Raw genomic sequence first — 72,089 nt, 5'->3', positions numbered from 1 at the left:
TGAGTTAGAGCTCCATTCTCTGAGTTATTAGGAGGCACAACGTTACAGTAAGTGCTCCCTATTTTTTTGCAGACTCCCCCCTCCATAACTGTTAGGATTTTGAGGATATATCAGTCCTGCAAGGTAATGGGCTTCAGGACCCCAAGTTCTTCTTTGATGACACTAAAAGCTGATTTAGAGGAATTTACAAACACACAGGAGTTTGTACTGGGTCACCTGGAGCCACTTTGCGTTCACAGCAGCTTGGACACCACGTGCCAGGAGGGAGGAGAAAAATACCTCCATCTGACTGAATAAACTATATCGCTCGGGAATGTCCTTCAGAGCTTTTGAAGATGTCGCTGAGATGTAGTTTGATTTCTTGGTCCATTGCAATTGTTCCACTTCTCCACTATCAGGCAAAGTCATTGGGTTGTCGATATATGATGTTAGGATGCAAGTGGCGCAGGAGACAAAGGGGTCATAGATGTGGCTTTTGAGCCTCGGGCAGGCAAGGATTAAGTGTTTCTCAGGAATAATAAGGACGGACACATGTAACATGGTGAAACTGCACACACCTCGCCTGTCTGGCAGGAATTGTCTGTAGGCATACTGCCCACAAGTCCAAAACACATCAAGAAGTGCAGCTGTACCTCTAGCCAGATCAGCGATGCAAAGCGTGAGGTTGCATTTCCCATTTGTGCCAACAGGCACCATGCCATCACCATTAAAACACAGAGATAAATGTGTAAGTGTCTGTATCTTAACAGGTTTTTCTGGTTCCTTGAGCCATGTCAGATATCTTAAATACTTTTGCCAGACATTTCCACATTTTTGGTTTGCATGTGCCACCCCTTCTTCTGAGAATGCCCTCATCCCACCAGCTTTGCAACTCTTCAAACCTTGCTGCTCCCATTGGTTGTTTATGATGATTAAAGCCTTTTGATTTCAATTGGACACTTTGCATAAAACACACATTCTTCTGCTCCTTATGATCAGTAGGTGAACATTCTTCATCAACAGGTAAAATAGATGCTGTGACTGATTGCCCTTGAAACTGCCCTCTGAACCTTTACAAAGCTAGGTTCACTAGACACAGCACCTCTGCTACCTCTATTTAATCTGGGATAGACAACTGAGGGCACCAGAAACATAGGGGAGGAGAGAGTAGATGTAGCAAAATCCTACCGGTGTCTCTCTCCCCACTATCCTCATATGGTTAAACCATAAGCTATCTCCCGCCAAACCATGTGAATCCACTATTGAATCTGAATTTACATATTTTAGTCCATAGTCAGAATACCTAATATATGATCAAATTGTACAATAATAGATAGGTTTAAACCGTTCACATCCATAGTGTTTGTCATCTTTGAACATGATAACAAGAAAAACAAAAAAGATAATCCATAATTCTAATATACATTTTAAATCCAAAGTTTCTTCCTATTCTTGAAAAATAACAATTACTGGTTTTGATTTGTCCTCCCTTTTTCTACTGGACCAAACTGTGACTCCTTAGGGCATACTTAACTTTGAGCCTGTTCCTGATCCGGTGGAGAGGCACCGGTATCCCTACCTAAATCGCTGATGTGGATGCAGCTCTTGCTGCCCTCCACCTTCACGGCAGACAGAGTTGTGAAAAGTATGCAGTATGGGGCATAAAAAACACCACTCATTCCAGGTCCCCGGGGAACTTTTTTTTTGCTGGTGCAGAACATCAGATTCTTTGCCACTTTCTTCTGTAGACTGTTGGTGCGAAGGGACAACATGTGAAGATATAAGTCTGACACATTTGTTTAAGGCCCAAAGCTACTCCTTAAAATCCTCACCAAGAATTTCTGCTGATTTATGTGCATCTGATACTGTGCATGCAGGTGAGAACTATGTGTGTAAGCTATGCCCAGTCACAATCTCATGAGGGCTAAGGTGGTGATATTTCCCTGGCTGATTTCACAAATAAAACAGAACAATTGGTAGGCAATAGTGCCAGTTTGTATGCAAATTACTACATACTTTTGACAATCTAAACCTGAGAACACCATTTAGCCTTTCCACTAATCTGTTGACCTGATGGTGACGTAATTTCTGTGAATAGGCCATTAAAGAAATGGGTTCCATTGTCAGACTTTAGAACCTTACGAATTCCCCTCTGTGGAAATACCTCCCTCACCAAAAACTTTGCTGCAGACTTAGCATCAGGTTGTATGCAGGGACCAGCCTCAAGCCAACGGGAAAGTGGGCAGACTACAACAATCAAACAAAAAAAAATTGTTCAACTTTTTGATCAAGTCCACAAAGTCAATGTAGATTTCTTGGAATGACCCTGAGGACCTGTGCAAAACTCCTTGTATCGTCCTCATGTTATTACCACGATTAAATTCTCTGCAGACTGTACAATTCCCTTTGAATCTACTTACCTGTTCTTGGAGGGTTGGTATGAATCATTCCACCTGAAGCTCTGCCGCGATTTGTTACTGAGAAGCATGCAACTGGTAATGTAGTTGCTCTAGAGCCACAGGAAACAGTTCTACAGGCATTACTACCTTCCCCGTAAACCCCTGTCTCCACAGCAAATCCATGGCTGAGAGGCCACATCCTCTCTTTGCCCAGAACTCTTGTTCCCCCTTAGATGCATTTCCCTGTATTTCTATAGTTTGAAGCAAAGGGACTGCAGTGTATGGACCTGCCAACTGTACCTGCTGAGACCTGGTTTCCATTTTCTGGGGATCTGGCAATGGCAAATATGCAACTTCTTTCTCTGCCCATCTGTGGCATAATTTACAAGTGCTATTGGATTTGTACAATTAGTATGCCCTGCGCATTTAACAATCCCTATCTATGTGGACAGTGTTAGTGCTTCAAGAGTTTGCACAAGAGTTAAAACGTGCCTTTGCGCAGACCACCAGGAGGGTGCGCACAGACAGTATGGAGTTCATCAATACCTTCGTAAATGCACTCCCTAAAAACATCATGACCCAGCTGGTGAGGGACTTTCATGAGAAGAGATCAATAGACTGGGTCATTGAACAGACAACTCGCATTTATGAAGTGCAGAAACCGGTAGAAAATAAAAGTACCAATAAAAAACCCAAACCAACGAACACCCCTGTTGCTGCTAAGGTGGTAGAGGTGAAAGTTGCCCCCATTTTAGATCTGGAGATGGGGGGGCCTAAAAATATTCCTGAGCAAAATCCTCCTAACCCAAGACCCAGAAGGCCCTCAGGCCAATCCCAAACAGGTAGTCAGGGAGGTAACCCCACAAATGGGACCCCTAACTCCCCTGACTATATCATCCCCTGTTACAAGGGTAGCAGACCCATCCTGGGCTATGTGTGGACTCCCCCAGCCCAAGGGGCGGGGATCCAACCAGGCAGTGGCCAACCCAGGAAACTTCCCTCCCAACTTCCCCCAGGAGGGCAGTAATCCCCCAAATGCTGGGTTGAGTTTCTTTCCTCGGTACCCACCAAACATCAACCCCCAAAACCACCCTTCTTTCTTTCTCCACTTTCCTGAGCCCAGACAGCCCAATCTGGGAGAGGGGAGGCCAAGGGTGGAAGGGTATCAGAACTATCCCAACCAAGGGTATTATGGGAGAAGGGACAGTTACCCTTCCCGTGATCAACCTAGGATGGACTAGAGAACCCCGTGCCAGCCAGAGTGGGTGTCTCAACTGTTGCACCAGGTTCCAAACTTGGCACAGGATCTCAGTTGCATGTTGAGGGCTCAGCAGAACCCTCAGATGAACATGGCGGCCCAGAACCCCTCAAATCAAGGGTCTGGTACTCCAGAGCAATGATGGGGAGAGAACCCTGACAACCCACTGGTTCCCAGGGAGAAGGCACAGGGGGAAGAGGGGTGTAAAGGCTTAGAGGAAGCTTCCTTCCATACTTGTGAAAACCCCCTGGAAACCCGCACCACGTCTTTTACTGGATGCAAACCTGGAGTCAGCATACTATACCTTCCTACGTGAAAGTGATCGACATGTGGAGTTGACTGAGTAGATTTCTGCCCAAGAGATTTGCCGGGGTATCTATGCAATACAACAAAGGAGCAGATCCATTTTGTATACCTACCTTAATACATAGATCTTCAGTATAAGGAACTGACAGGATAGCCCCAGAGAATCCATGTGTGTCCATTGTTTTGCCTGACAAGGGGAACTCACCTTCCTTGATGCAAGATTGTGTAGCCCCTCTATCGACCATGAATGAAAATGTTTGGTCACCTACCTGCACACCTATCCAGGGTTCCTCTTCCAGATCAACAGGAATGGGCAGCACTGGACACATCACAGATCCATGCGGGCTGTCCTAATCCAGGTACATATCAGCACTGGGGAGCAGGAAAGAATTCCTTCAAAAAAGCACTTGCTCCAGTGTAATAAGTGACCATTCCTTGAGGTAAAGGACTATTCTCCTGTCTGTACCTGTGCCTGTGCTGGCATGGTCAGTTGAATCACGTATGTCTTTGCAGCCCCATTTGCTGGGTTTTTTGTCAACCCGTGCCTGCTGCGATTGCACAGAGTCTGGGGCATATGGCATGGTCACAGATTGCATTTGCTGAGCTTGTATGTTAAAATACTATGGCCTGCTCCATCAATCTCATGCCACGTGCTCCAGCTTTCTGCACGACAAACACTGAATGCCATACAACCCTCCATAGTTATTTCCCATTGGCCTGTTAAACCGTTACATTCCTCTGAACCCACCAAATGACCCTTTTCTTCATGAAAATCCTCCACTATCCTTCGGAAACCCTCTCATTTGCCTTGGACCAGAAGCATACCCATCCATCCAACCCTGTGTCATACCCGATTCATTATATCCCTGTTATCCCAATTTTCCCTGCTGTCCCTCTGTGGAGCTGGTAATCACTGCTCCTTCCAAACACATTTTCACCAGCTTCTTCTGAACAAGCTTGGCCTCTTTTGTGCCTGCTCTATACTCTCCATTTCCATCTCCTGCCTCCTTTTGCAAAAATGAACAATATGTGCCTGAATTTCTGGCCAGCTCTTGGCCTCCACCCCTGCTACTTTGTCTAGATCGTGTGGGATTTTCTTAGGAAGGCAATTTTTTAGTATGTGGTAAACAATGGCCATGTTCTTATCCCATGCTTCTCCCATCTCTGCCCACCACATCTCTTGAATTAACTGGAGGTGTGCGGCAGGATTGTCGTCTAACTTCATTGTTTTGGCCAAAATAGAATTTATATTGGCCATCTCTGGATAACCAGGGTGGATCGGGGGCATAAAATTGCCTCAGGCCTCAATGAAAATGTGGCCCACGGTTGCAAGTAGCAATTCATTCCTTTTGTGAAAGACTGTTTGAGTAGTACCCAAGGGGAAGGTTTTTGATCGCATGTGATGAAAATTGTGCATCTTAAAGAATATTTATTCTGTAACACTGGTCAAAACTACCAGCAACATGGTGAAGAAACTAATCAAACTCGCCCACATGGCCCAAAAAAGTGGCCCATTTTAACCAAACAAACTGGCCCACAGTAGCATTTTGTATTTTTGGTTCAGGCATTGCCCTATTGCACTATAGGCCAGTCTGAGCCAGTGTATAACATGCATGGCCCCCCTTGCCTGTGTCCTATAATTATAAAAAGCTACTCCATCATGGGTGTTTGTATGCAATGCATAGTATGTCTCTTTCCTGAAGTCTTTCTGTTTTGTTAACTCTCTATCCATATATATATATATATATATATATATATATATATATATATATATATATATATATATTACATGGACGCGGTAGCGTCCATGTAGTTATGGTTAAGTTGGTGTTTCCATAGGAAGAACATTTTTTGGGTGGCTTATAACTTCACTCCCTCTGGATGAATCCTCCCCAAACTTTGCAAAAAACGTATATGGCCCACTCTGAATTGTTTTGCAAAGTTTGGAGAGGTTTGGTCCAGGGGGGGCAAAGTTATAGGGGGGTCCCAAAATGTTTGTTTTTTCCTATAGACATAATGGGAATAAAATGTGCGCACACCTATAGCCCAAACCGCTTTTTGCGGCAGGAGCGGGGGCTTGGTCCCGAAAGCGTGCTTTTGCAAATTTGGTGTAAATCCATCCAGTAGTTTTTTTTTAAATGACCAAAATGTAAGGCAAAAAAATAGTGATATCTCTGTTCGCTCCGCGGACGGACTTCCCGGTTCGCTCCACGGACAGTGCCCTGATTGGCCGAGCGGGTTGCGTGATGTCCGCGGACATGCAATGTGTTCGCTGATTGGACGGCGTGGTGCGTGAAGCACTTCAGATTTTCTGTGGCGCCCGCCATCTTGCATTCGCGGACGACCACGGACAGCGCAGTGAAACTTGGATTAAAAATTGTATTTAGTGGAGTGTGTTGGTGTGTAAGAGTGTTTGGGGAGGGTGAGGGAGTAAGAGATAGGTTCAATGTTCTGTTTTTTTTATATGCTAGACACTTTTGTTGTGTTCGATTTGTCTGCGGACAACACGGCTGTTCTGAAATGTTCTAAATAAACTAAATGGTGGGGTGTTCTGAGGACGGAGTATGTGTCAGTTTTGTTCGCAAGCAAGCTAAAATTGAGCTAAGAACACTTGCGGTGTCCTGAAATGTTCGTACATAAAGAAAATGGGGGCGTCCTGAGGACGCTGTCCGTATTGTACTCTGGCAAGTTGAATGTGTTCTAAGAACACTTGCAGTGTCCTGAAATGCTCTGATTACTTACCGGCAATCTTCATTACTCCTAGTCCTACTCTTCCTTGTCACAGTACTGATGACCCTCCTCACCCTGCGGGGAAGGTCCCATGCTCCGGCTTGGTAATATGAAACTGAGTGATGTGGATGTGGGGGAGGAGTTATAGGAATTTAAAGAAATAGAAGAAGGTCCTGTGTTGGAGGCAGGGGCCTCATGAAGTAAGTACTGGGACGAGGAAGAGTGGACTTGGAGGTAATGTTTGCAGTTAAACAAAATAGGGTGTTCTGAGAATGCTGTTCGTATTGTTCGTTGTCAGGTTGAAAATTTTCTAAGAACCCTCCTTATGTCCGTTGACATTACAATTTCCTATGGGCCTTACCCGACTTTTTGTCCACTAAACAAACGATAAATCAGGCTGCTGTGCGCCGACATTATGTGATAATCCTATCACTTGCCCCATTGACCTGGCTGATCTGCTTTTGCGACACTAAATCATATCTCCCACCCCTAAGCCTGACATTATCAAAGCATTCATATTCCCCGTCTCCCTGCGTGACGGTACAGGGCGTAGCCAAACGCGCCCAGTCGTCTCCAGTCCTACGCAACTTTACACAGAACCCGGACAACAACACAGATCATCTCACAACACAGCGCGCAACAATTCGGAATATGAAACTGTGATTTAAAAGCAAACAGCAAGATTGTACATTTCGTAAAGTACTTTTATTTGACATCAAATGTTTAGAGAATATTCAGCGATTTGCATTTGTCTTTGCTGTCGATCCGCAAAAGTTCATCTTGAGTCACGCGCTGTTCCTTTGCGGTACACAGGGTGTTGGTTTATGATAAAAGAAGCACTATGGTCGCACTGATAATCGGAAGGCTGTTCCAACAACGAGGAATTAGACCACCATAATGGTTGGTATGTTGCTTCTAGCCGCTAGTACCGCGTAAGGCCCAGTCGTCTCCAGTCCTACGAGACTTTACACAGAACCCGGAAAACAACACAGATCATCTCACAACACAGTGGGCCACAATTTGGAATATGAAACTGTGATTTAAAAGCAAACAGCAAGATTGTACATTTCGTAAAGTAATTTTATTTGACATCAAATGTTTAGAGAATATTCAGCGATTTGCATTTGTCTTTGCTGTCGATCCGCAAAAGTTCATCTTGAGTCACGCGCTGTTCCTTTGCGGTACACATGGTGTTGTTTTATGATAAAAGAAGCACTATGGTCGCACTGATAATCGGAAGGCTGTTCGAACAATGAGGCATTAGACCACCATAATGGTTGGTATGTTGCTTCTAGCCGCTAGTGTCGTGTAAGGGCATATTGGTCCTTGGCGATTGTCCCATAAAATGGTGAGGGTCATGAAGTTGTTTAGAAGTAGCTGCACCTGGCAGTTAAAAAATCCATCGGCCGGGGTCTGAAAATCGTGGCATTGACAGTACGGAATGACGTACCTGTTTTAAAAAACATAAATTAGTCTCACCAGCCGATCTTCATTAAAAATATTCATTTTATTTATTAGGGCGTGAAACTATTTGCTAGCGAGGATAGTGCAACGGAGTATGTTAACTTATTCCCATTAACCCACCCTCTGTCCTCTGCCGTTTTCAGAGCCCTCTAAGCGACATGGGACCAATTCGGTAGTGATAGTGCGCGGTAGAAAACACTATGCCACATTGAACGAACCAGGACAACTTAACCGGGCTTTAAGCCACGCTATTGTTATTATATTCCGTATAAAATAATCTAAAGGGTTACTTACATTATATTGGCATTTTCCATTGTCTAAGCGTAGTGCAGTCCCAAAATATGACTCCGTCTGTGCCAACGATGTTTCTCATAGTGATATAATATATAAAAGTGGTTTCGTTTCAGAAATTTCACCTTATTGTGTCTTACGTTTTTGCAACACTCCTTCAAAAGAAGTCTTTTAGCACGATCCCTGTCTGTCAAGGTAAAAAAACAATAGAACCTTATAGTGCGAGTCGTGGGCCTCTCCGGCATGTGAGCAAAAAATTGAAGCAGCTGACCTTCACTGTAAACGACCATAAATTCTTAGTTTGCAACATTCTTTGTACAGCCATCTCTGAGAAATTGCTTTTTACACTCCATCTTTGTATATTGTTTGCGTGCTAATAAAAAAACTTAAAGGGACGTTATGGTTCCAAGTAAAACTGAAAAACCCCTGAAATTTGCCAGTTATGGTAAGCTAAGCAACCATAACTCGCGCCACCACCGTGCACTGCGAAGACTAACACCCATGACATCAAAGATGACATCACACATGTCATTGATGACATCACTGATGACATCACATGTGTATGTACTTTTCATGAAATATGTTTACAAGGGATTCTTATTATAATGTTGCGAAACAAGTGTCAAGGATCATTGCAATAAATATCATACCCTAATTAGTGCTTTGAACGATGCATTGATATAAATAGCATTCTATTATGGGGTTCTATCTAGTATACTAAGCTACTAATGCAGAAACGTAGCATTGTGTGCAGCGTACAAGATGAAGGTATAATATTCGTAATGTTAATATGTTGAATAATTAAATGATAATTGTTTTCTTAATAGATTTTTATGTACTGTGAAATATGTAATAAGTAACGAATAAAACCCATGTATTACATAATTGCATTACTATAGAGAAAACACAAAGAGACAAGAACACATACCAATATACATATACATAGGGTAAATAGCAGCTTTGAAACAGAGAAATCATCATTTATTTGCTTGAAAATAATGCTGTCTTTAATGCTTGTGTCTTCCCCTATGTATATGTTTCATATGATGTGACTGGACTCTAAGGGAATTACTATAAGAACCTACTTGTAGGATACGTCTGTAAATAAAATACAATTTTTAGTTTCTGACTGTTACTGAAGAAAACCATGTGGCCTAGATATGTCAGCAAAAGAAAAAAGAGTGAGCCAGAAGAACACTCGCGGTGTCCTGAAATGTTCATACATAAAGAAAGTGGGGGTGTTCTGAGGACGTTGTCTGTATTGTTCGCTGGCAAGTTGCATGTGTTATAAGAACACTTGCGGTGTCCTGAAATGTTCGAAAATAAACAAAATGGGGGTGTTGTGAGGACGTTCTCCATATTGTGTGATTGCTTAGCTGTATGCAATGAGGGAATGGCACAGAGAGTGAAGTGGAAATGGTAGAAGGGCTGTCCAAGAGTTACACGGTCCGCGGACACCACGGCTGTCCGTGGACAGGGCATGCTACATCCGGGGTTTTCCAGCAAATTCAGCATGGAAAGTAGACTGTAGGGATCAGCCAATCAGATGTTGAGGTTGTGGATTTGTGTTGAAAGAGACTGTGTGTAGTGAAGATGGCAGAAGTGGAGAAAGTCAGGTTGTTGGTGCTCGGAGATATGTTTGTGCATGGTTTACAACAGTATGCTCAATGCAGGCATGTTGCAAAGAATTTTGATATTAAAGGAGTGGAGGTCGTGTGGAGCACTGTGCCTGATTGCAATGTACAGGGAATTGTACAAGTTTGTGAAGATATGGGCAGTATCAACAGTCCCCATGGGGTAGTTTTGCACTATGGTGCTTTCCGTTTGGGCTATGTCAGTGCCCCTACTTTGTTGGCAGATTTGGAACACTTGGTTCAAGAAGTAATGAACATCCTTCCAAATGCCAAAGTAATTTTTTCTGGATTACTACCTAGGGCAATATGGGGCAATAGTTCAGTTTTTTGTCCTCAGCAAAACAATGCTAGGTGTGTAATCAACCGAGGCATGTGTGCCTTCATGCTTAGAGCTGGTATGTTCTTCTGTAATAATGAGAAGATTGATTCCAGTAATGCTGTTTATTTTAAAGAAGATGGCATTTCCTTATCTTTTATGGGAAATGCCATGCTGTTTTGGAATGTAAGGGTTGCTTTGGAGAAGGTTATGTGCAGATTTTAGGAGTAAAGTAAGAAAAAAAGAGAAAAAAAATACAAAATAACAGGTTTCTGTCAAGCATCTGCAAAAAAAACAAAACAAAAAAAACGGCTCTTTTCAGAGCCAACCTCAAAGGGGAAATGGGGCACACTATTTAAATTTACATTCACCATGCTCAGATTTTCGATATGTCCGTGGACATGGCGGTAGTCCGCGGACATCGAAATCACTAGCTAGGGGTTCAGTATGTTCTATGTTACATGTATTTAAAGTCAGGGATATTATGGTTAAGTTGTGCTACTATAAACCTATCAAATTCAGTAAAAAAACTTTGTTAAAGGGACGTTATGGTTAAGTTTCTTTACTAAATACCTATGAAATACAGTAAAAAAACTTTGTTAAAGGGACATTATGGTTAAGTTGCGCTACTAAAAACCTATCAAATTCAGTGAAACAACTTTGTGAAAGGGATGTTATGGTTCAAAGTAAAACCGAAAAACCCCTGAAATTCGGCAGTTATGGTAAGATAAGCAACCGTAACTCGCGCCACCGTGCACTGCTAACACTAACACCCAGAACATCAAAGATGACATCACAAATGTCATTGATGACATCACTGATGACATTACATGTGCATTCATTTTTCATGAAAACTCTGTACAAGGGATTCTTATAATGCTGACCAAAAACTGTTAAGGATCATTGGGATAAATATCATGAGCTAATTAGTGCATTAAGCAATGCATTGATATAAATAGCATTCTATTATGAAGTTCTATCCAACTCATGCAGAAACATAGGCAGTGTGTGCAGCATACATGATGAAGGTGCCATATTCATAATCTTTCCATGTTGAATAGTGAAATGATAACTGCTTTCTTATTAGAGTTTTGTGTACTGTGAAACATGTAATAAGTAGATAATAAAACCCACTTAATACATAATTATTACAGACAAAACACAAAGAGACAACAACACATAAACATATGAGTATATGCAGGGACAGTGAAGTAAACAAAAAAGCAGAAGTAGTAGCAGAAAGAGTTCATAACCTAACTGATTGTCTTTATGCAGACAAACTATTGCTCTGTTTCAAAGCTGCTACTCACCATATGTATGTGTATCACATGATGTGACTGCATCCAAAGGAAAGGAGAGTGAGTATAATGTATACAAATATGAACATATATAGGGAAGGTAGAGTAATACAAATAAAATTATGAGAAAGTGCTGATAACCCTAATGATTATCTTCATGCACAGAAAGGATTGCTCTCTTTCAAGCCTGTGTCTTCTGCTATGTATATGTTTCATATGATGTGACTTGACCCTAAGTCTACAAATATAGTACCTTTTCAATTTTTACTTCCTGCCTGTTACTGAAGAAAACTATGTGGCCTAGATATGTCAGTAAAGGGAAAAAAGGGAGAGCCAGACATGTGATGTCATCAGTGATGTCATCAATGACATTTGTGATGTCATCTTTGATGTCCTGGGTGTTAGTGTTAGCAGTGCACGGTGGCGCGAGTTATGGTTGCTTATCTTATCATAACTGCCGAATTTCAGGGGTTTTTCGGTTTTACTTTGAAGCATAACGTCCCTTTAACAAAGTTTTTTCACTGAATTTGATAGGTTTTTAGTAGCGCAACTTAACCATAACGTCCCTTTAACAAAGTTTTTTTTACTGATATATATATATATATATATATATATATATATATATATATATATATATATATATATATATAAATATTATAGGGCCTGCGGTAGCGTCCCTGTAGTTATGGTTAAGTTGCTCAACACATAGGAAGAGCACTTTTTGGGTGGCTTATAACTTTGCCCCCCCTTGGATGAATCTGCACGAAACCTTGCAAAACAAGTATATGGTCCTGTTAAATTTGGTGAGGTTTCGTCCACGAGTGCAAAGTTATAGGGGATCCCAAAATGTGTTGTTTTTCCAATAGATGCAATGTAAAAAAATGTTGATCACGTCTTCAGGTGAAACTGCTGGACGGGCTTCTCCCAAATGTGCGGCAAGTGCAGCGGCTTGGTCCCAAAAGCAGTCGTTTTTTTTTTTAATCGACCAAAAAGTATGCAAAAATAAATTTGTGATATCTGAGTTAGCCCGCAAACTGACTTCCTGTGTTGGTCTGCGGATGGGCCTCCGATTGCTCCAGGGTCTGATGTGAGGTTCGCAGACATTGGACGCGGCCGCTGAATGAAATAATATCTGGGGAGTTGAGGGGTGATGGGATGGGATGGGATATGGCCCTACAAAAGTCCAAAATGGATGTGTTTTTTTTCTCTGATGTCCGCGAACATGTCGTGGATATCATTTGGATTGCAGCGGGATGGGGCGAGTTTCATTAGTTCACTGTGTGTGACAGGTACTTGGTATGCAGTTAATTGTGTTGTGGTCATTGGCTAGATTCTGGGGGCATGGCCACCCCCTAGAATGTGTGCACTGGGCACAATGACTACAGTAGCAGTAGGTGTATTGTAATTATAGGTTAATGTAGTAGGAGTAAGTCGAGAATGATCATAGTAGCAATATCTGAGCAAATTAATTGTTCGTAATCCAGCGGGAGTATAAAGTGTTTGTGATGTGAGGTATTATGAAATTGAGTCATTGGGAAAAATAAATTGTACTGGATAAAAAATAAAATACATAAATACAAATATACAACTACAAATATTACAAATAGTTGCAGGTAAACAGCTGTTAGAGTTTTGTAAGTGCACTACACGTTCAAACATATACGCGTATTGTTACACAGTGGAGTGCAATAACACATGCATTAGTGTATGGCAGTCACGTTACCCTTACATACCCCTCGTCTAGTATAGATGACAGTTGGCAGCTGTGATGGTGTGCTGGAAAAGGAGCAGGATGGATGGAGACTTTAGAGGTGTTGTACAACATGTCCATCAGAAAGGTATTTTATGCACTGTCACTATTGTGAAAATGGACACTGCAGTGCTAGTGTGTGCAGACTCACTTTTGAAGACCTTCTTTCTGCAATGAACATATTTATGAGTCCATTGACTGTTGTCCCAGTCCTATTGCGTTTACCCTATAAGTTGAGGAGCAGCGATGGACCCCTGGGCCTTTTGTGTTATTGCCCCCTACTCCCAAGATTTATGGGTTGTTTGTCCAATGACTACTGAAACATTGTAGGTAGTGTTGGCAATAAAAGGCCATGGATTGCACTACACAATTACATATGTGATAATAAGATGTAATTGATAACATTTTGCATTAAAAACATTAAAGTCCTTTTGAGCACTAGGGCAGTGGGTGTAACCCTTGGCCCGGGCCGCTTTGTTTTCACAGGACTGTGTGACAACGTGTGTTGCATTGCTTTTTGTTTCCGTGTTTGTTTTTTCTTCTGTATTTTCTAGCTACATATGGTGGCCTTATTTCGTGGTGCTGATCCTTGTTATAGTTCCCCTCTAATTTTTCTCTAGAAGCTGAACGTGTGCAGAGCATGGCACTCTGGAGGTGGCCTTGGTGGTTGAGCTAAGTACATGAAGGGTGGCATTGTTATGCGATCTTTAAAACAGTGCCCTAAGTATTTGTGGGACTAAATGTGTCGACAGTCTGCAAAGAAATTTAAAGATTCGCTATATTAAAAGTAAAGTTTGTATTTTAGAAAACTGTGTTGTGAAGCGGTTTGTCGTGTACAAGATTGGAAAAATGGATTTGCAAAATGCAATGTAAGCTACATTTTACATGAAAGCTATTGAAGTGTGGAAAGTAACAGTCGTCCATACGATGAACGCTGTGATGCATGAATTTTGAATTTGCTGCAAAGAGTAGACGTAGTACATGTTACAAAAAACTTTAAATTATAGCCAAAATATGAAAGTACTTGTATATTTAATTGTTAAGTCTACTGAAATATAGTTTTTGTCCTCCATTTCACATAGTTATATACTTCCACTGTGTGCGTGTCATGGGTTTAGTCTACCGGTCGCCGTTTTTTTCAACAGTGTTTGGACAATAATTATCAACAATGGATGTGTCGCCAACATTGTGTGACATGATCACCAGACAACAATTTGTCCTTTTGCCATTGCAGTCACAAGAAGCAGCATGGTCACATATAGGTTGTAGAAAAGTGTGGATGTGAAAGTATTGCATTTATGTCAATTGGAAAGCAGTACTTTGTCCTGCATAAAGGAGCGCCATGTGCACAGATGATTAATCTCTTATGGAAAACGCAAAGATTTGCGTTTATGGATCAATGATTGGATTTGGCAGTAGAAGATTACTGTTCTGAGTTTGAGTGAAAATGTCAAATGCTGCAACATTTGGTAACTATGAACTGGGTCAGAAAAACGTAACAAACCTTTTGTGGATTTAAGTGAATGTTTTCATTGCTGTGTCAAAATGAAAAGTAACTTTTACGGTCCCCACTACTGCTGTTTTATTCAAAATAAAATGTTTTGATCATTTCAGTAAAAAAAGACCAAGATTTTGCATTTGTTGTGGATGTTTGTGTTTAACTTCCTTGCTGTGCATAACATAAGTTTATGACGTTGGTGATGACTTTGTATGTTTGGCTACGGTGCCCACTAATGTCAATCAAGTAGGTGGAGCTAATTTTGAGCATATAGTGATGTTTGCGTTAGGGGCGGGCAAATGTAATCAGTGACGCTCTGCTCTATGAAGTTCGGCAGATAGAATCTTATTGAGTTTGTATACTTTATTCAACATGCAAAGTAGATGAATTCTATAAGATAGCTTTGTTCGTTTTATTTTTTAACTGTGAGAGGTGTTTTTTTTCTTTCGTTTTTTTCCCCTGAAAGGTGGCAATGTAGGATGGGGCAGGAAAAGACAGAATAGGCACCAACCACTAATATGGAGGGGCAGGTGGACAGGGGAAGATGTAGCACACGTGTTACATGTAAGGTAGGGGCCAGTGGTTTTCATGCTCTTTGATTACAGCTTGAAAAGCACTTTGAAATTGCTCCTACCTGCAGAGAGTTGTGTTGCAGTATATACAGTGTAATGCTGTGTTCAAAAGATATGGATCAACAGCCTCTTTAATTGCTTTCAAGGTAGCTGGTGGAATGTTGTGTCTCACAGAACTAGGCTTTGTGGTTATACTACTGGTTGACCAAGATGAGGTGGAAGAAGACAGGCTATTACTTGTTAAGAAAGGAGGAGCCTTTCTGAGAGTATTGTGGTGGTTGGATTGGGTATGGCAGCGCATGGATGTGGTCCCGTACGAGTACTGTCCAGGTAGACCGCGACTAAGAACAATGTTGCACTCAGTGCAATTCATTTTGGTAGCTTTAGCCTTTGGTACATTCCCAACAGTGGTTAATAACTGCTACACTAACACCCAGGATATCAAAGATGACATCACAAATGCCATTGATGACATCACTGATGATATCAAATATCTGGCCCAAGTTGTTTTTTTTCACTGACATATCTAGGCCAGGTGGGTCAAATTACGTGTTGGCTGAGTTCTAACAATAAATATAGCATCAAGAATGGTTTTGAAGACTGTTTCATTACGATAACAGTTACTTATTGAATAACCCAGTGCAGAGGTGTACAGGGCTTACTCTCCAATTCGAACCCTAATAATTGAAGAAGGAAGGGCACCTTCACAAAAGAACTCCATCACCAACAGCAGGGTAATCTTTTTAAAGTACTAGCTGAAGCAAAGTGATCTACTCATTCTACCGTCATGCAATTACTTCATAATCGTGTACTCTAATTTGATTATTCAGGCATGCAGCATGGCCAAATGCTAGGTTTGAATGGGAAGAAATATTTTGCTTGCGGCTACAGCCTGAAGTGCTGTACTGAATGACAACAAACCTGTGCGAGGAGCATGAGCAAGAACCTGAAAGCATGGTTTTGCCAATCTGTTTTGTGTTTTATTTTTTCAAAGTGTCCAAATGTAAGGACAAAAAACTAGTATATAAGTTTGGTGCATGAACAATGGCCTTGGCCCCTGGCAAGGACGTATGTGATGCTCTAAGTTGAAAGTGGGACAAAATTCTGCTTGCGGCTGCAGTCTGGAGTGCTGGACGGGATTGCAGCAAACTTGCATGAGGAGCATCTGCAAGGACCTGAAAGGATGCTTTTGCAAATCTGTCCTATGTTTTATTTTGTGGCAAGTGTGGAAACGCAAGTACAAAAAATTGTGATATAACTTTTCTGCCGTGGGCAGAAGGCCTGGCCTTCGGCAAGGACAAAAGTCTACTCCGATTTGCCTATTGGGGTATGCACTGCTGATAACGACTGACATAAGTATGTGTTGCAAAAAATATGTTTGTTAAAGGAGGTTTATAGTTGTTTCATATATTTTAAAAGAGAAATTATTAATAACTTATATACAGTGATGTAACACTATGGAACATTTTCCCTTGTGACAAACGTATTCAATTGACAGAAAAATCTTTGCTAAAGGGATGTTACGGTTAAGATGTACCCCACCCTTGGGACTCCTCTGCCCCAGCAGTTAGATAGTGGCCGCCCACCTTGCAATCCCTTGGCACTTCCCTCTTGTGCTCCCATGAGCACTTGTCTATCCATACTGCCCCTTTTATTTATGCACTTGTGTCACTACACAGTGCATATGTGAATTTATAGGAGCACAATGTACAATATTTTGGCATAAGTATGGGAAATGTAGAAGCAAATGATTTGTAGTACATTGTTAAATTGCAGTTGGTGGGTGGAATTTTAATATCTTGATAGGCTATATGTAGAGTTTTTTTTAAGTGATTGGTGGATACATGTGTGAATGGTTTAAAGCAGGCAATGAGGAAGTGTTACAAACATAACAGTAAAAAGAGTAGAAGGGCTGTTTTGTGTGATGGTGTACATGTGCAATCTGGGATTTCTTATTAGGCATGGGTTAGACAGGGCAATTCAGAGACTCTGGAAAGTTATAAACAGCAATGGATTATGGTGTTTATTGTATACTGGAGAAAAGAACTACAGACAGAAATGTGTTTCTGTGTTTTTTTTTCTCTAGTATACAATTGCCATTATTTCCTTTAGCATAGTAGAAAATAGTAATGGGAATGTTGGAGAAGCTTATTGAAACTAACAACTTTACTGAAAAATGGAAAGTAGATGGAATCTGTAAGCTTATTTTTTTGTTCTATTTTTTAACTGTGAAAGGAGAGAACAGAGAGAAATATGGGGAGGGAAATGAGGGAAGGGGCACCAACCACACAAATGGGGGGGCCGGTAGACAGGGGAAGATATTGCAAGTGTGTTAAATCTAAGGTAGAGGGCAGCGTGTTTCATGCTCTTTTATTACAGCTTCAAAATCACTTCGAAATTGCTCCCCCCTGCAGAGTGGTGTGTTGCTGCACATAGAGACTACTGTTGCTTTTGAAATGGATCAACAGCCTCTTTAATTGCTTGCAAGGTAGCTGGTGGAAGTAGGCTGTGTGGGTACAGCATTGGATGAAGAAGATGAGGTAGAGGAAAACAGCCTACTACTTCCTAAGAAAGGAACAGCTTTCTGAGAGCATTGCTTTGGTTGGATTTGGTGTGGCAGTGCATGGAGGTTGTCCACGACTGAGTACAATGTTGCAATCAGTGCATTTCACTTTGGTAGCTTTAGCCTTTGGTACATTTCCAACAGTGGTAAAGAACTGCCACACCCATGACTCTCTCGGGGTGCTAGAGGTGGAACTTCTTCTATCTCATCTTTCTCGTCTTCTTGATTGTCTTTTGAAGTATTGCGCTTCTTTCGTTGTGTAGGTCCTCCAGCTGGTGGTGGCTCTTGGGGAGGAGGGGTGGCAAGCGCTGATGCCATTTGTAAGATAAATACAGTTTTCCTAATATTCTTCCAATTATGTGCTGTGTGCTAGTTTGTTGGTCTAGGAGCAGTGCACAGGTTAAATTTGAGTTTCAAAGTTCCTAGGTGAGGTGAAAAATGCTTCCAAACTGTTCGAGAAGTACGGGCTCATTCAGAAGGGCAGAGGCATTCGCGAACACGCCCATGCCACGCGCAAGTACATGGTCACATTACACTCACTGCAAAGTTCACGATGACGTCAAATGTTTGCGAAATGTCGACGAACACAAAGACAGTGGAAAAGTTGCAAAAATTGTATAAACGTGTTTAAAATGATGGTAGAAGGTGCAGAATGGCATTGATTTAAGGTGAAACTTTCTAAATTGGAGAAAAATGTTGGTATATTGGGGAAAGTATGATATTAGTAAGTTGTAACAAATTACGGTGCACTGGTAAAAACCCATGAAGTTCACTGAAAAAACTTTGGTAAATGGACGTTATGGTTACAAGCAAAACCGAAAAACACCAGAAAAACACCACTTATTGTAAACTAAGTAACCATAATTCATGCCACCACCATGCACTGCTAAAACAAGCACCCAGTACATGAAAGATGACATCACAGATGACAGGGAAATTAATGCAGAAGCAGTTTATAGGTTTTAACATGGTCATTATAGCATCTGAAAGTGCACATTATGCAGTGCTGGGTTAGAGGTGTCAAAGGTTTCTGTGGAAACTCACTGGGGGAAACTACCAAGGGAATGTATGGAGGAAAATAAGGGCCAGGGGCCCAAACTCTTTTTTGGCTAATTGTTTAAGCATTGACAGTGGAAAGGGCTGCAGGCCATGGCTGGTGAGGTTTGTTTAGTTCTTAGACAGGCCGAAATGGGCCACAGCAATCGGGCCATTGTCTTTTTGCCTTATTTTTGCAACTTGGCCAGTGGACACTGAGAAAGATTGTGGCCAGCGGGATCTGGTAAGTTACTTGGCAGGGGCATGTGGGCCATGGATGTAGTCTGAGGTGACTGGTCGTGGTCAAAGGCAAATGAGGTTTGTTCTTTTTAAATACTTGATGAAACATGGATGGTGGCCATGGATGTACGCCAGGGCTAGACAGCCGTGGAGAAGATAACCCATAAATAAAACTTGAAAATCAGAGAAAAATATAATCTTTGGTTAGGACAGAGTTACATTAATGCAATTCTTCACAACAAAACCCAGGAAATTTGGCAGGTGTGGCAAATGACATAATGAAGGACATCTGTTGCGTGTTAAGATGAGCATCACTTCGAACAACCTCTGAAAACACAAACACACACACACACACACAAAGTTGGTTATCAGAATAGAGATCACCTACTACTTTTAAAGCAGTGTGAAATAGTTCAGACATGAAATAGTAGACTGTAGGCAGAAAACTGAATGAAACAATTCAAAAAGCAGGTACACATCAATGGAAAAGCAAAAGAAACAGAAAAGGCCCCTAACATTTAAGAAGTCCTATCCGGCTGTTATATGTAGGGCGGTTGCCACAAAGATTCACTAGCCCCAGGTATGTACCTCTTACAAAGAGGACAAAATCTGTAGAGCTGAAGGACAATTGCTGGCAAAGCCAACAAGTAGGTAAATGTTCCAGTGAAGAGGAAAATGAAGGTAAGTTCTTCTCCCAATCTCATCACTCTAGGGGAGGTCCAGGGGAGATCCTTAGCAAAATCTCCACCGATCACGACCAAGCAAGGGAGAGTTAGGATGAGGACTTTGTTCCTGTACAATGCTATGGAGGGACAATGGTGGAAACAGGTTTGCAACCCCCCCTTACTGTGTTTTACCTAGAAAACAAACACCCAATAGGGTTCCTAGATGTGCTGGTCCCACTTACTTCAGCATAAGGTCTCGTTGCATGGAGTTTAGGGGCTTTGGGCGAAGTAGTGGTTTTCATGTTTGGTTGTGGATCAGGCTAGGAGGTGGTTCCATGTGCTGATGAGATGGTTTCAGATACCTTGAAGCTGGATGTCCCAGGCACCTCAGGAACATGACCACCACATGTCTCACCATGACAGCAGACCCTCCCAGGATCTGACTCAGATGGGCAGCAGTGAAGATCAGCCTGAAAAAGACACTGCTGCAGGGACGTATAATAGCATTTTCGATGCCCTTTACCTGACCTTCCCAATACATAGGGCCTTCCCTCCTGTTTACTTGTTCACGATACGGTTTCCACTGTTGTAGGGTATGTGTTGTCTTTTATAGAATTATCTATTTGTCATTCATGTGACCTAGGATTGATCTCTATACAACTCCCACCAGTTGATCCTCCAAGCTACCAGGAGGACCTTACCTTTGGCACTGGTTTGGAATCACGAACACCTTGGTCCCTGAACCATAGGACTTGACACCTGGTTCACTAGCCGTGGCCACAAATACACCAGACTCTGGTGGGGGACGCATTTGGTTGCTTTTCCCTACCACATACAATCAGGACGTGTTGGGGTTTTGTTTTTCTTTTTTCTTCCTTTGTGTCATTTTTTATTGGATAGACTGTTTATTCAGCTATATATTTTGTGGATGGTTTTTCTTTGAAAATGTTCATTCCTTGCCAACACTTCAGTGTATGTCTTACAATATCTGATGTAATTTATTATGCACACTAATGGTCACTGATTCTTTTGAAAGTGTAATTTCTGTAAATACTCCTTTTTGAAGATCATGTTTACTTGTTAGACAATAACTGCAAAATTAATAAATAGCCACTAAGCTATTACAGCAGTTTTCTTTATGTATTGTTTTTTGCTCCAAGGCAGTAACACTGATGCTTCGGGGTAGCCTGAGATATCAAACTAATCAGATATCCAGAGTATTTGGGTTCTACATTCATTGTTATACAGGCGAATTAGCCTTAAGCCTTCTGTTTGTAAAGAACCACACGGGAAGTAATAGTGTGCGTAAAAATATTTTTGTCGGGATGAGGTCAGTTCCTTGTTCGTATAATAGTATGTTATTGTTTAACAACATCTAGTACAGCGTCTCAAACATCCTCATGCATTGCGAACGGGCTTTGAGTTTCATAGAATACATTCATTTTCTTTCAGGTTATCTGCATTCTCTTACACATGGTTTTGCGGGATGGTCAGCAGACATCTTGTACTGGTTAATGAGTGTAATGCATGTTTTGACAATATAAACCAGCCCTGTTGCCTTTATATACAGCTCAGATACCCCATAACTCTCCTGCATACCACAAGAGATTCCCTATCTCAGGACGCTGAATGGTTACAAGACATTCCAGACCCATGCCATTCTTCATGGCAGCTGTTCAGACAGTTAGGAACATGTCTGTCAGTGCGGCAGCTGTTTGGGCCATTAGAAATTAATGTTTAAAATGAATTAATTTGTTAAAAAAAAACTTAAAAAAAAGGGGCAGGGCATGATGATTTAGAACCACCCCCTGGTGAGCACTTTTCACTTAGACGAAAATTATCCCTATACACTACTCTTGGCCCACTGGCCAAGGCTCGATGGGCACAGACCCCTTGGGTGTGGGTAGCTTAGAAACATACTGATAACATTGAATATGACATCTCTGACAATATGAAAAGCTTTAGGACTACATTTGTTATGTTATATTATGTTGAATCATACCATGCACGGTTTACCATTTTCATGGTCTCCAGGAACTCATGTGGCTCTGTAAGAAAGAGGGCAGGTGGGTTAGTTGGGGAAGAGGGATCGGATAGAGGCTAGTCTCTTCTGTTGATGCTTGCAGAACCATGAGAAACTGATGTCTGTGTGTGTCAGCTTTCTAAGTCTGCTTTGATTGTTTGCACTGGCTTGTTTTGTCTGGAGGGGTAAGGCCAATTGTCTGGGATTGTTTGTTGTTTGCGGAATGTTTGTTGTGGTGGATGTATGGTTTGTATGTTTTGTGTGTAGTGTGGCTGGCCCTTTAGAGCATGTGTGGTGCTTGGGAGTTTTGCTGGAGAGGAGCAGGAGCAGGAGTGCTTAGTACAGTGGCAAGCTTCAGAGTGTAGTACACTTTCAACAGAGAGTCAGGATTCAGAGGGGAGCAGTAGCCTATTCAATATAGTGTCTACACTTCGAAATTCAACTAAGTGCAATACATTGGCTAACCGCTCTCTGAAGGTATTATCCAAACAGGTGCACACATGCTCTTCTAGAACCTTTAAGGACAACATTTCCTCTCTCATCCCGGCGTTTGCCGATTTCTGTTACCACTCATTCGCCACCGACATTTTTCTGCTTTTCCTCAATCATTACCTTGTGCACGCTTTCCTAAAAAAAAGCTGTCTGCTAACCCCTTATGCGCGACTTACTATCGCCCTATCTCCATCATCCCCTTCCTGGGTAAACTCTCAGAGAAGTTGGTACTCCCCCAAATGATCCTTCATACCTAACTTGCTGGTTGCCTCCATGACCATCAATCTGGATTCAGGGCATCCAGAACCATGGAAACTGCTCTCGTGAACACCCATGAAGAAATGCTCCCAAATCTTGACTCTAGCACTCCTGCTGTTCTCATTCTCCTTGATCTCTCCTCTACCTTTGACACGGTAAAACATTCTATGCTTGTAAAATGGCTCTGTGATACCCCTTTCTCCTCTACCACCAAACTCACTACCTGCGGTGTCCCACAGGGCTCTGTCCTATCACGGTGGCTCTTCAATATCCATCTCACTCCTCTTGCTCACCTGATCTCCTCCTTCTCTCCTCATTTCAATTGTTATGCTGGTGACACACAGCTTTCCTTCAAACTTCCCTTTACTACCTCCTCTTCCTCCTCTCGCATCCCTGGTTGTCGGTCTGCTATCCAGGCATGGTGTGCAGCCAATGATCTCTATCTTAATGCCATTAATACTGAGATCCTTATTGGGAGACCAGCACCCTGTTTCTCTCCTACCCTGTGAGGCCAAAAACCTTGATGTCATCCTCGACTCCTCTCTACCCTTCACCCCACAATCTTGGACCTTGCCAATAAGGCCCACAGCCAGCTTCACCTCCTTAGAGGCATTCTTCTCCCTTTCCTCACCTTTCCCCAGAAGCTCAATGTCTCCAGAGCTCTGGTCCTCTCTAGGCTGGGCTACTGCACAAGCACCTTCCTCAATCTCCCCCTCTGCTCTTTACAGCTACAGCTAATCCAGAATAGGGCTTCAAGACTTATCCTTGGCCTCACGCCCAGGGACTGTATTGCTCCAGCCCCAGAAATCTCTCCACTGGCTCCTGGTGACCACAAGGATCAAATTAAACAACCTCTGCATCATCCACAAGGCTTCCTGGGGCCTGGGACCACGCTATATCCAACTCTCTCTCCCTAAATACTTCCCTGCTAGAGCCCTCTGCTTCTCTAACTCCAACTCTCTGCTTGTCAAATACTTCTCCAAGCAGAGATTGAGGGGGCAGGTCGCTCTCCTCGGCTGGTGCCTCTCTTTCGAACAGCCTCCCTTCCCCTCTCAGACTTGAGCCGGACCTCCTTAAGTTCTGAAAACTTCTAAAAACTCAGATTTTCTTTCCCTTTTTCCCTCTTTCCCTTCTCTGCTAATCATCCCACTACCAGTGAAACTGGTAACTTGGTCCTTTATGAATCTCACAAGTTACCAGGCCCTCTGCCCAGTCGACACCAGCACCCCACCCCTCAGCACTACCCTTGTGGGCCCCGTGCCTGGAGGCTGTGCATCCCAACCTTGGGGTTCCTCCTCCCTAGCACTTAGACAGTGGTTTTCTCCCCTATCACCACTAGGCACTTCCCTCCTGGGCCCTCACCAGCACTTTCCCATACCTCCATCCCTATCTCCTGCACTTCTCTTCAGTGCACTTGCAAGTCCGAATGTCACAAGGCCAATTAGGACCATGATTGCATATTTACAGTTTTTCGCCATTGTTATGTACTCCCCTGTTCCCTCCCCACTTGTCTTGTGGTGCCTGGAAACACCATTGTGTTGTATAGGTGCCTAACAAATGCTCAATAAATAACTAAATAAATATAAATAACTAAATAAATAAACCTCAACATTCATCGAATTGCAATACATTGGCAAGTGCAATGCATTCGATACCCTAAGAAGTCACCTGAGTGCAATACATTGACTACATTCGATATTCATAAGTGCTATACATTGGCTACCACCACAATTCTTCTAAGATTGGTGTGAGATACACCATAACAAAACCATTAAAACTCTGTTAAAAAACTTTAGTTAAGAGAAAGTTAAGTTAAAATTGTTCAATACAAAAAATACTTGAAATTTAGCAATGTATTGAAAGCTATGCCAACCTAACTCTGAGCCCCTGTTGCACAGCCCATGAGCTCACTACTAGCATCACTGATAACATCACTGAAGACAACACAATGCTATCCCTTATGACATCACTAACTACATTACTGATGACAGGACTGGAAACTAAAGCACACTGACAACATCACACACAATATTGTGAATAATATCTCTGAGAGACAAAACAGTCTCTTGGTTTATTTCAATATATTTGATACATATATAGAAGCATGTGCAGTGCATGGTAAAAGAAATGTAATATAGCCGTGCACCCGTTATGGTGGTAAACTGGCCATTTTGGCTGGCCTGACAGCAGGTTCTGCGGCATATTCTTAGTTCATGGCCCGGCAGTGTGGCTATTGGCCATCGCCAGTGGCCCATGAAACCTTTTCATAGATGTTGAAGTATTTATAATGCGTAGGAATCTTGCCAACAAAGGTCCATCATCGCACTGAATATTTCATAAAACACCTAATGGAAACCTAGCAAGTTCATTGGATCAATAAGACATTACCTAGGGAAGAGGAAAGTTTAAAGATTTGTCCTAAATGCTTTATGTCTTCAAGGAGGTGTAACGCTAATGGTAGGCTTTTCCCATGTGTTGTTGCGTGGACCGAGAAGATACGCCCACCCCATTTTTGGTACTTATGTGCAGGGACTGTCAATAGACAGAGGACCATCTCAACTTTGTGTCTGGCATGCAGCGTGTCAAGCGACTCCTGGTGTATTAAGGCCCTTCATGATAGAAAGCTTTATGCATCAAACTGAGGTCTTTGAATTCCACTCTTCTTACAAATGGAATCCAATGAAGATCATGGAGGGCTGAGGAGATATGATCATGGCACCTCAGGTGGACTATCAACCTAGCTGCAGCAGTCTGAATATATACATGGGGATAAAGAGGTCACTCAGCCTGGCTGCTGGACAGAACCAATGGCTACTTTGGGTGGCTGGTCAGGGCCTAGGCCATGGCCCAGGGAAGATGGCAACCGGCCATGGCTGTGATCAGTGTACTCCACTCACAGGGATATCATGCAGAGAGGTCATATGTGATGTAATCTATTAAGCCATCCATGTGTCCATGAGCTGCACAGTGGGAGGCTCAAAGTTAAGGTGGATTAGCTTTCAAAACTTACACATTTGAAAGTTTTTATTGCTTGAAATGTTGACCTTAATGTCACTGAATGTCAACGGATTTGTTGCAATGAAATGCGTCAATGTTTCTATTAAATTTTCTCTTAACTAACGTTTTTTCATCCCTCTGAGCACTGAATTGAATGTTACGTTATAGCAATAATAACCCAGTTCTGGGGCTGTACTGGGCGCCCGAGTTAACAAGGGTCCCTGGGACGTTACCCCTATGTCAGCCTGTGGTCCCGGCTATTATTGCTCTTAGCACCTTGCGTTTACATCCTGTAATGCCAGTTGAAAGGTATTTAGTTGAATCAACGGGTCGCTGCGAACCGTTGATTCAAGCAAATACTCACCCAAGATGGAAACAGAAGGTGGAGCTCCATGCATAGCCCCTCTTCCATTTCCTCGGTGGCCCTCGGTCCAGGAGAGGTGTGGCAGCAGCACCACCGAAAAGAAAAAGAACAGGTGAATGGGAGTGGAGGCGGTTGGAAGTTGGAGGTGCTGAGCAGAAGTAAGGAGAGGTGGGGGGAAATGTCAGGTCAGGTGTGAGCAGTGCATAGTTTGCTTCGAATCCGGGTTTGCTTTGTGTGATTCAAACCGGGTTCGAAGAAACCCCATGTGCTGATTTAGTCTAGTATTGAACACATGCACATTGAAATATACATAAAACCCTGTCTGTCAACATACATCATACTGCAAAAACGTACCCCTACATTTATTTCATGAAATTTCATTATGAATTACAACATTCGAAGACCCAGATTTATGTTTCGGTGTTCATTAACTACAGAAGTGTCTGCAAAATCATGAGTGTTTCAGAATTGTTTGCGGACATGTGCAAATGCGCGCACCGCCATGACACACTTTTAATTCGTTTGAGAGCAGATGTGCTACGCTGAGGTCAGATTGACACATTGCTGATGGTGCCATCATTGCCGCGTGATTGGGATTGCAGGATCACAATGCGGATAATTTCATAATGGCCACAGTGATGTCTCTGGACATAATCCTGGATGGACTGGACACAGATGTAATATTGCATACCATTGTATTGTATTGTATTGTATTGTTTATTTGATAATGCGCACAAAACCCAGGGGTAGCCGGGCGCAGCAGGTACAAGGTTACTTAAGCTTGGGTTACATACAGAGTATAGGCGAGAAACAACATAATAGTGCAGTAAGAACATATCAATACACGCCGTGTGGAAGAAAAAAAAAAAAAGAAAAAAAAATAGCATATTATGGTTTTGAGGGAGTGTACAGGTATAGGTAAGAGAACATAATCATTTTAGACAACGGTATCGTGGTCATTGGGTGCCACGAGAGTTAGTTGTCGTTTGTCCAGAGCCAGTTTTTTACCTTACATCTAAAATTGGAGTAGGGTAAGTTGGCTCTCAGTGCAATGGGCAGTGCGTTCCAGGCCTGGGCAGCTTTGACAGGGAAGCTTGCTCCGCCCGCTTTGGAGCGTATGAATCTGGGGGTTTCGAGCAGGTAGTGGTTAGTAGCCCTAGTATGGTGCCTGGATGATTTTCTAGTCAGTCTGGCTGAGATGTAGGAGGGAGCAGTGTTGTTGAGCCCTTTATGGGTAAGCGATAATGTCTTGAACAGGACTCTGTCGCTAATTTTGAGCCAGTGGTGGTCTTTCCTAACGGTTGAGATATGTGCTTTGCTGGGTATGTCAAGGGCTGCTCTAAGAGCGTTGTTTTGAAGGATTTGCATTTTATTTATGATGGATTTGTTGGCACCTGCATAGAGGGCATTGCAATAGTCCAGTTTGGACATGACTAATGCATTGGCAAGCATGATGCAGTTGGTTTTAGAGAGGTAAGGTCTACAGGTCCTGATTAATTTGCAGGTGTACGCTGTAGAGGATGCCAGGGTGTTAACTTGTTTTTTGAGGGATAGAGTGGAATCGAGGTAAAAGCCCAGGGTTTTTACCTCGGTGGCCACCTTGATTGTGTTGCCATCTATGTTGAAATTACGATAGTTGGGGCTCATTTTTTTTAGGTTGGAGTCGGAACCCAGTATTAATATCTCAGTTTTGTTGTCATTTAGGCAGAGGCCGTGGGAGGCCATCCATGCCTGAATGAGGAGGTAGATTTTGTTTACTAGAGCTGTATCTTCGACAAAGTTGCCTGATAGAGGTATGAGAATCTGCGTATCGTCCGCATAATTCGTGTAGGTTACCCCTAATTTGTCAAGTTTGTCGAAGAGAGGCTTAGTAAAGATATTATACATAGTCGGGGAGACACATGAGCCTTGTGGGACACCACAAGTGATCTGGATTGGGTCCGCTGCTGCTACAGGGGAGAACACTCTCATCGAACGGTTGGCTAGGAAGGATTGTACCCATGCTATAGCTTCAGTTGAGAAGTGAGCGGCAGACGCTAGATGGTTGCATAATACTGCGTGATCCACGAGGTCAAAGGCCGCTGACAGGTCAAGGAGGAGGAGCATAGCTGTATTACCTTTATCCTTCAGCTCGTCGATTTGTGTTTTGAGGTCAATGAAGGCTGTTTCGGTACCGTGCAGTGGTCTGAAGCCAGATTGCCGTGTACCTAACAGTTGGTGCGTCCCCAAATGGTTTTGGATTTGGAGGTAGGCTACTCTGTCAATGATTTTAAGGAGAAATGGGACTGTAGTAATAGGCCTGTAGTTAGTGGGGATAGCTGGGTCAAGTGTCTGTTTTTTGAGGAGGGGGAGAACCCAGGATCCTTTAAGGTTGGTAGGTACAGTGCTCGTGTTCAAGGAGGCATTGATAAGTTTCGAGATGAAGGGTCCTAGATCTCTAGCTGCATCCTTAATGATTTGCGCAGGGCAACTGTCGCCTTGGCAATTTGACGGTTTAAGGGACAGAATGACCTTTTCAGTTTCCAATATAGAGATATTGGTAAACCTGAAGGGTTTACCGTTGTTTTGGGAGGGTGTGCTGGGTAACTCCTTCAAAGGGGTGGTGTGAGTACCGTGAGAGCTCAAGGAGGCTTTTTTCTCAGCAATTTTAGATTGAAGGGTTATGATTTTATTTGCTAGAGCATTTTGGATGCTAGTGCACCAGGATTTGTCCTTGGGGACATTGTCTGTGGGGGCAATAGGGTTTTCCAATTCACGAAGAATAGTGAAGAGTTCTTTGGAGTTAGAATTGGCTTTACTGATTCTATGATTGAATGAGTCTTTTTTCGTTTGAATAATTTCCTTTTTGTATTTATTGGCAAAGTTAGCAAGTGCGGTTTTATTGTCGGCAGAGGGAGTATGCCTCCAAATAGCTTGGAGTTTGCGTTTTTGGATACGCATTTGTTTGAGATGGGGGGTGAACCAAGAGTTAAGGTGAGTTTCACGTTTACTTTTATGAAGTTTGGTAGGGGCAATCAAGTCTAGAGCTTTGGTCATGGCGTTGTTAAATGATTCAACTAACTCACTAGGGTTGGAATCATTAGGACTAGCTATGAGAGTTGGTAGGAGAAGTGGAAGTAGTTTTTCAACTTTTTTACTTCTTGTTGGCATGGGGGGTGCTATTTTATTCTTATTGGGTTTGGGAGGTTCGATGTTGGCTGTGAAGCATATAAGATGATGGTCGGTCCATATTTGAGGTTGGATAGTGGAGATGGTGATGTTGCAGTTGTGGTTGGCTATCCAGTCTAGCGTGCGGCCTTTTGTATGTGTAGGAGCTAGGACATTTTGGGTAATGTCGTGATTGGCTAGAATAGATTGGATTGCTTGTGCTTGTTTGTCTTCAGCGTCATTAAAGCCTAGGTTAAAGTCGCCTAGTAGAAGGAGCTGAGTGGAGTCTTTAATGCTGTCAGTGAGGAGGCTAGATAGGTCTTCCTCAAAGTTGCCTAGTGGGCCTGGTGGTCTGTACACAAGAAGTATTGTTAGTGTGCTGTTGTTTGAGATAGGTATTTTAGCTGATAGAAGTTCGCACGATGTGAAAGCTGGGTGTGGGGTGAGTCTATCAGCTAGATGTGTTTTGGTTATGATGGCCAGGCCACCTCCTCTAGTGTTGGGTCGGTCGACTCTTAGGATATTGAAGTTATCTGGTATGGCAGTCGAGAGGGCAGGGCCAGCTGCATCATGGAGCCAGGTTTCAGTGACAGCAAGGATATCTAAATTGTCCGAAGACAGTATATCTGCTATTTCGGTATTGTGTGCTATAAGGGACCTAGCATTAATAAGGGCTCCTGATAGTGTTGGAATTATCGTGTTATCTTTGGCAGTTCTGGGATTGGGGTGGTTGGGTCTCCTCTGTTTGTAGTATGGGTAATCAAGTGGTTGAGGACGATTTGTCGTCGCAAGGTCTAGGAGGTTAGGATTAATGGTAGTGGAGGTGCGCGTGGGTACTGGTGGGTTGGTTCTCTTACTTTTGATGTCATAAAGTCGTGGGAGCCTAGCTCTGAGTCGCAGGTTTCTCTCTTGCAAGTTGCAGGGTGTAGAGTTGGTGAGGGCCATTATTGTGGTGATGGTTAGGAGAGTCCAGGCTATGGTCCCACTTGAGTGTGAGAAGCAGGTCGTAGTGTACATATTGTGGGAGCGGCAAGATAATGCTTGTATTTGGTGAGTCTGGTGGGAATTGGGGTGCAAATGTACTATCAGTCTAGGTTGGAAGATCCTGTTAGTATCTGAAAGGCGGATATGCTACAGCAAGGGTTCAGACTTGGGAAGTCCTAATCATGGCTAGTAATGCCAATATAGTGGGGCATGGCACTTAGAAATTGACAAAGGCATAAGGCACAGCACAATTTAAAGTGGGCTGAAAGCGACTATAGGGCACAGCACTATTTAAAAGTGGTGTGAAAGTGACCATGGGACACAACACAATTTAAGAGTGGTCTGAAAGCGACCATAAGGCACAACACAGTATAAAGTGGTCTGAAGGCGACCATAGGCAGAACACAATTTAAGAGTGGTCTGAGAGCGATCATAAGGCACAACACAATTTAAGAGTGGTCTGAAAGCGACCATAGGCACAACACAATTTAAGAGTGGTCTGAAAGCGACCATAAGGCACAACACAATTTAAGAGTGGTCTGAAAGCGACCATAAGGCACAACACAATTTAAGAGTGGTCTGAAAGTGACCATAAGGCACAACACAATTTAAGAGTGGTCTGAAAGCGACCATAAGGCACAACACAATTTAAGAGTGGTCTGAAAGCGACCATAAGGCACAACACAATTTAAGAGTGGTCTGAAAGCGACCATAAGGCACAACACAATTTAAGAGTGGTCTGAAAGCGACCATAAGGCACAACACAATTTAAGAGTGGTCTGAGAGCGACCATAAGGCACAACACAATTTAATAGTGGCGAGTATACTCAGGCCACACAGCCATACACTAACAGTGCAACACGGTAGCAATAACGGATGGGGTTTTATGCTGGTAGTGAGCTTCTTACCCTGAATAGGTGCCAGCGTAAACAGGATGTTGTAGGTGGGTTCCAGTAGGAGCATGAGACCTGGCACTTGGCACTTTATGAGACCTGGACCGAAGGTACTTTTTATGGAGAAGGGTGGCAACAGTGCAGCAGGTGGATGTCTATGATGGAAGCAAGTTCCAGTAGCAGGGTTCGATAGGGGCGAGCGCCTCGCGCCTGCCAGCGGCCAACAGGGGCAAACAGGGCAGCTTGGCCTTATAGTGGCCTTGGGGTGGCCGCCGGCTATTCCGCCTGCCGGCGGAAGTTCCTGGTAATGTGGAGCAGGGACGCGTTGCCTAGCAACGAAGTCGAGGCCGAGCCTCGCTTTCATCCGCATCGCGCCCGACATTTTGTTTTTGGTAATGTCGGCGCGTGCGGATTTTGTTTTTGGTAATGTCGGCGCGTGCGGGTTGTGGGACAAAAAGGGTGGTAGGCCTGCAAGTGAGGCCCTGCAGTGGTGGCAGGAAGGGCCAGGAGGGGTATGGTCTCCTACCCGCTCCGAAGGAGTAGAGGTGGGGGCTCCTGCCCGCTCCGAGGGAGTAGAGGTGTGGGCTCCTGCCCGCTCCGAAGGAGTAGAGGTGGGGGCTCCTGCCCGCTCCGAGGGAGTAGAGGTGTGGGCTCCTGCCCGCTCCGAAGGAGTAGAGGTGGGGGCTCCTGCCCGCTCCGAAGGAGTAGAGGTGGGGGCTCCTGCCCGCTCGCCGGAAGGTTTCTGAAGTGGGCAAACAGGGCAGCTTGGGCTTATAGTGGCCTTGGGGTTGCCGCCGGCTATTCCGCCTGCCGGCGGAAGTTCCTGGTAATGTGGAGCAGGGATGCGTTGCCTAGCAACGAAGTCGAGGCCGAGCCTCGCTTTCATCCCGCATCGCGCCCGACATTTTGTTTTTTGTAATGTCGGCGCGTGCGGGTTGTGGGACAAAAAGGGTGGTAGGCCTGCAAGTGAGGCCCTGCGCTGGTGGCAGGAAGGGCCCAGGAGGGGTATGGTCTCCTACCCGCTCCGAAGGAGTAGAGGTGGGGGCTCCTGCCCGCTCCGAGGGAGTAGAGGTGTGGGCTCCTGCATGAGCACGCTGTCCACAATTGCTGCACTGAGTCGGTGGACAAATGCAAAGTGACTTGCTAACAACTTTCACGTAGAATCCCATCCCTCGATAAACGCCAAAAAAAATTTCCCTTAACTTTTCTCGATTGTTCCTGTCTTTTTTAGCCTCCAACATCTGGAGTCAGGTAATTGACCATATGGACAATACACTTCCTGCGTACCCAAACATTGCTTCTATTCATTTCCCCTGAGCTTCAGTACCTTTAACTCTCTTTTTCTTTTTTTTAATTTATTTTTGTTTATTGTGCATTAGCCAAAACAAATGTAACATTTTACACAGTTCAACATAAAAACAAACATCACAAACTTTGTTTAAAAATATCAATTTCTTAATCCATACAAAAAGATAAAATAACGTACACGTGACTAAGGTAAAGAAGGAAAAGGCAAATCATAGGCCAATGAGTCATTTGCCCTTCATCTGGTAATGGTCTAACATGCTTAACTCCCTTATTAGCAGTCATCTTAAATGCTTTTAAGAGCGCTTCCACTTCCAGAGTAAGAAAAACTTCAGTACCCGAAATCAACCTGTCCTAGAACATTTCTTAGGCCAGTGAATAAGGATCATGGACACATCTTTGACATTTTAATAATCTGAGCGGCCAGGTTCCTGCACGGTCCACCAAAAGATGACAAATAGTTTGCGTTACGTTAGCCTCACATTTATCACAAACATTTGTCGGATTCATTTCACCATACCGAACATGCTGAATTTCCTTGGTTGGTAATAGGGCCTCATTACGACCCTGGCGGAAAGTTACCGCCAGGGCCGTGACTTTACCGCCATGGTGCTAACTACGTTAACGCCATGGCGGTAAGGGGATTTACCGCCCCATTCCGACCTTGGCGGGGCGGTAAATCCCCAATCCCCATTTACCCTTCCCCATTCCCATTTTTGCCCCATAGGGCATAATGGGAGTGGGGAAGGCGTTAATTACGCCACCGTAAATTACGGTGGCGTAATTAACACCAAGTTCCCTTACCGCCATGGTTTTTTACACCCGCTAAAAGCAGGTGTAAAAACCGCCATGGCGGAAAGGGAACTCGTGATTGGCGGTAAGGGGTCGGCGCAGCTAACGATGGCGCTAACCCCTTACCGCCAGGGTCGTAATGATTGAGTCTTAATCTCAAGAAATCCATCTGGACAGATGAGTCGGGGAATTTCATTAAATATTTAGGTACACATGATCTCGGTTTGTCAATTACCATAGGTGATAATGAGAATTTACACAGTCTCATTTTGTCTATAGTCCTGATCCATTCCATATGTTGGAGTGCTTCCTTTGCTTTCAATGGATTTGAGATTAGCATGTGATGTTAGTATCCACAGCAACCAGCGTCTTATTGCATCTAAGTCTTAATTTATTCAAGAATGCATGAGCGGAATTATGCAAAGCTAAAACCACTTCATCATATAAAGAACATTTTGGAGGGACCAGAATAAGCCTATAGGTTGACACTCTCTTCCACTACTTCAAGAGAGATAAGCCCCAGCTCAAACCTTAAACAGGAAATAGGGACACAATTTGGTAATGTAAGCACTTTTTTCCAAATTTTACTTTCTACATTGCCCCAATCAATGTCAAAGGCCAAAAGATTGCATTTCATGCCAAATATAATAATCGGGACCACCTTAGCAATGTAAAATTTAATAAGAGGCAAGAGAGAGAATTTACAAAACTGGAAGCAGATTTTCTTCATTTGAGCTTAAGAACTTAAGAACTTTAAAATCTATGGTCTCCAGAAGGTCGGTTTTAGTGGGAAAGGCTGTTAATTTCGAACCTAAATAGATCAGTTCTTTGGAGACCGGAATGGAGGAGTTGTCCAATTGCCAAAAAAAGGTTTCAGCTTTTTTAATGGATGTTTAAAAACCATGATTTTCGATTTGTTTGGATTTTTTTTAGCTCATTTTCCTTGGCATACTGAGAGAGTGTTGATAGTAAGCATTGAAGTCCGACTTGTGTGTGGTCTAAGACCACAATATCGTTAGCATACGCCAACCAGTTGACTTTGCTACTGCCAAATTTGGGACCCACCAGACTGCCCTTCTTCAGCCATTACATAAGATCCGACATGTATAAAATAAAGAGAAAGGGTGCAATTAGGCAGCCATGACGTACCCCTCTCTCTATTTTAACAGATTGAGAGAGGGCCCCTTATTTAGATAGGCAAACCTTTAATGACGATCTCCCATGTAACTATCAAAATAGATAGCAGACTATCTGGGAGCCCCCATGATTTTAATTTCATCCAGAGTCCATTTCTGTTGATAGTAATGAAAGCCTGGGTGAGATCCACCCAGGCTCCGAATAAGGGGGTCGCTCCTTTTGCACAGGACTCCGTGCTAAGGCAGCTTAGAATCAGAGTACTCAGAGTAGTGGAAAGTCTTCTCCTAAAACCTGTTTGTTGTTTCGGGATAATCCCAGAAGTCTCAGCCCATTTTTCTATTCCGCCCTGAATAAGGCCGGAAAAGATCTTCCCATTCACGTCAAGGAGAGATATAGGACGATAATTCATCGGGGATTGATGCTCACCTTTTTGAATTCCTCCATGACTCAGGGATGGTTTTACTGAGAATTATATTATCAAATAAGATCTTTAGCACTCTTGACCACACTTCTGGATTTAGTTTTATGACTGCATTACTCAGCCCATTAGGGCCAGAGGCCCTAGAGCCTAGCGATTTCTTTAACAACCTCTTAATGTCTTCACAGGTGTAATTCAATGACCACTTCGATATTATTTCAGGTTTAGTTTCTCGAGAATCAAGGGAGCAATATATCGACGAGAAGTGGTCAATTCAGGTACATTCCTGAATTACAGTGTCCTGAGATGGTCCACTTAACACTTTTGTCGAACTCACAATAGACAAAAAATGTTGAGAATTTCTCGCACATACAGCTCTCAACATTTCTTCCCCCTCCTTTTGTCTCCTCAGATATCTATAAGATCTCAGCCAATTTCTATAGCTATTATTTAGAGATCTTATTTCCACTTCTAAGGTTATGGGGTCTCATATAGTTTTTTTTAATAGTACCCTTTGGCACGCTTCAATTTTTCTCTTTCGTAAACTATAGAGTCAAAGTGATATTCTTTCTGCCTCCCAGTGGGCCTGGAGCCTGAAAACGGGGGATTTAAGTCCCATAGAAGATCACTGAAATGGGAAGGGTCACAATATTTCCCCATTTACTGCTCTGTGGAGCCGTTAATAAGTATTTCTAAATTGTTAGTAAGAATACGACATCCTCTCTCAAACCTCCTCAGACGATTACCCGCTGAGTTTAGAATCAACTCCTCAGCATATTGAGGAGGTTGTTTATTCTGCCCAAATGAAAACGTAGCCTCCAACATATGGTGATCTCTATATTTCATTCTGTTATTTTCAATTCCTTACAATTATCAAACATTTGAGTGGAAGTGAAAGCATAATCGATCGTCGATATAGCATAATCTTTCTGCCAGGTGTGACTGCTGGGAATGTCACCCTGGATGTTACCATTGAGCATCGTCAAGTCCCGGTCTGATAAAAAGCTATGCCAAGCATGACCACTATCATTTATCTCTTTTTCTATGGCATCATTCCTTAATGTCTTTAGACATTGGGAGTTGAGGTCGCCCATTATAATTAATTCATCTTTTGGGAATCGAGAAGATAGATCCACAAGGAGATCAGATAAACAGCCAAGAAACTCAATCAGAGGGGCAAGAGCAGGATTCCAATATAGATTGATTACAATTCAACTGGACCCCGGATTGGTCCCTCTTCTGATAACCCTGATCGCCAGAATACCTTTAACATCATTTGATAACAAGATAGAAATACCACAAATCTAATTACTACACAAAATAAGCAGCCCACCACTAGGAGGTCCTTTTAGTCCTCTTGAGGCAATCTTCTGAAAAGTGGAAAAACCATCTATACACAAAGCATCCAAGGCCAGCGTTTCTTGGAATAGAACCATATGAACATTTTGTAGCATACAAGATTTTCTAGCATAACCAGCAGAATAATTGAATTCCATGACAGACACCTTGCATCATCCATGACTAGAGCTTCTGCTCCCATATTCCCAATTTAAGGAAGACTTGAGATATGATTTCGGGAACACATTCCCACAGAGCTGGGAGTGATATAGACGGTTTAGTACAAATTGATTGCAGTCCAGATGTTATTTCCTTGGTTATTTTCGAGGCCTCCTGTTTTTCTACCTCTGTGAACATAGTTGATATCTGGAAGCCTCTTGTTGCCCAATCTTCTTTTGCTCCTAGAATAGTGTCAAAACCCAATTTTGAGTTCATATGGAGTTCTGCCATATTTGTATCCAGCTGGAGAGGGAAGCTCAGTTGTTTAATGTCAGTGGTAGATAGGAATTTTAAGGCAGGGATGGTAGTCATTTCCCTTAAAACCCTTGAACGATTCAAGTGGACACTCTTTGCAGAACCTTTAGATTCAGTAAGACGAAAAACTTTCAAACCTGCCTGCGGATCTTGGTGAGACTCATTGCCTCTCAGCGTGTTCTGGGCTGTCATCCTTGCTGATGTTAGTTCGAACAAGTCATTTTCATTTCGCTGTACCACCATTTTCTCTTGGTTATTATTATTCTAAATTAACCCCTCCTTTGCAACAGAACCTGATTGAAGCTGATTATCTGGCAGCTCAGTAGGAGGGTTAGCCAATTTCCTGAGTTGTGAGCAGGGATCTGCGGAGGCTTTCCCGGTTCGAATGACTTCAAGAAGATAGGGGCAATTTTCTTCTTTGGCACCAAACTCTTCAGTTGATTTTTTGTTTTCAAGAAGATCAGGGCAATCTTCTTTGGGGGAATAACTGGTTCTGTTTGGCTACCGACTGTAGCCTTAGGAGCTTGTGGGCTCCTACCTTCATCTTCTGAATTACATGTCTTTTTCTCCACCAGGATTTTAGTTTTTTTCCCCCCTTTGGACCCAATTCTTTCATGCTTTCTTTCTTTGGAGCCTCTATATTGGCTCCTTTCTGACTTGTTGGGCCATAATTCCTGGGGATTTTCTTTTAATTTACATGCTTCATTTGGTTCTGTGCCTTCCTCTTTGACGAGCCTTTAATGTCATTGGATTGTTTCTTCCTCCGTTTCCTTGTCTTCCCGTCTGGTTTCTTACCCCTCTTGAACTCCTCATAGTTCACATCCCAGATTTCTTCGATGATAACTTCTTCTTCTACACTAGATGATCTCACCTCCCCCTCCGCTAGTTGAGCTAGCTGAATAAATTCATCCATTACTGATAAAGATAGAGGAGTATCATTCGCTTCATCATCTGGAATAACTGACAGAATAGAGTGCCTACACTTTATACAGCTATTCTGCACCCCCTCCTTTGAATATTCGTTCATTTTCATATTCAGTTTGGTTATCTCCTCTTTTAAAGCCACATATTGAATGGCTAATAAGTCCATTTTCCCTGCATTTGACTCTGTTATTGCAGTCACTACACTAACCGTTTCCCCCTCATAATCGTTGATAGCCGTTTTTATAGCCAGAATTGAAGTATCAGTCAGTTCATGTTCTTTTGTAACTTCCAGCAGAACCCAGTGTGTTATTGAACTTCCATTTTAAGATGTTCAAAAACCTATCAAAAGAGCTCAACACAAAATTAAGGGCCACTATTGATGTAGATCCAAGTCCCTGATCTTTTTCTACAGCTGGGAGATTCTGCTTATCTGGTGTGTCATTGTGATTCGAGGAAGCCAGGGGGATTGAAACTCTGGCTCCCTCAGCTTCTTCCCAAATAGCTGATATGCCGTTTAGTTCATAGGAAGAGTCAGTAGTCATTAATGGGTCCCCCGCTCCCACCACCTCCCTTTCTGGATGGTGATTTTCCACAATCCGACTCCCCATCTGAATAGGTAGGTGAGTAGAACTCACTTCCTCATCTTCAGGATGTAGGGGGTGAGTCAAATAGAGTGTTTTTTAGGGTAGGTGGAAAAAAATTCCCAATTGTGACCTTCATTGTCGTGGCCGTTAAAGTATAATTAAGTTTTGCTGAAAGAACATTTTTCACCATGGGATTTATCGGTGTAGAGGCGCTAGCTGATATTCATTCCCCAAGTTTGGTATAGTACCTGAGGTTGTAGGTTCTTGCAGGTCATTTGCAAAGAAGCTTGGTGGGGGAAAAAACACCACCGCTGTTTTTATACGGCCTAAATGAAGACCCTTCCCCCTTCATGTGAGGCTACAGGTCTAGCAGACATATTGAACTGGTGCTCTTTCACACTTGAGGCTTCTATCAACCCCGCACTTTGAAGCTTATAAGGCTTCGACATGGTTTTTTATGTCAAAAGGGAGATGAAAAGATCTGAAAAACTATTTTTCTCTGCAGCTGTTAAAGACCCAGAGTGTAGTTCACAACTGCTTCAATCCAAATGGAGAGCGCATACTCCAAGGAGTTCGCCGGCTCGATTAGCGTGTCGGGTGAAACAACAGCACCAGCCTGAAATCTTCATCCCCGCAATCATGCTCCAGCGCTTTACCCCACACATTTCTCTGCCCCAATGACAATTCTGATATAGCTAAACCCGGTGGGTACCCTTCCTAATTTAAATATTCAAGACATGACTAGTCAGGGCTATTATTACAGCTATTATTACAGCACAGTCAAGTCTAAATGACTTGCAGTGGAATCAAAGGGGGGAAAAAAAACAACAGTATCCCACTTGTCTGCTTTTGATCACTTTATTATTTTTAGTAACTTTGAAAGTTTAAATTACTTTAGTGGCTCACTTACAGTTGGCACTACCACCACTTACCGCTCTCGGACTTCCAAACCAATCCGAAGCTTCCTTATTCAAAGCTTTCTTTTCCTGCGAGCGGCCAAGTGGGCAGGTAGGCCAGCTCCCTTTCAGCGTGGGTCAGCCTCGCCTCGTCTTGCCCGCTAACCCTGGTCAAAACCTGTGACTTCCTTGTGGTATCTTTATTCCGCCGGCGCCCTATGGGTCAGCACTTCAATTCAACCTGAGCTGCTGTGGTTGTACGGCATCTAGGCTCCTCTCACATTTCTTCCACGTGGCTTCCCCACCATACACCAACACCCACCACACTACGATTCAAATCAGATTTGAGGAAAGGACCTTTCACGCACACCGTTAATCCGCACTGAGACTCACTGAGTCTCATAACAAGGCAGAAAGAATCAGCCACTTCCAACAGCACTATCTACTCTTTTCTCTCTGGGACTACAAAATACATGATGGCAGCTGTGATGGCAGCTGCACCGCTCCAGGGAACACATAGCTACCACCACCACTCCTACCTGGAAGACGCAAAGGAGGGGTTGAAAGGGGCACCAAGTCAGAAAAGCAGCAGGTGGAAAAAGACAAAGAGGTTCAATGTCAAAATCCTACCCAATGAAGGCTGCTTTTCTAAAAGGCCAGCCTTTCTTGACTGTCCCTGAGTGGTCTCCAAATGGTGGGCTTTAATCCCATAGGGGGTGTTTCACCCTAAGCACGGCCGGTGCAAGAAATGTTGCCACCCTGGGCAAAGTGTCAGATTGGCACCCCCCACTCCACGTCCTAACCCTTCCCGAGGAACCATCCCCATTTTGTAACCGATTCTTGCAACCCACTACCACCATCTAACACATTGCTCATGTCTTCTGCCGTGGATGGTTACCATTGCACTTTCCTTTCCTCACGTCCACTCACAGTGTGAGGTTTCAGAAGTCAAATTAAAGCCTCTGATTTCAAATAAGTACACTGGCAAAGTATAAAAGGTGCCTATTTTATCATCCCAACAACCTATAGTGAAATATTCCAGAGAAAACAAAATTTCAATATAAGACATGTGTGTTGATGACACTTTTATTTGGTTTTGTGGGTAAGTGTCTGCACCTGGAACATGACAACCTGGATGAAATCCTTGTAGCCAAACACTTGAGCAAGTTTGCCAGCCTCAGAATCATCCGAGCTGGGGAGCAGCCACACTCTGAAAAAAGTCTGCCAACCCATGTGTATCGTCTGATTGTGCACTGAAAAGCAACACATGGCCACAGTGAGGGAAAACAACGTCTGCAGGATTACAACCTCTTACCACATCCTGGGCATATATAAATGACTTGCTTGCCCTCTCATCCTTTCTCCTCACCACATGTTTGACTTTGAACAGTACTCGGTTTTATAAAGATGACTTAAAAAGTACATAAACCATAGTAAGGTATTCACACAAATATATAAATCCTTATAGAAACATGATAGGCAAAAAGTGTACAATTGTGGCATTATTCTCCCTCTTTTTGAATGGGAGAATACAAATACCAGAATCTAATTCTGCAGAAGGCAAAATTGCCTTTGAGTTTTGAAAATATACTTTAAAGGCTTAGACTCATAACAAAAGGTAATGTGTGAAAAGGTTACTTGTTTGTGTTTTAAGGTTTGACAAACACAGGCTTTATATATGGTGTGATTCAAATATTAAATTCTACCAAAAATAAATGCTTTTGGTGTGTTAAATATGAACATCTCAAAATAATGTAGTTAGTTTAAACTGCTTTGTATGCTATATTTTAAGTTGCCTGCAGGAGGCTTTAGGCAGGAAACTGGTGGTTTGTGTGTGCTTTTAGAATAAAAATAACCCTTTGTATTTCTTGTGTCTTGTCCAAAACAATGATATGTTAAATGGGCCATCACTTTACTTATAAATCGCTCACACTTTAAAATCTCTGCTAGATGAAAGAAAAGAAAGAAGCCATTATCATGGGTCCTGCAACTTTTGATGGACTGCTGGGAAGGGGGGTATATTTGTCTTAAGAGCATCACCGGGGCATCAATTGTGACACCATGACACCATAACCTCACTCGGACAAACAGAAAAGCGAGAATCATCCAAGGAAGCAGCACTATCCCACTTGAAATAATGTTGTGACTTGTTATAGTAGGGGAAGGAACTGGTGTGTGCACCCCCCACCCCCTTGCAACCGCACAGACTGCCCATGCTCAGGAGTCAGGCGGCTCTGTGTAGGTCCATGTGAGGCTGTCTTGACTTCAAGTCAGGGTTAAATAAACACAATATGCTTGAAGAGCTCCGACCAACTGTTTACTCAGGAAGTTGGTAAGTGAGTGCGATCCCTTCAAAAAGCCTCCCCACCCCGAGACCTATTGCAGTCCCTTTCAATCCCCCCATCATCAAAGAATATACAGAGGAGTGCATGACACGCATTTTCTAGCTCTGCTGGGACACACACCCTCTGAACAGCACAAACATTGACGTCCATATTGCCTATCGCAGTTTATCAAGACTTGACTCCTCATTTGACTTGCGGCCATGGGTGCAGTACCAAGAAGCCACTTGCCAGGGGAAGGTGGCGCTTTACAAACCTGCATAATAAACCTTCCATAACTGAATTGTCATATACTTAGTACTGCAGTGCCATGCTGATTGAGGACTTTGTATTTGCTGATTATTAGTGGAAATACCGCTTAGGGCTGTGATTTTGTACCTACCTATATAATCCTCTTCATGCTACCGAAACCCACATGCAATCTTCCCTGGGCATCGTAGACAACCCATGATATCGAATACCCGCAAGCCATCCCATTGTCTGGAAATCTCAGAACATTCACAATCCCAGCACTGTGACCTTTTCCATTCTTGAAGGCATTCAGCTGTTTTCTGAACAGTATATATTTCAATTGGAATTTCCTAATGTTCAGAGTATCACATACCCTCAAATCCTCTTGTCGTGATACACAAGGCTCCAGCAAGTGTGTAGGAGAGCGGCCCATCACAGACTTTCCAGTCACTAGAAGACTGTCAACTTGTCCAGAAGTCGGAGACGAAAGAACATTCACATGAGCGAGCTATAGTCACGAGGGCAGTGGCCATGTACGGTGCTAATGCGCACGTGCCGCCTGAGGCTCTGTACACAGCACAGTGTGCCACACCCACAACTACGCCAGAGTCTCGAGGCCAACCTGAACCTTACGATACCTGCTTAGCAGACCCTGCTCTTCTGCCTGCTGCTGCAGAGTGGCTCCCGTCCCATGAGAGAGAGAGAATATATTATAATAAATATTATACAAAAAATCATGCATTTGCCACTTTAACATTTTTCAAATTATAGGCAAGTGTCTAACCTTGCCTAGTGGTAGCACCGGCCCTGCCCCTAGGCCTCCTTTTGTGTTGCTCCCCCCATCATGGCAACACTCCCTACCTACCCTACCCGAAGCAAACAAGGCCCTCTTTATCCACACACTTACCTGCTCCCCAGTTTGCAGGATTTTCATTGCATTGGTTGGTTTCACCTCCCGCTCCCACCTTTTGCTGCTCCTCCACCATCTATTTTCCCCTTCACTGACTCTAGCTGAATATCACAACCCCACTCCCCACCCCATCCAAAACAAACTTGGCCCCAGCTTCCCTCTGCACACCTACCTGCTCTCCTACGCGTACCCAATGCTTCTCCCCTCTGTGCCGCTGTTGCCCTGGGCTGTTCTGCCTGTTTTAGTGCGGTCATTTAGGTTGCATTTCCTGGGTGGTCTCTTTATGAGGCAGCTCAGGAAATGTGATGTTAAGACTCTATACTAGAAAAAGTTTCAGAGATATCCAGTGGCCACAAGCAGTCATGGGTGTGGTGGTTCCTCACTATTGTGAGTGATGCACCAAAAGCTCAAGCTGCCAGTGTGTACTGCACTGGGGTGTGGGCTCACATCCATTCATGGCATACAAGGCCAATAATCATCTGGAAGGAGCTCCATGTTCTGCCACACCTACACCTTTAATGTGGCTGCCTTAAGAATGGTAATTCCTTACACTGGCTTCTTAGGACTCCTTCCACCACCTGCATTTCCTCCATGGGGCAGTTGACCCGTTCCTTGTGTGGTCAACTGTCCTCTATGGCATTTGTGATGCACTCATCTGCAAGGGAAACAGTTACACAGTGCCTGAGAGGTGGCAACCAAGTTACATGAAAAGAACTGGACCCATATTTGTTTCCCCCCACCCCCAATATGATCACCCATTTTCCTTTGTGATGGTGGAAAGAAACCAAGAACAGTTAAATGGGAGGTCTCTTCTGACCTGCATTTGTTGGTGCCAAAACAGAGCAATATAATCTCCCTTTTGCACCACCTCACGATACTAAAGTCTTTTTGCTCTTTTATATCTCCCATAGATGTCCACGGACAGACAGAGATGTCCATAGTCTTGATGATCAACCAATAGAATTCAGAATTTTAAATACTTTTAGGGAGTCAGACTGCCAACCCTTGAAGAATTTAGGAAATGATTTTGCATTCATTTAATATATTGCTGAATTTATTAAAATATTGTGGAGAATTGCTTCATATGTGTATGTGGCTTTCAGGTATGAGGTCCCTCATCTACATTTGTGAATATTGAACTAACATTATTGTATTTAAAATAGTTACTTATTGAACAGTACAGTAGTATTACCATAACATAATTAGGGTATGAGATATACGTGAGACAGGGACGTCATTTAGGGTTCACCAGGAGTCGCAGCTGCCTGAGGCTCTTTTCTTCTGGAGTGGCTGGCTGTTTTTTTTTTTGTTCAAGCTTCTTAAAAAAAAATAGAATAAAAGAACAGGGGTTCCACAAGTCTAACACTTTCAGCAGTGACCCTAAATAAGAAAGAATAGGAATACCAAATCATTTATCTTTCTGGAATTCTATACAATAATTGCTAGACTCATTAAAGGTTTATTTCGGGCACACTTGAGGGGGTGAGTCACTGAGTTTGTCTGTTCTTAAACACTTCAACTCAGCCTTTCATCCTTTTGAGGTTGGTAAATGAGTACCAACACAGGTTGGATGATATTGTATGTATATTTGTTCTATATAAAGTGCTTAAGCGTAAGTGCTCTATGATAGCACATCATTCTCATTTGGCCATGGACGTCTGCTTGCATTCACAGTAATTTGGTAATATGGGCCTATACACACTGATCTTAACAATACATATGGCGATCCGTTCTTGTATGAAATGTACATCACATTATAGTGATATCATAACGATATTTTTCATAGTGTACTTTGGACCAAATATAAGGTCAGACTTTAACCGGGCATAGGAGACCTATCTTCACTGTCTCCTCTTCTTGCACTCTCACAGTGTGTTCTTCACATCCACTGACATGGGACACTTTATTTACGAGCTGTTGGTCACATGTATAAATGATTGATCCATATCCCATGCCATTTGCAATTTTGCCATAGTGAATTTTCAACTATGTGTTTGTTTTCATCAATGGATATCATGTATTGTTATGCAAAGAAATAACTTAAATATGCTGCACAAAGAAAAAAGCATTAGCGCACTAATAATAAAAAGCTAAATTAAAACATTATTTTTATATAATTTTGAGTCATGTGTTCGGCATCAGCAAGCCTGTTGCTTTCTATAATGGTTGCCCATAATGTATGTGCTCCCATTAGGGTCTAAAAATCAGTGTACACAGAATTCCCCTCGTACACCTCTTAGATTCATAGAGGGTAGGACAACCCCCTTGTTATAACACTGGGCCTATACACTCTGATCTTAACAATACATATGGCGATCCGTTCTTGTATGAAATGTACATCACATTATAGTGATATCATAACGATATTTAGGAACAATGTTACGTGATGCCACTTCCTGTTTTGTCAAAGGTTGAAAGGTCATTTTCCATCGCGTCCTGAGAGATCACTTTGAGGTGGGTCAAATGACACCACTCCCTGTGATGTCATCAGAGTTCAAGTGTTATGTGATGTCACTTCCGCTACCCCTGGCATTTTGGTGAAATGACATCCCTGACCTGTGATCTTCATAAGTAATAGAATTCACATTTATTCAAAATAATTACTGCAAGCCAAACTGTTTACCCCCGAGGAACAGTTCCAGGTGGTAACAAAATATGTTACAACTCCTTATACCATGTGAGGTTTATTTTTATTTATTTATTTATTTGGATTTGTAGAGTGCGCTAGCAGCCCAAAGGCACCGAGGCGCTGTAAGATGGCTAAAGGAGGCTTACTTGAGGGTTACAATGAAGCCGCCCATGAAATAACTTGTTAATTTTAAGAGTCACAAGTTTTTAGAATATAGTATGTTACTTAACAGAGTACATAAGAACATAGTATGTTGCTTAAACAGAGTACATCAGACAAAGAGGTTCATTTTGTTTGCTTTGCGAAATGCTGAGTGAGAGTCAACGAGTCTGAGGTGTGGAGGGAGGGCATTCCACAAGGTGGGTGCGACTGAAGGGAAACTAGAGCCGCCTGCATGTGCTTTGCGTGTTCTAGGGATAGATAGCAGGTTAGAGTACTGAGATCTGGATGGTTTGTAGGTAGAGGGTTTGGTGATTCCTTGTGCAAAATAAGGAGGAGCAAGGTCATGGAGACACTTGTGAGTCAGAGCTAGGGCTTTGAAAGTGATCCTTTGCTTAACTGGGAGCCAATGGACCTGTCTCCTGAGTTCTGAAATGTGTTCTTTCCGCGAGAGACCCGTGGCGGCTCTGAGCGCGTTGTTTTGAACAACTTTTGGTTTAGCAACAGTCTTGGCAGAGGTGCCTATGAATAGGGCATTACAGTAGTCGATCCTTGATCCAATGATTGCCCTGGCGATGGTTATGCAGTTTTGTTGGGAAAGGAAAGGTCAGACTGCGTTGATGAGTTTTGAGTGTTGGGCTGACGTGGAGGCTATGGTATTGACCTGCCTGTTCATGGTCATGTCAGGTTCTAAGAAGACCCCTAGAGTTTTGATGGAAGGTGAGATGGAGATGGGAATGTTGTCAATGGTGAATGAGGAGTATTCAGTGCCCAGTTTACTCAGGGTGGAGGGCGAACCCACCAGCAGAAGCTCGGTCTTCTCACTGTTAAGGCATAGCCAGTTTTCTGCGATACAGGATTGGATTGTTGAGTAGACAGAGTTCAGGGTATTCTGGTCAGACAGGTAATCTCCCGAGAGGGGGATCAGTACCTGGGTGTCATCTGCATAGTTTGTGTATGAGATGCCCAGGGAGTCCAAGATTTGAAACAAGGGCCTCGTGAAGAGGTTGTAGAGGATAGGGCCGTGCAGGACCCTTGTGGAATCCCGCATATGATAGTACTCAGGTCGGTGCAGGTGGAGTCAGAAAAGACTTTCATAGCTCTGTCTTTTAGAAAAGAGTCTATCCATTTGCAAGCCTTGTCAGAGAAGTTAGCAACAGAGGATAAGTGTTGGCATAGGGTTTTGTGATTGACCAAGTCAAAAGCAGCTGACAGGTCGAGGAGCAGGTGGAGCGCGGGTTTGCCGGCGTCTCTGAGGTCATCGATTTGGTTTTTGAGGTCAAGGAGAGCCGTTTCGGTCCCATGACGAGGCCTGAACCCTGACTGTTTGAGTCCAAGGATGTGGTTTTCCTCTAGGAATTTCTGAATTTGCAGGTAGGCTGCTTTATCCAGTATTTTCAGTAGAAATGGTACAGTGGTAATGGGCCTATAATTGCCTGGGCAAGTGGGGTCAAGGGAAGGCTTCTTGTGGAGCGGACAAACCCACGCTTCCTTTAGTCCCAATGGGACGGAGCTGGTACGAAAAGAGGCATTAATGAATGCCGTGATGATGGGGGCTAGGGATGGGGCACAGTCCTTGATGACTTGTGCTGGGCAGACATCACCTTTACAGTTTGAAGGTTTGATGGTTTGGAGGAGTGAGATGACCTCTGATTCACACATATCTTTGAAGTTGAATGAAGGGGATGAGTTGGCATGGATTTTTTAGAACTGGTGATCAGTTTGGTGATCTCCTTTTGGTGGGCAAGAATTTTGGGCTGTAGGGTCTCATGTTTTTTTTAGCATGGCAGATTGAATGGAGTTGCACCAAGATTTGTCCTTCACAATTGGTGAGGGTGGGGCAGAAGGGGTCTCTATTTCTCTGAAAATGGAAAAAAATTGCGACTACCAGATTTAGCATTGGTAATCCTGGTATTGTAAGATGTGGCTTTGGTGTTGGAGATGGCCGTTTTGTAGAGCTTAGAGATTGTTTTAAAGGCAGTTCTGGTAACTACTGTCGGGTTATTGACCCAGGTAGTGAGGGCAGTTCTTTTTGTCCACGCATCTGTAAGAGGTCTTGAGTGAACCAGGTGTTACAGTGCTTGTTTTTTTTGCTTTTTTGAAGGAGAGAGGTGCTACCAGGTCAACAGCCTGGGATATAGTCCTTTTGAAGTTTTTGGCGAGAAATTCAGGGTTGTTAGAGAAGGAAGGTAGCAAGGCGGGTACCTTGAGATAAGGAGCTAGGTTGACGTGGGTGAAGAGTTAAAATATAGAGTGACAAAAAAGAGTTGCCATATAGAATGTATGCAAGATGTAAGTAAACTCGTTGACTACCTTGGGTTTTGAATTGTTTACATTAGTGCTTTTATTGGTTGGAATATTATTTTGTTGTCATTGTATGTATCACGTTGTGTCAATGTATGACTATTTGAGCAAGCATTATTAATTAACTATATAATTGACTGACACATATTATCATAGCAAGGTACAATGGTAAATAACTGTGAATTTGTCCTTAAACATTTTTAAGATGTTTTTGAAAATATTTGAATTCCTCATTTTTGTATTTTGAGAAAATACACAAATTTCTAAGAACAATTTCGATGTAGACGTTTTCAATGCAAAGTTTGCAGAATACTTCCTTTAGCTTTACTGGGGCAGGTAGCATTTTAAGTTATGACAACTTTCTAACTGTGTGGTCTTTATCAAAGCACCAGTACTCATCTTTGAATTAATAATATTTATTTGAAATGTATTTAAACTTACTTTGCGACCAGAAAGCTATTAAAGAATGTAAACGGATAATTGATTTGCAGATGTAATACTTTGGTTCTGTAGTAGAGGGAGAAAACAGTACCAAGCCACAAACTACACAAACGAGTTTATAAACATTCAGTTACCTTCCCTTACATATCAAAAATAAATAGTACCGTTTTGAAGCACCACCACTAACATTCCAGACAAAGCATGTGTTTGCTATCATCGAGCGTTTCACAAAAAAGTACACAAACAGTAGACATAGGTCAGAAAACAAAGGACCATGAGCAATGGTTTAAATTGGCCTCTAATCTCAGAGCAGAAGATAAATCTGATCTAACTGATCCATTATTATGTTGCACATGTTGCCATAATAGTGGATGATAACCAGATGCACAATGACAGCTGAGGGGTATTTAAACATCCAGAGCTCTTCTACAACTGTACTTATATTCGAATTATAATTCTAATAGTAAACCCTTTCCAGGCTATAATACAACTACAACCCAAACCGTCCAAATGCCCCCCCCCCCCTCAGAACTACTTGCAGTCATTCATGGCAAGGTTGTATGGTTATCATGAGGCTGTTTTATGAGTGTATAGGAACACTGTTTAGAACCGCACTGTTTTCCACTACTTTTCCTCAAAGGAAGAGGAGGAAGACATATAAGCCGGTGCAAATAAATTCTATCAGACCCTGAATCATCCAGTTTCCACTGCATTTGGGTGATTCGTATTCGAGCAGACTTTCAATAAGTTTGAGTGACCAATGCAGCTTAAGCTCATGATAATTCATGCTGACGAAATGTTGATGGCTTGAGGAGATCAGGCTTTTTCCTGCTTTCATTTGTTCAAAGCAAGCAAAGTGTAAAGTTAATGGACCAGGTCAGCAATTCTTCCCAAGGATGTTCAGAGAAAGCGCACACGGTCTAAATACTAAATCCATAAACCTGGGTGGTTCTTTGATGTAGAAACCAAAACTAACTGTTTGTAGCTGACTAAATTGTAATCTTACAGTAAACACTTAATGCCACATTTACAATGAGTAATGCAGATAGGAAATATGCAAATCATGCATATTTATTTGCATTCCTTTGATAAATATGCAGGTCCACGTCACCTTATCACAAAATGTGGTTCTGCATTTCCAAGGGGATGTGATGCAGCACAAATCATACACTGGCCAGGCCCCTTGTATAAGGAGCATGTATGGCATTCCCTGCACCCACTTGTATGGTGGACGTGCATTTCATCATGATGGCCCCTTAAGAGGCATTTGTTAAATGTATACAAAAAGAAAAAAATATTTCAATCCCTGTTTAAGGGATAGTAATATAAGTGGGAAAGCACAGGTTAATGCTGCTCTTGTTCCATAAAAAAGAATTATGAAATGGCAGGAAATTCCCCTGCACCTGTTCCATAGAGGCAACGGGATATGTGTATGTCTTTCCATTTCCTTTCAAATTCCATTTCTGAATTCATAATGCACCCCTTATTTGTGCAAATGTGCCAAAGTGATGAAAAATGAAATTTAAATGTGCACATCTAAGATGCACCCATTCAAAGGAACTTTGTCAACAGATACATTTATTTGGTCGGAAGTAGAAAGAAGCACAAGGATATCTCATCACTTATGTCAACAAAATATTTTAGAATAGGGTTCTAACTGTAGATGTATGTTATGTTTTTTTCCCCCTTAGATACAGAGCTCATAACATTGCAATCCGACCTGACTAAATGGCCTTTCTTAAGGAACGTTAGAGTCTACATCATGAATGCTTGACAAGTGACTGACTATGACTCAGTCCTATTGTAATTGTTTATTTGTATAGCGCATATACACAAGTGAAGTGCTTCAAAGCGCTTCAAGGTAGGAAGGCAACAATGGAATACAGTTGTCATTCTTAGGCCTTGAATATTCCGAATGATCTAACAACAATAGCTGGTATACTATGCTGGAGGCATATCTGCTAGTGAAGTGTGTGATAGAAGGGTGAGGGGAGAAGGCGGAGGGGGAAGGAACATAGAGATCAATAAACTACAATACTGGACTGGCGACATTAAAAATTGCTAGGTGGTTGGTCAACACAATGCGCCTATGCATGAATATTTCAAGCACAACCAAGCAAGGCAGGGGAGACAGAGGGAGGACCGGACAGACAGATTTGCTAGGCCTCATACATACAGGTCGGGCAAGTGCACAGAACAGGAAGTGCGGGCAAGACTTTGGAGGACAAGAGCGCCCAGTCCAGCAGGGGCCTGGGTTAAGTGCAGAGTGGTTGCCCCTCTCAATGAGCATATTGCAGTAGTGCTAAGAAGAGTGCAGAGGCCTGTAGGAAAGTGCAGGACTGGCGGGGGAGCATGGGACCTGTGAGGCTTTGGTGGTGCACCGGGTGACCAGTCAGCTAACTGAGCAGGTTGAGGAAGAGGAAGGAGGGAAAGAGGCGCAGAAAAAAGAGGTTAGCAGGGCAGCGGGAGAGAGAAGGAGGAAGAGAAGAGGGAGGTCTTGAGGAGATTCTAGAACTTAAGGAGGTCTGGCTCAGGAAGGAGAGAAGAAGGTAGGCTGTTCCAGAGGGAAGCACCCGCAGAGGATAAGGATCTACCACCAAATCTCTGTTTGGAAAAACAGCTTATCCGCAGAGAGTTGGACTAGGCTGAGTGGAGGGCTTTAGAAGGAGAGTATTTAGGAAGAGAGCATTGTAGATAGCATGGGCCCCAGCCCTAGACAGCCTTGTGGACTATGCAGAGGATCTTTAACTTGAACCTTGCAGCCACGGAGAGCCAGTGGAGTGATTTCAGTGCCGGAGAGATGTGGTCCCTGGGCTTGAGGCCAATGATAAGTCTTGCAGTTCTGTTCTGGATAGGTTCAAGAGGTCGGAGAGTAGAAGTAGGACGATTGAGAAAGAGACTGTTACAGTAGTTCAGTCTAGAGAGAACCAGGGCTCTGAAAACAGTGAGCCTCTGGGGAAGGAGAGAAAAGGTAGAATACCTCTGAGGAGGTGCAGCTGGTAGTGAGACTTTTTGGACATGTCAGCGATGTGCGAAGAGAAGGAGAGGGTGGATTCGAAGATGACCCCCAGATGTTTTGCCACACTGGTGGGTGGGGGTGCCAGACTAACAGAGGCCAGCCAGAGTGAGAGTGGAAAAGTGGGAGCAGGGGTCCCAATGAGGATGATCTCTGTCTTGCTGGCATTAAGGCAGGCATCATTAGCAGCACACCAGGAATTAATTGTGGACAGACAGTCAGGAAAGAACGAGGAGAAGAAAGAGGCTGAGGGTTAGCTGTGTGTCATCCGCACAACACTGAAAGTTGACGGTAAAGGCAGAGATATTGTGGGTCAAAGGATCCATGTAGACATTGAAAAATCAGGGGATAGATTCAATCCATGGAGACATCACAAAAAGAGAGAGTGAAAGCAGAGAGAACGGACCCAAGTTGTACCTGGGAAGGACAGTCAGAGAGAAAGGGCACTACCCACAACAGGGACCGATCTGTGATGTTGTGGTTTACTGTATCAAATCCAGAAGAGAGGTCAAGGAGAATGAGGACATTATGATGTCATTCATCTGAAGCCATGCTTTCTCTTTTATTACATAAATATCCTAAGTAATCCTCATGGAATAAAATTCAGCAGGATAACATTTCATGCACACCTAATGCATGACTGATTCTTCCCCAGCTCTTTAGTCCTTTCAAGAGCCCATGTAATGTATACATTTCCCATAGTGTGACATTATACATCTCAATAATACTCAATGTGTTGCGCTCTGAATACTATAAAGGAGACCCAGGTATACCTGAGCCTAATCTGACAATTGCATGATGGCAGGCCTCTGCAAATCAGTGCATGCAAGGATTGATCACTCAGAATGTGAGCTTAAGCTCCAAGATCCCATCAAAATATTGAGTTCATTTTTCATGTTTTGTGTCAAAGTGAACCTGCATCCATCTGCTGTGGTATTGCTCATAAATTAAACACTGGCCCCAATTCACCAAAATGTCAGCAAGTAAAATACTCCAAAATATAAAAGACAAGGATGAACTGTTGAAATCACATTTGACAAATATAATGGCAAATATATGTGGCAAAAAAGAATACTGGTTAGATATTATGCTGACATTTGTTGTATGCTAAGGAACCTAGGTCCTCACTCCTATTTCTTTACATTTATTTGTGCAGAATATGAATGGGGTGATTTGCAGACTTCTCATGCACAGCAAATCAAACTAACAAACAAATAGTTTTACAAAGTAGAGGATAACTCTGTTCACTAAAACCAGTGAATGTTTCATGTTACATTCACCAATATTTGATTGCCATGTTACATTTCATCTGCAACAAAGTTTGCCCTCCAGTGAGAGCGGTAGCATATTACGTTTGGAGAAAACAATATCAGTCAAGAGAAGCATCACACATTCTCATGCTTTGCTGGATCAATGGCACTTCTGAATTTGGCCATGACCCTGAAAAGACTATTTTGGAATTTATTGACAAAAACTTTAAGGGGTCGATTCATGGAGCAAACGTGTGCCGAAAATCCCAGCGCAAGCAGGCGCAAGGTGGCGCAAGCGTGAGAAACCCAGCGCACGCGCACGCGTGCGATTCAAGGAAGACGCTGCGCGTGTTTCAGGCTGTCCGTTCGCCAAATCCTGCCATGGCGCACGCGGGCACACACGGCGTGCGCTACGCGCACAGCAAAAGCGCACATAGCGCGGCGCACACAACCAAAGTGGGCGGAACAGTGGGCGTAACTCACGGAATGGGGAATAACGCGTGAAAAAGAAGGTGTAACTGGGGAAGTACTGCAGGGAACTACACGGAACGCCCACACGCACACGAACAACCCGTATTCATGGATTCGAATATGGGAAACCCACGCACGGCAAAATACGCACACAGGCGTCAACGCGTCCGCCACAGGAAGGCAGGCGGAAGCGTCCCCGCGCACAGTATAAAAGTGCGCGCAAACAACAAACACGTATATACAGCTACGATGAATGCCCCATTTGTCACAGCACTGATCGTGGGACACCGCAGGAGGAGGAGAATAGCCAGGGCACGCATTTTCGCACCACGGACAAGCCTTTTTGGGATGCGTGACGACCAGGTCTACGGCAGGTATAGGTTTCCACCCCATATCATCCTAGACCTGGTCAGGGAGTGGGAAGATGACCTTACATCCCCCACCCTTTGCTCCCAAGCATTGAGCCCCTTGGAGAAGGTGCTCAATGTCCTGCATTTCTTGGCCACTGGGTCATTTCAGCGGACTACTGCCATAGTGTGGGGGGGTCTCACAGGCCACGCAGTCACGCTGCCTACACCAGGTACTGGCAATAATGACAGCGCGCCCCTCAGTCCGCAGGCACATATACATGCCCAGAACCCCCGCAGAAAGGCAGGCCGTTGTCCTGGATTTTTACAGGGTGGCACACTTCCCCAAAGTGCTTGGTGCCATAGATTGCACCCATGTGGCCCTACGTCCACCTAGGGCCACTGAGCACATCTACCAAAACCGCAAGCACTGGCATTCCATCAATGTACAGGTGGTATGCGATGCAAAGGGAATCATCACCTCTGTCTATGCAAATTACCCTGGCTCCACCCATGACAGTTTCATATACAGAATGTCCGCCCTGAGCCCGGCCCTGGAAGCTGGGCAGCATGGCGACACATGGCTCCTAGGTGAGTACAAATGCCCTTGCACATGCATGCATGTCACACACAAATACACAAACCCCAATAATCACAACCATTTACACCTCTCCAGGGGACAGTGCCTACCCTCTGAGCAACCACATGATGACGCCAATCCGGAACCCCACTACACCACCCCAGGTAAGATACAACGCCGCCCATATTGCAAGCAGGGCCATAGTGGAGCGCACATTCGGAGTGCTCAAGTCACGTTTCCGCTCCCTTGACCGCTCAGGCGGGCAGCTACTCTATGCACCCCCAGTAGTGTGCAGTATCATTGTGGCAGCATGTATCCTGCACAATGTTGCAACACGGCAGGGCGTACCGGTGGACATGGTGGTGCCCCCACATCCCCAACCACAGGCACAGGCACTGCCCATGGGAGGGGACAGGGCACGTGGCGAGGAAGCCCGGACCCAGCTTGTGGCCACATTTTTCACCTAAACTCCCACCCCTGCGGAGTGCGCACAGGCCTGGCACATACCAGGTGACAATCGATGATGACAAAGAGACAGTCAACTGTCACACCCTTACCACCCTGAGATTGTTGGCATGGAAGTGCCACATTGTCTGCACCCCTAGCTACTTAAACACAAGCTATCCTGTGTGACCAAAAGGCACACATATGACATATGACATGGACATGATATGGCATTTGTAACGTGCCTATACACACGTGTTTCAAGGTGCAATGAGGCAGGGAGGGGGGAACAAGGGAAGACAGACAACGATACTACTAGGCCAGGTGTCATTTAGATTGCACAAGTGCAGGGGTAGGGGGAAGGGAAAAGTGCAAGGGGAAGGGGAGGGGGGAGTGCAGTACAGGGTAAGTAGAATAAAAAACAAATAAATTGGCCAGCTGGTGGCAACTGCAAAGGTAAGTGCAGACAAGTGCTGGAAGGGGGGGGCTGTAGGGATAGAGAGATAGTCCCGCAGTGCAGGGGTTGCCAGTGCAAGTGGAGAGTGGCTGGGCCAGGGACCAAGGTCGGTGAGAGTGGCCCAGTTGCAGATCCAGTGCAGTTTCAGTGAAGAATTTAGCAAGGGAGAGGGAGAGAGAAACCAGAAGCAAAGAGGAAGGTTTTGAGGTGCTTCCGGAACCGGAGATGGTTCTCCTCAAGTTCCAGGGAGGCAGGAAGGCTGTTCCAGAGGGAGGCACCTGCCGCGGAGAGGGATCAACCCCCAGCTCGTTGCTTCGAGAAGCGGCTGACCCTGACATGCAAGGTGTGAATCACACAACCTGCAAAACAGGCCATGACCATCACTGTTATGTCACTCAAACCCTCCCAAACCACAACATGACATGGCAAGCAATAGCCATACACCAACACAGTACCAATAAGGTACACATTGCCATGTCAAAAATGTACATTGGCATCAGACAATGATGCCTGACATGGAATCAGATGAAATGACTGACCAACAACCTCCCACCCAAAATAAGTCATTCCCAAATACATTACAAAAGTTGTAGACGTAACATAACAATGAATGCCTGTCTACATGCACATTGTGCATTGCAAAATCAACATTGCAGCTTCTGTGTGCTGTGTCCAACTCCTGCAACACACTGCTCAGCGCACAGCACAGTGAATAGCTATTGTGTGTGATGCACACCCTGAGCATCACATCTAAGCGACAAACCACATCAAAAAGCAAATTAGGCATGTACAGGATCCATAATTGGTCACAGAAAATGTGCTGCAGGGACACAGTGGGCACCAGAAGGCAAACAGAGTGTACACGTGGATATCCAAGGGTGGTTGTACATGTAGTGCATCATAGTGCGAGTGTGTGGGTCAGTAAGGACATGCACTCAAAATATGCATGTGCAATCAAGTGACCATCAGTGTCCTCTACACATCACATGTGAACATTCAGCATGTGTACACCCCAGCATGTCAAACCACAACTATCCCCTCACACCTGAAAGGTAAACACAACACATGAACAGGCATTGATCAGCAGGACACAACATGTACATGGGATACCACAATTACAATGTCAGGGTTCCCATCACACTGCAGGGCAAGGCAACTATCAACAACAAAACACCCCCTCTCCCTCACAAATGACCATGACCCACTGAACAACTGCACCTGGGTCATGGAGCCTTCAACCCTCAATTTCACCTGGCCACAGGATCACCCTTCCCCTTCGTCACCATCTCCCACCTTGTGTGTAAAAAGGTGCCTGCACCCTCAGAGTCCACCTTAATTTGCAAAATCACAAAATCCAAGGCAGAAAAACGAACCAGAACAGCCTCCAGTAGATGACTTGAAGTAGCAGTACCTCACAAAGGCCAAGTACTACCACAATGATGTAACAACACACTATCTACGGCATGAATTGCAACAAGCACGTGTACAGTAAAGATAAGAAACATACTACACAATGCATAGCAATGAATGTACACATTAATCAAGAAACACCCCATCTAGCAAAAGCTGAACAGTGGTCAATAACACCGCAATCATCCCCACTAGGGGTGTTAACACAAGTCACACATCACCAGAGATGCCACAGATATGACAGTCCAACGCCCTTGTGTAATAGGCTGTCACACCGAACCATCCTTGCAAGCCCATGGATAAGGGAGGCAGGAGTGGCATATGTGAGTCAAGGACACCAAGCAGCAAACACATACACAAGACAAGCCTGAAGGGCCCAGCTGGAACAGACAGTGGATGCTTTCGAAAGCCACAAAGCACTGCACCGTCACATGAAAGCACAATAGACAAGCAATTTTAAACTATATTAACTAATTACACTAACTATGAAAAACCTACATTACCTAATTAAACTAACTATCAAACAGAAACTTAACTAACTAAACTAAAAGAAAAATCAAAAATGGCCACATATGACCCGGGGGGAGGGGAGGCACCCAGGAGGGGGGAGGTACAGGGTGATGCTCAACACCCACATGCGATGATGCTGAGCCAAAAAAAAAACCTCCATGGGCTCAACGCCTGCACAGCCCGACCTATGTGGGAGATAGATGGTCGTCCGAGTCTGGCTCATCCTGGAAAGGAGGACGTGGCACAGTAGCCTGGCCACGCCTACCTGCATCTTGCCCCTCGTCGGTAGCAAGTCTGCCGGACGGGTGAGCCTGGTTCTGTGTGATGATGTGACGTAGGTCTGCCTGCAGAGCCTCACGTGATACACGTGCTTCCTCTTGCAAGGTAGCACGTGTAACACGGAGTTCCTCCTGCAAGGCCTGGCTGGACAACCGCTGCACCTCCCGGCAAGCCTGTAGCTCAGCCGAGATGGTACGCTCAAGCTGTGCAAACCTCTCCTCTGCCCGCTGCCTCTGGGACATCATAAGGACACCCAGAGTGGATTTGAGGGAAGCATACTCCTCCCTCAGGGCATCCATGTGCGCCTCTGCGTGAGCAGCAATTGCTATACGCAGAGACAACATTTCAGCCTGGCATGCCCTGTCTGAGGCCACCATGCGCAGCCTGAGCGAGCGGGCCGTGGACCGTGCCGCCTGCTGCTGGAGAAGCACCTGCCTAGCAGGGGGAGCACAGATCGGGCCACACGCTCCATGCTCTCAGCGATGTTCTCCATTGCTGCCCCCTGCCGTTCTGAATTGGCAGTCATGTCATGCTCCCACTCAGTATACTGCGGTTGCGCGTGGCGACCGCATTGCTGGGCTTGACCCCTCCTGCGGGACCCAAGGAACGGGTGTCCTCGCTGTGTTGGCACCGCCCGCGGCTGCACGACTACATGCCCCCGTCGACGTGATGTCCCAGGCACATCAGTGACTGGTGTGGAGGGTGACCCTGCGTCCCGATCCACCACGGGCTGAGGAACCAACACTGTCTGATCCCTCAGTGCAGGTGTCGCGGACAGAGGAGTGTCCACATCAGAATCACTCACCCCTGACACATGGACTTGATGCTCATCCAACTTGACATGGACGTCAGAGTCGTCATCAAGGCTGGACTCATAGGCAGCCAGAGACAAGATGGCCTACCACCCCACGACCCCCACTTGTGCCCGGATGATGTAGTGGTAACAACCCTGTGTCTGGCATGGCAACACCATCCTCCGCCTCCATTGCGTCATCACCTAAAAAATATAGAGAAAAAAGGTCATTACACATGTCAGAAGCACACAACACACACACACACCGACAACAAACACCTCAGGCAGACATGTGACACACAACATAGAACCTGGCATGCATGCTGGGTCAACTTTGAATTGCTTCTGTGATCAGACCTGTTGAAAGGTGGCAGTTTGCATGGAAGTGGGTCTATGCAGTGCAGAAAATGTGTATGTCACTCACTACCTACATGTACAAGGACTCCATGGTGTGTGTCAGGAAATGTGAAGGCAGTTCAAGGTCAAATTCAGGCATCACGTGCACTGTGCATTCAATGGGTAGCATATCTACAAGCCAAGCACCCCTTCACCCAAGTACAAAAGCAGGGATGCCTAGCATGGTATCAAAAGGCTGATCATACACCTGTGTATTGACAGGCAGTGTTGACTGGCATCAACAGCTTAATGTGATTCAAGTGACAACACTGCAAATGATGATGGGACAGTAAGCAGGACACATGATGAAAACTCTGGAGGCCGCCCACGTGTGAAGAAGACACTACAACAGTCGGACAGAGTCATTGGCCATTAAACAGGCTGAGGCCTGTGAGCCACACAGATTGTCAGACCCTAAACATGTGTGCAACGCAGTACTGAGCCACAGTTGACATGGGAAGGCTGATGAGATGCCATGCAATGTATGTCACCCAGGACTTGTATTACAGTGATCATCCAGTCAAGGACACATAGGGGCATGCGTGCAATGCACATGGAGCATGAATGGGCACTCATGTCCCTGCGGGACATCTCACCTATGCACAGTACAAGTGAGATACCCTGCATCAAGTACTAAGGCTGTACCACACGGCATATGTCTGGCAGATTGTACGCTGGAAGTTTGCACAGGATGCATGAACAGGAAAGTACACATTGGCAAGATTGAAGCAGACCAGTGCAAAGGTGGAACTGGGGTGCAGAGTGGCGGAGGAGGGGCAAGGGAGCATGCCTACATGGAGTACCCGCATGCAGGCAGAGGACACATGCACGTCAGTCATGCAATGACATTGTGCCTGGGCTGAGAGGAAGGTCACCCCACGCCACATGCAGAAGGGCCAGTGAGCTGGAACATGGACCGGAGGGGCATACTTCTAACCAGCATGTGAGTAGGGTGCAATAGTGGTGATGCGGACAGTCCCCGTCTGCTCCACATGTCCAGCATCCAGCAGAGCAGACATGCATCACGGAAGCATTGCATTACTTACACATCAGAACCATGTACACGTCACATGTAGTGGCAATCATGCACAACACATCCCACAAGTGAAACACACACGTCCTCAACAAACACGCATCAACACTCACTGGACTGGGCATGAAAGTCCAGCATCTCTCCCACTCCTTCGACCAATTCAGGTGGTAGGAACTTCGCAACGAGTGCCTCATGCGGAGTGAGCTCTTCCTCCTCTGGTGCAGGACCACTGCCAGTCACCAGAGTCAAGTTGTAATTTGAGGCACAATTAACCTTAGTGCTGCGTTTGAGGTCATTGCAACGCTTTTTGCACTCTTGCGCCATGCGCACCTCATGGCCGAATGAACTGACATGTTCCGCAACATGCTTCCTGTGGGTGTCACGGTGGGCAGCCGTAGTCTGACTATTGGCACCCACTACCATGTCACGGCTGTGGCCCCGCACGTAGTCCACGAGGAAGTCCAGTTCCTGCTTGCAGAAAGGCTTCTTCCTCGACGTGCAGGAGGTCGTGGCTGTGTGTGGGGTCCCAGCCTGTGCTGCAGGTGCAACCTTCATCCTCTTGGACTGTGGCGCAGACCCTGGCTGGCTAATGCCGCCCTGACCAGTATGACCAGTGGGTTCGGTGGATTGAGCCAAGGGAGTGGCAGGTGGAGGGACGACCAAAGGCCTGACTTGTGTCAGTGGCATCTGGGTGCCCTCTAATGGACCCTGCGCAGCAACATCCGCTGTGGCAGGGTCATTGACCGCAACGGTCCTGGTTGGCAGACTCACAACCGGGGTGTTGTTCGGTGCATCTGCCCCTGCACTTGACAACACCCGGCTGTTCGGGGCAGCAGATGACATGACTGCCCCAGGGACACGTGTCTTGGTCAGAGCAGCCATGCGTGCCCCTATGGTTTCCCTGCTGGCATGTTGGAAATCTACCAAGGGCTCCTCAAGTGCCAACGCAACCTGCGCTGGCAGACCCTGAGCCTGGGTGGCGGTGTCCACAGCTGCACCTGCAGCTACCACTACCCTTGGGCCCGTGGCAGTCGATGGAACAGACTGCCGGGTCACACGGGCACCAGTGCCAGATGCAGAAGCTGCATCCCCCGGAACCACAGGGGGTGGTGGCATGACTGCACCAACACATGGCACAACATTGTGCTCAAGTGGTGCACCCCTGACTCTTCCCCCTCTGTGGCCGCCCTGGACACCCTGGAGTCCCCCTACTCCCTGGTCACCACGGCCACGTCCCCGACCACGCCCGCCACGAGGAGTACGCCCAGGTGAGGCGCCCCTCACCTTTGGTGTCCTCCCAACCATGGCACAGATGTAGTAGTGCCGGCACAGATGGAGTAGTGCCAATGGGAGGTGTACACCACAATTGACCTGGGCAATTGGGGTGAAGTGGGTGGGAAGCAAGATCTTAACAGCCCCCCTGCACCTGCAAGGCTGTATGTGACCCCGGTGATGTAGTGACCGGTCACGCAACGCTCAGGCACCCCAAAACTGCAGTAAAACCGTGCACGCAACCCTGCAGCCTACGTGCGTGGAATCAACCTCCCGCAGTACGCGGTGGCACCCAGTAACACGAATAACGCGTACGCGTGGGACACGCAGGCTACTATGACCTCGAAAATGGGTGCGATACACAGGGGCACCCGCAGTGGGAAAAATAGCGTGTGCGACTCACCGTCTGACTAGCGCGATGCAGAAAAACACACGTAGCCAATACCCCCGCCAAAAGAAGAGATACGTCCTTGATAGCTGTGAAGTTGTGATGGTGCGCGAAACAACAGGAAGCAGCAACACATGTCGGTCTCCACGAAAGGCACGTACAGCGAACTGCTGCCCCGCTCACCATTAACCCGTGCTGAGGGAAAGGCCCGCGTGCGTCACGTCACTTACGCGCATGGGCCCTTTCCTCGGATTACACGCATTCCCACACGGACGTGCAGTTTTTCACGCGCGCTGAAATGCCTGTGCACGCCCGTGCGCGTCACGTCACAGAGGCGCTTACGCTTGAAGGGCCTTCGGTCCAATGAAATCGCGTATGCGTGCAGACGCGCTTACGCGCTAAGGGCCTTTCCTCGAATTACACGCTGACGTGCAGAATTTTCACGTGCCAAATCACTCCGTATCAAGCTGGCCACGCGTAAGCACACGGAAGACCATGCTCCTGCCCAAAAGGCCAAATTACTGCCCCCCAGAGCCCGAGCAGCCTCCCACGAGCCATCTGCTGCTGCCTGCCTGCCTGCTGCCACCGTGCCCTGCCATTTGGTGCCTGCACATCAGCCATCTGCAGGGGTCCAGTTGCGGTGCCCACCCCTGCTGGAACAGAAGACTCCCGACTGGGATACCATCGCTCCACAGCCCAGCCACAGGACCCAGTTGCCCACCCACGCCTGCCTCGTGGGTCGCCATGTCGGGGCAAACACCATCTGAGACCACTGGCGACCCCTAGCCAGAGGGGCAGAGGGCCACCAGCTTCAGTCAGAAGGAAGTTGGTGTCCTGGTGGAGCTTGTCCTGGGGCATTATGATGCCCTCTTCGGATCATCACGCGCCGACAAGGAAGGACGGGACAGGATCTGGGACGACTTTGTGGTTGCCATCAACGCAGAGGGGGTGGCAACCCGCAACATCAAGCAAGTCAAGAAGCGCTGGGAGGACTTGAGGTCCAGGACCCTCATAAAGGCCCGGCGCCTCATGGAGGGGGGCTGGGGCAGCATGAGTACCATCCAGCTGAGGGTCCTGGAACGCGTACGCCCAGCGCTCCATGACCAGATCCTTGAGAGGCAGACCCGTCTGGAGTCGAGCGGTAAGTGGCCAATCATTGCTGTGTGAGACAGGGCATGTTGCAGTGTGCTGGTTGTCTGATACTTGCCTGTATGTGTGACATAGGCATGTACGCGTGTGTGTGTGCAGGGACATCATGGTCATGCATGTGAGACCAGTAATGTGTGAAGCACACGGTTGGTGTATGTGTTTGAATGCTACATGGGGAGCCCTATGCGGAATGGACACATGAGAGCATGCCAGTCTCTGTTCCTGGACATGGGTGGGGGTGAGGGATGGGTGATGATGCCATGTACATGTATGGTGTCCATGTCTGTGTGTCTGACCTGCGTGTCTGTGACTTGTGAATGCCATGGATGCATGACACATGTCTGTGACAATGTTCAGATTCACTGATGCAGCCTAGTTATCCTTGCATCCACTGTGACTGGGGTGTACGAGTCCAGATGGATGAAAGTATGGTGAAGTGTGTGCATGTGATAGGCATGACCCATGATGCATGTGAGTTCAAAAACAACATTGTATGTTTCAAGAGTCCCTTGGACATGTTTGCTAATGTCCATAGCATGCGCCATGCCTGTTACTGCATGTGTTTAGCCTGCGCTGACCCATGTGTTGTGGAGGGACATGATGGAAGTGATCTTTAACAGTGCCACTCATCTGCTATTGCTTCCTGTCTAGGGGACCATTGTACAGTACCCTGATGCTTGTGTTCTATGTCTCCCTCTACACAGCGCAAAGTGAAGAAGAGGGCTGAGACGGCGCTGTGGAGCAAAGCGGCGGGGATGCCCCCATGGCTGCAGCGGAAGGGGTGGGTGAGCCCTCACAGGGGCTTGCAACGGCGGAAGACGGGGTGGAGCCATCCAGGTTGGTGGTTTCCACAGAGGAGGAGGAGGCCGCTACTGAGCCGCACATGGGGCCTGGTGGGGGCATCCCTGCTGGTGCAAGTGGTGCAGTACAGGGGCAGGGGCAGGAGGCAGCACAGGTCGCTGTGGAGGTGCCTGTGCATGTCACTGTCCCTGACACTGTGACTGGACCACCATGCACCAGCAGGGATGCCCCATCCCAGGCCCGTCCGCAGGAAGGGGGGATGTCCATGTCATCTGACTCCCCTCCACCTGCGGACGAGGGGACCCCTGTCGTATGGAGAAGGTCCTGATTGGTGTCGCATTGCGCACGGGTGTCATTCGTGGTGGGGTGCGTGCTTCCCGGGGGGAGCACGCACGTCATCACGGAGAGCACCGTGCCAACGTGGCCCAGTTGGGAGCGGCCGTGGTCGGGGGTTTCGTATATGTGTCGGGCACTCTGGCGACCCTCTCCTCCTCTGTGGAGGCTATGCGCCAGTCGTTCTCCATGCCGTCTTCCGGCCCAGATGCCACAAGGGCCCCCTGTGGACCTGCCCCGACCAACGCAGCCAACTCGGTGGGGATCCCATCCCTGCCACAGTCGGGAGTCGGAGGTCCAGCAGGGGTGGACACACCAGCAACTGGACCCCAGCTGATGGAGAATGTGACGGTATCATCGGGCAGGGCACGTGCACGACGGCGTCGGTGGATTCCATCAGCCTGGATGCCGTCGTGCTGGCACAGGCAGTTGCGTCGGAGGCAGCGGCAGGCTCAACGTGGGAGGCATCATGGCTCGGGGCCATCAACATCAGGGGGGCAGGCATCGGCCAGAGGGCAGGAGAACCCGGGAATGTGAGTGTCTTCCATGCGGAGGGCGCTGAGGCGGGCTGAGTGCCTCGAGGGTATTCGCAGGGAGTTGGAGCTGGACACTGCATTATCCCTGCGAGACCTCGGGGCCAGGGAACATGCCCGCCTCCAAGCCATTGAACAGGAGTTCGATGATGCCCTGGCCCATGACAACAGCCAGTGAGCCGTTGGACTAGCCCGCTGCCCTTGTAAATAGTTATGTAGTTAGTGTTAGGTTTCCTTTGCTTTTTTATTGATTTTGGACCTTTTGGACAATGGACCACATTTTTGTATATAGTTTTTTTATTAGGTAGTATTTTTAGATAGGTTTCATTTCTTCAGTTGGGATCATGGACCCTGGATTGTTTATCTGTATATAGTTGACTGTTGGATTATGTTTTTTTTTGGGATTTACCCATGGAGCAATGGTTTTCGGTTTTGTTTTTCCCTTGGATGTACTTTTTTGAACTGTGACTTTGGACACCTTTCCTTTGGATTATGATTTGTGGTTTTTCATTATTTTACGGACATGCTGCTTTTTGTTTTTAATTCCCATTGTCGTTTGTTTATTTTTAATTCCATTTATGTTGCTTTTAATACATTTTTTTCATCAAACTTCAATGTGTAGTATCATCTCATTGGTTTCATGCATATCATGATATGGGTTTTGACATTCACTTACACCCATTGTGTGTATGTGAGGGACATGTGTTCATTTACATACTTGACATTGGGGTTGTATCATGTAATTGGCATTTCTAAGTGGGTGGATGAATACTTGGGTGGGTGTTTGGCATGTGGAGGCTGCCCATAAGGGCCAGGGATCTAGATTGTGATGATGTGTTGGCAGGGGGACATGTGTCAGGGTCTGCTGGCAGGTGCCCCACAATGCTGGGGGGTGGGGGTGCAGGGGGACATGAGTGGGACATGAATGGGGGCCTGCTGGCAGGTGCCCCGCAATGCTGGGGGGTGGGGGTGCAGGGGGACATGAGTGGGGCATGAGTGGGGGCCTGCTGGTAGGTGCCCCGCAATGCTGGGGGGTGGGGGTGCAGGGGGACATGAGTGGGACATGAGTGGGGGCCTGCTGGCAGGTGCCCCGCAATGGTGGGAGGTGGGGGTGCTGGGGGACATGAGTGGGACATGAATGGGGGCCTGCTGGCAGGTGCCCCGCAATGCTGGGGGGTGGGGGTGCAGGGGGACATGAGTGGGACATGAGTGGGGGCCTGCTGGCAGGTGCCCCGCAATGCTGGGGGGTGGGGGTGCAGGGGGACATGAGTGGGGGCCTGCTGGCAGATGCCCCGTAATGCTGGGAGGTGGGGTGCAGGGGGACATGAGTGGGACATGAGTGGGGGCCTGCTGGCAGGTGCCCCACAATGCTGGGGGGTGGGGGTGCAGGGGGACATGAGTGGGACATGAATGGGGGCCTGCTGGCAGGTGCCCCGCAATGCTGGGGGGTGGGGGTGCAGGGGGAAATGAGTGGGGGCTTGCTGGCAGGTGCCCCGCAATGCTGGGGGGTGGGGGTGCAGGGGGACATGAGTGGGACATGAATGGGGGCCTGCTGGCAGGTGCCCCACAATGCTGGGGTTTGGGGGTGCAAGGGGACATGAGTTGGTGATCAGCAGTGCAAGGAGACATGTGCCTTTGCTGGGGGGCATGCCCATGTTGGGTGGGCTGCCTGCGGGACATGACCAGGGATGCAGGGTAGTCCCCTGTGGTGTGGGCTGCCTGCAGGGGCTGTGGAGGGTATACAGGGAACACCTGGGAGAACCCACACTGCCAAATCACGTGTGGGACTCCCCGGCACCCCAGTAATACACGTACCCTGCTGAAATTGCGTGGGAAACTTCCTGCGCATCCCAGTAATACACGTACCCTGCTGAAATCGTGTGTAAAACTTCCCGCGCACCCCAGTAATACACGTACCCCGCTCGCACAGGGCCAATCGCGTGTGAAACTTCCCGCGTACCCTAGTAATACACATACCCTGCTGAAATCGCGTGTGAAACTTCCTGCGCACCCCAGTAATACACGTACCCCGCTCGCACAGGGCCAATCGCGTGTGAAACTTCCCGCGCACCCCAGTAATACACGTACCCCGCTCGCACAGGGCCAATCGCGTGTGAAACTTCCCGCGCACCCCAGTAATACACGTACCCTGCTGAAATCGCGTGTGAAACTTCCCGCGCACCCCAGTAATACACGTACCCCGCTCGCACAGGGCCAATCGCGTGTGAAACTTCCCGCGCACCCCAGTAATACACGTACCCTGCTGAAATCGCATGTGAAACTTCCCGCACACCCCAGTAATACACGTACCCCGCTCGCACAGGGCCAATCGCGTGTGAAACTTCCCGCGCACCCCAGTAATACAAGTACCCCGCTCGCACAGGGCCAATCGCGTGTGAAACTTCCCGCGCACCCCAGTAATACACGTACCCCGCTCGCACAGGGCCAATCGCGTGTGAAACTTCCAGAGCACCCCAGTAATACACGTACCCCGCTCAAACAGGGCCAATCGCGTGTGAAACTTCCCGCGCACCCCAGTAATACACGTACCCCGCTCGCACAGGGCGAATCGCGTGTGAAACTTCCCGCGCACCCCAGTAATACACGTAACCCGCTCGCACAGGGCCAATCGCGTGTGAAACTTCCTGCGCACCCCAGTAATACACGTACCCCGCTCAAACAGGGCCAATCGCGTGTGAAACTTCCCGCGCACCCCAGTAATACACGTACCCCGCTCGCACAGGGCCAATCGCGTGTGAAACTTCCCGTGCACACCAGTAATACACGTACCCTGCTGAAATCGCGTGTGAAACTTCCCGCGCACCCCAGTAATACACGTACCCTGCTGAAATCGCATGTGAAACTCCCCGCGCACCCCAGTAATACACGTACCCCGCTCGCACAGGGCCAATCGCGTGTGAAACTTCCCGCATACCCCAGTAATACACGTACCCTGCTGAAATCGCGTGTGAAACTTCCCGCGCACCCCAGTAAAACACGTACCCTGCTCGCACAGGGCCAATCGCGTGTGATACTTCCCGCGCACCCCAGTAATACACGTACCCCGCTCAAACAGGGCCAATCGCGTGTGAAACTTCCCGCGCACCCCAGTAATACACGTACCCCGCTCGCACAGGGCCAATCGCGTGTGAAACTTCCCGCGCACACCAGTAATACACGTACCCTGCTGAAATCGCATGTGAAACTTCCCGCGCACCCCAGTAATACACGTACACTGCTCAAATAGTGTGTGAAACTTCCCGCATACCCCAGTAATACACGTACCCTGCTGAAATCGCGTGTGAAACTTCCCGCGCACCCCAGTAATACACGTACCCTGCTCGCACAGGGCCAATCGCGTGTGAAACTTCCCGCGCACCCCAGAAATACACGTACCCCGCTCGCACAGGGCCAATCACGTGTGAAACTTCCCGCGCACCCCAGTAATACACGTACCCTGCTGAAATTGTGTGTGAAACTTCCCGCGTACCCCAGTAATACACGTACCCAGCTCGCACAGGGCCAATCGCGTGTGAAACTTCCCGCGCACCCCAGTAATACACGTACCCCGCTCGCACAGGGCCAATCGCGTGTGAAACTTCCCGCGCACCCTAGTAATACACGTACCCCGCTCGCACAGGGCCAATCGCGTGTGAAACTTCCCGCGCACCCCAGTAATACACGTACCCCGCTCAAACAGGGCCAATCGCGTGTGAAACTTCCCGCGCACCCCAGTAATACACGTACCCTGCTGAAATCGCGTGTGAAAGTTCCCGCGCACCCCAGTAATACACGTACCCTGCTGAAATCGCGTGTGAAACTTCCCGCGCACCCCAGTAATACACATACCCAGCTGAAACCGCGTGTGAAACTTCCCGCGCACCCCAGTAATACACGTACCCCGCTCGCACAGGGCCAATCGCGTGTGAAACTTCCCGCGCACCCCAGTAATACACGTACCCCGCTCGCACAGGGCCAATCACGTGTGAAACTTCCCGCGATCGCCAGTGATACACGTTCCCCACTTGCCGTGGTGGTACAGGGTTAGCGCAGCCCTTTGCGCTGGATTGGGGATTTTGATGGCTTTTCCCTGCGCGAGGGGCGTTCTTGGGGGCGTAACTGGCGCTGCTGCAGGGTCGCTGCGCCACTGTGCGCCACGGCTGGTTTTGGTAGCTGGAATCCATGAATACGCTGTGCGCGGAAATGTATTTTAGCGCACGCGGCTGGCGCAGGGATTCGCACGCGCACACTGTGCGCCAGCCGCGTGCACCACTCGTGCGCTAAATTCTATGAATTACCCCCTAAATGTGTCATCCCAAAGGGGGAAATAAAAAATTAGCACATAAAATACATTTGTATGTCTCGAATGACAGAAACAAAGTCAAGTACTATACCAAATGTAATTTTCCATTCCCTAGAATGTCAGGTAAATTGTTTCCTTTTTGCTGTTAGGCAACAATATTTCATATCAAGAGACCGGGTCCGGTAAACCCCTACTGCCTTACTACGAGTTCCCTTTGCGGGACCCGACTTTAACGGCTGGTTTTACCAGCCGTTAAAGTAGGGTGCCGCAAAGGGACCTCGGAGCTAATTACGGTACCACAATTTGCGGTACCGTAAATAGCACCTTCCCCATTCCCATTATGCCCTATGGGGGCAAAAATGGGAATGGGTAAGAGCCTTGGTGAATGGGGAATTACCGCCCCCACTCACCTTGGAGTAGGGTGGTAATTCCGCCATCCACCAAGGCGGACACGGTAAAATACCAGCGGCAACCATTGCGTTAATAGCGCCATGGTTACCACCTACCGTGTAATGAGGCCCAAAGAATCCAATTACATGAATGATTACAACACAATAATTTCCTCCATGTGGAATGCTAGTATTGAATGTCTGATTTAAAAAACATCAGATACATCAAATCATCCACAAAACTAATCTCATTGACACATACTATCCAAACAAAAGTTCTCTCTTATAAAGCATATGTTTGCATGAAATAGCACAATATTATACATACAAAAAATATCTCTAAAAATGAAACAGCAGGCGGATAAAGAGTTAAACGTTGTGAAGGTTGTCTAGATAGATATTTGAAACCTATTTTATTCAACCATGTTAAACTATCTTACAGACCTGCAGACTAGAAAGAATTCTACAACATAATGGTTATTGAAACCTTGGTAAAATGAACAATTTGTAGTCAGTATAATTTATTTCAAGCTTTGAGGGAATTGAAGCAGCCTTACAAAATACACATTTAAACAGTATGAACATTAGCTTTCCTGAAAAAACAAATAGATTCAGAAATTGGTAAGGAAACTCCCTAAAGAAGTCAGCCATTTATTGTAGATAGTCAAGAGCCAATGAGAGAACTACTTATTCAAAATAAAGCATTAATAGAAATGAGTAAGGTGGAAAGTGCCACAGTGCATCCAAACAATCTGTAAAATATGTGACAGTGCTCGCATTTAACTGCAAGTGACTGAATAAATGGAGACAGGGATCACTCTGTGAGGACAAAACATGCAACTATAATAATTACCCACCCTCCTCTTATATATTAGGAGTGAAGCTGGTTCTGGCAAAAATGTCCTTATTTAAACAATCTGTATTGTTTGCAAGACAAAACCAAAACAAGCAAGTCCTCTTGAGTGTTGTTACAGCCCACACAAGACTAGGGGCCTCATTATGACCCTGTCGCTGACGGAATGAAGGGGGCCGGTACGGGACCGGCCCCCTTCATTCCGTCAGGGCCGATTACGAGGTTTCCTTTGCGGGACCCGGATCAGAAGTCTGGTAAAACCAGATGTCTTTTTTGGGTCCCGTGAGGGGAAGAGGGAGGTAACAACGGGACACTTGTAATGTGCCCGTTGTTACCTCCATCCCCATTCCCATTGAGCCCTATGGGGGCTCAAATGGGAATGGGGAATGGTTCCTGCAAGGAGGAATTACCGGGTCCTCCTATGTCAGAATCACCCGGTTATTCCTCATTGCAGGAACCCGGTAATGGAACCTGGTTTGGAGGCAGCCATGGAGCTAGCAGCTCCCTGGCTGCCTCCAAACTTGTAATGAGGCCCTAGGAGATTACAACATAGGCGGTGTAACTTTCCATCATACTACTGTTCACAACACAGCACCAACATACAGTAGCCTATCAAAAATCCTCTCCCGAAGCAATATTTAGCAGAATTCACCCCAGAATGGAGGAAGTTTTTAAGACTGCATACGAAGAACTGTTTGGAGGTAAATGTATAATTTCTTTTGGAGATCTCCTACAGTTAACATCAGTCAAAGGACAACCTGCATTCAAACATTAGATAATAAAGAATGTTGTCATTCTCTAGGCAGCATATAGAATGTAGATACAATGCTCATTCATCGACAGTAAAATTCTTTCCAATGGGGTTTTGCCAAATAGTTTTGTCCCAAAAAAAATCAGAAAATATATGGGGGGTCGTTAAGGGTATATAAGGGGTCAGGGAAGAGAATAGAGTCAAACAAATAGGGGAGAAGAGGGTTGGAGGGGAACCCTCATAAAATCAAAATAAAAGATTTTCGATGGGTTTTTTCAAGAAAAATATATTTTGCAAAAAACGCAACAAAAAACAACTGCTGATGAATGAACATAGAACCAGAATGTAAATCCCTGAATTTGCTTAATGTGTGTACTTTCTGAGCAGGCTAAAACAACCTTAAAAATCGACTTTCATATGATCTGTGTGGAAAAGAAACATTGGGTCTTCAACTGATGGACTGGTTAATACACCAAAATCAACATTGGGTGTGTTTAGTGTCTACTCTTGCCGACTGCTCCCAATTTAATGACAAAATGCTTCAAAGTGAGAAGCAAACAATAGTCCATATCAATTGCAGAGACTAATTAAAAGTACTTGGCATGACACTCCCCATGTGCCAACAAGTCACTGCAAACCTAAACCAACTAGAACAATCTGTATCCAACAGAGAAGGATTAGAAAATCTTCTGACTCTATAGCTCAATTGCTCAGTGATTCTTTAATGCAACCCGAACATAGACCAGTATTTAGTGAATGGAACAATCAGAGTGGTTCTTGGTTTGTAGCCATCTGCAAATCTTGATGATATGCAGTTTCTCATTGTCAAATGTGAAAGTCTGCAAAAACCACAAAAACGCCCTGTACATCAGCTTATTTCCTTCTTTTTAAAATTATGTATCTAATCAGAGAGCAGTTCTCTCTTTCTCTTGCATACGCTTCAACAATTCACAATTCTCAAAGTCTAACCCATGATTATGTCCTTGTATATACATTGGCAATACAATCATCAAAGAAAGTTATGAGTTAGGTGGCGCTCTTGTGTGTTTTTGCACTCACAGATATTTTTTGACTAAATGTTGATCCAAGTAAAGTGAAAGAAGACATCACTTTCGATCGTGATTATAATGGACTTTGTACTTAGTACACTGCACAATTGGAGATGTGCCAGACTCCGGAAAAAAGATAAAACTTCAAAAAGACTACCATAGAGTATGAAATCTCATAAGTGCTCCCTATGATTCTCATTTAAAGAAAGCATAACAAACATACATGCCTCACAAACCTGTCGCACTCCATACCTGATGGTCCACTAAATTTAAGAACATCTGGGGAATCAATTCTTATGCAAATGTTGCTATGAATTTGCTGTTACAGTTGTCACTGCTTGTAAATAATGACTTAAAACAGCTATGTGGAGTGCTTGCTCAGTTTCACAGAAATCTGATAAATAATCCTGACACAAACAGAATCACCAAAAAAGACTGTATGTAAAATCCTGAATGGGAGTTTTGGCCAAATTTCAGCTGTTTGAAAATTCTGTACAGCCGAAAAGTTCGACCAAATCCCCCATTCGGTGGCAAGAGCTGAAGGGGCTTTGGGGATGTCCCCTGCACCCTTGTTCACTATACTTTGATTCGGGGTGCAGGGGTGTCACCCACAACTGATCCCGTAAAAAGTTTTAAATAGGAAAGGACCCTGTAGCGCCGGTTCCCGATCATGGAAGTGAAAGGGAACAGGCTTCGCAGGGACACAGCAAGGCGGCGACACACAGCGAAATGCGCCACGGCAAGGTAAGTAGAGGTGTGAGGGTGGAGGTGTGGGTGGGGGTGAGGGCAGAGTTCCTCATCTTTGGATCCATACAAGCATGTGTCAATTTAGCGATGCTGTATGAGGGATTCACCATAGATGGGCACTATATTAAGACAGCGTCCAAGGTTGTAACGCTTTATTGGGAAGCCACCCTCAACACAGGTAGTTCCTTCCCTCCCCTCTCAAGTGGTTATGCAACAAATTATTTAACAGATTCTTTTTTTAGCTTTATCTCAGAGACATATCATGCCCTTCGGATCCCTCTGCCCTGAGCTAACAATGAGCCAAGAACCAGGCCACTGTACGGGAAATAAATTGGTATGTATTTAGATGAACAGTAATAGAAATTAGCACGAAAATTTCAAAATACCACTTTACCCGTGGCAGAACACAATCAACTTCTCTCAGCATACATAAATCAAAAAAATCAGTTAAAAAGAACACAGTCACAATTCTTCACTTTCTGCAAATTTCACTTC

Source organism: Ambystoma mexicanum, chromosome 7p (assembly GCF_040938575.1).
Source record: "Ambystoma mexicanum isolate Mex_15411 chromosome 7p, UKY_AmexF1_1, whole genome shotgun sequence".
In the NCBI taxonomy this organism is placed as follows: domain Eukaryota; kingdom Metazoa; phylum Chordata; class Amphibia; order Caudata; family Ambystomatidae; genus Ambystoma; species Ambystoma mexicanum.
This window is presented reverse-complemented; position numbering follows the sequence as displayed.